Below are 69,506 nucleotides of genomic sequence, written 5' to 3' on the forward strand. Positions count from 1 at the left end.
TTTCCTTATTCATTACCTTATTCCCTTAACAACCTCAAATTACATTTTCATTACCTTACATTATTGAACTTAGTCAATTCATCTTCAGTTGTTCACCCAAGACTATCGGCCATTGTCTTCATGTCTTCAAACAAAGGATTAGAATAAAATATGAAGAACCTTCTAAAATAAAATAGTGTTGCTTTTTTTCCCTTTCTTTCACTATAGCAGTTCTATCTTGCTTTATGGTAAGGATTATTTAAATCAAACCATTAATAGTGGACAGATTTATCAAAGCTCGAATTTCAAATGTGAATGTGAATTTTTTTTTTTACTCTAATAAATTCGAATATACTCCCAACTTGAATGGGAGGTTATTTAAGAAAAAAATTGAATGCCTACTATTCGATCAAATAATCCCGACCCAAAAATTCCCTCTGAAAAAAACTCAAATGTCAGGAAGGTAATTAACATATTTAAATGATTCAATGGACCTCTGCCATTGACTTGTAAATGAACTAGGCACGTTTTAGGGTGTATATCCTTTAAGAATTAGAATTCGACTATTCTCCAACTAAAACCTGACGAATTACTGTATAAATCAACGGGAGAGGTGCAATGACCAATTTGGAGTTGTTTGTAGCCTTCTTGACATTCAAGTTTGACCGAATTCGATTCAAGTTTTTGAGTCTGTAAAATTAGTCCGAGTTTTACATATTCAATTTTTATAACAAATAATCAAATATTCAAATTCCAAGAAAAATCGAATTCATGTGAGTTTAAAAAAAACACATGAATTCAAAATTAATAAATGTGCCTCAATGTTTGAAGGATTTTCTAGTAGACTTAAATTATGAAGATTAAAATTAAGGAAAGACCGGTTAACCAGAAAACATGGATAACAGATCCCATACTACATATGTTTCGCTGATAGTATAATTGTAACATTATAAATAAATATTAATGAAATATTGATGTCGTTGCCCTCAGCATATAATGTAACAGTCGGTATGTTCGGTTCATCACTAAGATCTATTTTCTTCTGAATTTTTCTAATAAAATAAATGAAGATGAGTATGTCCCAAGGGCCTCCAATGGCAATCCACTATGAAATGTGTTCGTCATTACATTATGCCTAATTGTATCCCTATTTCACTGGAAGAGAACAAAACAAAAAACTCAGGCAATGTAGCTGATGAATATAAAACAATGGACAGTCGTCTTTTTTTTTTTATTATGCACCGGCTTCTTGGGGAGGAATTAAGAGGTTATGTGAGTGCAGAAATCCAATGCAAATTACATTACAAAAACTGTGGCCAACAATCCTTCCAGTATAAAAAGCTTTTCCGGATGTTGAGACTCTCTGTTCCCAGCATGGGGGGCTACTCGACTCTCATTATTCACGTACAACTCCCTGACATTTGACTTCTTCTTCTCAAGTCTCAAAAAGTCCCAGTGCTAGAAAAGAACAGGTGGAAAGATCTGATTTGGTTGGGTAAATAAAGAGTCCTAATTACAGGACTTAAGGTTTTTCATTGCTACAGAGATGGATTTGGAATTCAGTCGAGGCATTTGTAAACCAGGTGAAGAAAGCTCGAATTTCAAAGGCAGAGGACTGAGATTAGGACATCCTGGTGCAATTTCACAACGCTGATATCAGTCTAATTGATCTTAATTCATGGATATAGCCTTTGGCTAGGGCTCCAATATTCTCTCAGTAATTGTACTTCCACTTAAAGTGCCTACAAATCCCTTTAATCTAAGATTATTCTGTGGTGCATTTCTACATTTTTTTGGCCATACATGTTTTCATGCTGTTAGAAAAACAATTAAAGATATTATGGGAAGACCATCCCTCATGTTAAGCAAACAATTAAAATTATTAATAATTTATAATATAAAAATACCATGTACAGGTATGGGACCTGTTACCCAGAATGCTCGGAACCTGGGGTTTTCTGGATAGTGGATCTTTCAGTAATTTGGATCTTTATACCTTATGTCTACTAGAAAATCATGTAAACATTAAATAAACCCAATAGGCTGGTTTTGATTCCAATAAGGATTAATTATATCTTAGTTGGGATCAAGTACAAGATACTGTTTTATTATTACAGAGAAAAAGAAAATCATTTTTAAAAATTATTATTATATTATGGATTATTTGGATAAAATGGAGTCAATGGGAGACGGCCTCTACGTAATTCCACGCTTTCTGGATAACGGGTACTTCCAACTAAGAGATCATTATACTGGTGGAAAAACATTGCTATTGGGTTTATTTCATCTTTAAGACATTTTAGTAGGGCACCATAGCATTCACAAGGGGCATTTTCTTGCAAAAGTATTTTTGTTGCCCCCAAACCTAGTGCTGACTATATTAGATTGCACCACCAGATAGGAAAACAATTTTTCTATGATAGGTGCCTGAGTCGGAAGGCAGGAAGGACTGAGCAGCTCTGATCGCAACTGCATTTTTACGCAAGTACCTTTAATAAAAGTGGTTTTCGGTGCAACTCACTATGGGAAAAAGTGCAAGTTGTCCACTTCGCTTTTGTAAGTATATGAGCCCTTGTATGTTCAAAGGAGAACTAAACCTTTAAAATGAATATGGCTAAAAATGCCATATTTTATATACTGTAGAAATCCAATATACTGCAGCACACTATAACTTGTGTAAATATAAAGGTGTACTTTATTTGGCTCAATTACGAGCAGACATTTGGCAACGTTTCGGGCCTCGCAGGACCCTTTCTCAAGCCTCTCAAGAGGCTTGAGAAAGGGTCCTGCGAGGCCCGAAACGTTGCCACATGTCTGCTCGTAATTGAGCCAAATAAAGTACACCTTTATATTTACACAAGTTATAGTGTGCTGCAGTATATTGGATTTCTACAATTGAAGTTTGGATCCGTGGCAGGCGTGATCGAATACTGCTAGAAGCACCTGATCCGAAAAGAAAATTGTCTGAGGTGAGCACTCCAATTTTGTGTGATATTTTATATACTGAACTTATTGCACCAGCCTAAATTGTCAGCTTGTCAATAGCAGCAATGATCCAGGACTTCAAACTTGTCACAGGGGGTCACCATCTTGGAAAGTGTCTGTAACACTCACATGCTCAGTGGGCTCTGAGCAGCTGTTGAGAAGCTAAGCTTAGGGGTCATCACTAATTATTAGGGATGCACTGAATCCAGGATTCGGTTCGGGATTCGGCAAGGATTCGGCCTTCAGCAGGATTTGGATTCGGCCGAATCCTTCTGCCCAGCCTAACCGAATTCGAACCCTAATTTGCATATGCAAATTAGGGGAGGGGAGGGGAATCACGTGACTTTTTGTCACAAAACAAGGAAGTAAAAAATGTTTTCCCCTTCCCACCCCTAATTTGCATATGCAAATCAGGATTCGGATTCGGTTAGGTATTCGGCCGAATATCTCGCGAAGGATTAGGGGGTTTGGCCGAATATCTCGCGAAGGATTAGGGGGTTTGGCCGAATCCAAAATAGTGGATTCGGTGCATCCCTACTAATTATCCAGCAGAAAATGAGGTTGGTCTGTAATATAAGCTGATTCTACAGGGCTGGTTATTAAATTCTGTTGCTAATTGCACTGGTTGCTGTGCTGCCATGTAGTAATTATCTGTATTAATTACAAATCAGTCTTATATTGTGACATTTCTATTCTATGTGTACTGTATATTGTGAGTGGGTCCCTAAGCTCAGTAAGTGACAGCAGCACAGAGCATGTGCAGTGAATCAGCAGAAAAGAAGATGGGGAGCTACTGGGGCATCTTTGGAGACACATATCTTTACTGCTAAAGGGCTGTGGTTGCCTTTGGCTGGTACAGAAGCTCAAAACATTTCTAGCTACTTCTTTAGTTAAGCTTTAGTTTTCCTGTAAAACTCTGATGTATTGGAATATTAAGCTGGTGTAGGGATAGTTGATGCATCTGAATGGTGGGATGCCTACAATTAATCATATTAGCATGAATGTTTCAGCTATATCCTTCGACCTTTTTTAAGGAGCACAAAACTGCCCCCTATCAGCCTTACAAGCATTTTTCCCAGTTTAATAACAAGAAAACTCCCAGGCATTTTGCAAACCTGCAGCTGACAAGTTTACATTGAAATAGTAAGCTCCTAGGATTATGAATTTATGGCCTTTTCAGCGACATCATTTAGAGCGCACACGTGCACTTTTATAATAAGGTATAATAGCCTGAAGATTTATATGTCACAGGAATGTGCGTTTTGTGCCTGCGCCTCCGTGGAGAACAATAACGTGTGACAAATCATGTGGTCAGAACAGAACCATCTCATAAGGCTGCATGTTATTAAGCTTCGGTGTCAAACTTCAGCCACCTGATGGAAAATATAAAACACTACGCACCCTGGGGTGTTTTCTTTTTGCTCTTAATGAGGGGCATGTTCTCTTGGTTTTTTTTTTCTTTTTTGCATGGAAACAGAATGAAATTCAATGTTCCAGCAATGAGTATATGAAATTGCCGTACAGGGGGAAAAAAAGTGCAAGCAGCTGTTTGCCAAATGACTGGCCATGGGTCCTGCAGACGTCTCTGCTGCGGAAGTTGGGGATATGAGCCGTGTGCAGTAAAGAAGATGGATACAGCACATTAAACCTAATGGGAAGAAATGAAAGACAAATGCTCAACAAAACCAGATAGCTAGTGTTCATAATAGTGATCAATAGCCAGCTAATCTTTATGGGCCACTTATATGCTCCTTGAACACAGGGCCTGTTTTATAGCAGGGATATTAAATCTACATAAACACAAACTCACTCCGACTGTCTGCTTTTAATCATTCAGCCTCTGCCCATTCACTCATCATTCTGTCAAATGGTACAAATGAAGTGGTGAAGGCAAAACAGGTTTCCCCTACTAGGGGAAGTGAAGAAAAACTGCTGGATGAATGTTTCCCGTGGTGTAGCCTCTTCAGCGATGCCAGATCTTCAAAGAGGGTGGTTAAGCTCATGACTAGAAAGTTCATGGGGTAGAGTCCTGCAGCGTACCAGGCGAGTTACCCGCAAAAACCTGCGGTACCCTGCGTGTTGCAGGTAGACGTTTGGAAATCGGGTATAGACGCGTTCTCCGGGTTTGCGAGTCGGGTCACGGGTCTTCTCAATAGCCAGTTTTAATCCTTTCTTCTGAGCCCTTCCCGTTTTATGCCTACTTCTAATGATGTCACTTCCAGTTTACAATGACAGCACTTCCTGTTTCTTGATTGTCAGCGGGTCGCGGATCGGGTTGATAAGGTACTTGCGGGGAGGGTAGCGGGTCCATGCGGGTTGAGGGTCGCAGGTCATGGGTCGGGTTTAACAAATTGGTTCCACGAGGGACTGTACCATGTGGTCCCACAAGTGTATATAAAGCAGAGGAAGGGTCTAGAACTTTTTCTTAGCTCCCTATTAGGTTTTTATTGAAAACTTCACAAAAAAATGGTGGTCAGTTCCCTCCCCATCTGTTGGCAAAATATCCCGACAAAGAGTGGGCAAAGACAGTATCAGTCCAATTATGTGTCCATGTCTTGGCCACTGATGTCCTGAAAAAGTCAATAACCAAGAAATGTGTTGCTCCCATCAATCTGAGGGTTGAGGTGTATCCATTGTATTAAGAAGATAGATAGAACCCAACTGAAGATTAATTCATAACGTGGGGCCTTGTGAACGAGGACTAGCTTAGTGAAGGTTAAGATACAAGGCCAACCGAAGGTTAAGATACGAGGCCAACCGTAGCCAAAATGGGGATCCAGTCTGAAGACTACTTAGGCTGAAACTAGAGCGTAACTCTTAAACCATGTTCTTAAATGTTTGTAGGCGGGACTGCCATCAGAAATCCCATGGTCCCCAGGCGGCCCTAATTATTAAAGTATTGGTCACCTGGTACCATGGGCAGAGGGCACTGCCAACAAGTTGAAGGGGGCCCCAGTCACACTCTTACTTTCATATGTCCCCCCTCTGACTGCAGTGCCCCTGTCCCCCCTATGATGTCTATATGATTTATATTGATTTCTCTGTTAGCATCAGAGATGGGCTGGTCAGCAACCATCAAGTTTCTGCTGAACTAGTACTCCCAGCACTTCCACATTGGCAGGATAAATGATACTTTCTTGAAATCAACCCATGGGTTTATTGGCAACAGATGGTCACCCAGAAGCACAGGGCCTATGGCATTGGCACAATGATGGTTTTTATGTCAGTACTGTAGATTCTACCACGGGTGGTACACAAAAGGTTAATGAGCACAAACTTTTGAATGAAGCTTGGCACAGAGACAAGACTGTCACATAGAATTAACCTTGTTTTACTCAGCAATAAATCAAGCACAAACCATGTATTGTTTTCTAAAGCCATAACCGGACAGTATAATGACCCTTTAAGGGGCTGAATCACTTCAGCAATTTTTGAGGACAAAAAACTGACTGTGTAAACAGACATTGGCTCCTTTCCTGCTCCTCTCTGCCATCCTCTCCCACTCCATCTATCTGTCTGAGCCAGGCAGCTTCTTCTCATTCCACTGATTCCAGCAAGAGATTTCTAAAAAGGATTAGAAACCAAAGTGGCAGAAGACCAATGAACTTGTCACACCACAGTATTTCCAGCTGAATGTCTCAAGTGACACATTGCCAGCGCCCATGAATTCCTGCCCTAATCAAAAGCAACCGACTAGATGTTTGATAGAATGGAATGGATTTATAGTCATTTTACATATATTGTAGCATTGAACTTATCTTACATTAGGTTACCCTATACCTGTCTTTAGGGTCCCCATTAGAAATCACGGTGCCCCGTATGACTAATTTTTTGTGGCGACAGGGCCCCCATAAAAGTTTTTTCAAATAATTGGTGGTCAGGGCACCCCTAAAAGATTAAAAAAAAATTGGTGACTAGGGCCTCCCTATAAGTTAAAAAAAAAAAACATTGGCGCCAGCGCTCCCCATACAAGTTAAGAAACAAATTGAGGCCCCAGAGAATTTATTAAAAAAAACATTGGTGGCAGGGGCCTACAGACTATTAAAATAATACATTGGTGGCCAGGGGTTTAAAAAAAAATAGGACTTTAATTGCGGCTCCTTTCAGGACTTCAGCTCGGGTCTTTTCGTGACTTCGGCTTTAGAGGCGGCACGGCTTTGGCGATGTCAAGTGGGGCCTGGCTATTTCAAATAATGCAGAACAGCCGGCCCCCCTTTAGGCCCGGGCCCGGAACACTTGTACCCCCTAATGGTGGCCCTGCCTGTCTTCTTACACAATAAAACTAGGATTTCAATTTTAAATTATATGATGTATATAATATACTATATACAAGTGGTTGGCCCCCATACAGGAGTTGGATTAGTGCCATAGGTGCTTAGCCTGAAGGCTAAATTACATGAAATTTGGGAAGAAAGCCTACATGCTCTCCCCAATACACCTGAAAGTCCCGTTTAAAGGTCAAATTTTAGGGCAAAAACATCCTTGCTGCCCTTCATATTCTTGAAACAAATGCTAAACAACTATTTCACCAATGTTTTGAAATGGGGAAAAAAAATAAAAATGAAGACCAATTGAAGTTGCAAAGAATTATTCATACTAATGGGGGAATGTAATATGTTTCACTGGAGCGCTTGCAAACATTAGCAACCATGTTTGCTTCCTTTTTGACTGATTTAAGATCCCAACGACTTCATTTGCTATAAACAAATGGCTTTTGCGAACATTTGCAGCAAAAAAAATTTAGCAACAAAATATTTAACGACAAAATATTTAACTGAACTCCAGAGCAGGTGTTAACACTAAACCTTTGCTTAGCGAAAATGCACAATGTATTCTTCGCCAACAACTGATTTTACATTGTGAGCGGTGCTAAACATTTGCAAAGATGGCATTTTAATTAATTACATTCCCCCTTAAAGGAGAAGGAATGTCTTCTTCCACTTGGGGGTGCCAAATGTTAGGCACCCCCAAGTGAATGTATTTACTTACCTGAAACCCCGGGCCGGTGCTCCTATCAGGAGAAAAATGCACCAGCCCATGGTTTTGGAAGCACCACTGATATTGATCTTCCGTCTTCTTCTTTCTTCAAATGTCCCGGGGCTGACGCATGTGCAGTAGAACAGAATAGCCGACTTTTTAGTTAAAGTTAAAGTAAAAGAAGAAGCCGGAAGAGAATCGATCCGTGGTGCTTGCTGGAAAAGGCAATGTGCAAGGGGCAGTGCAGATTTTCACATCTGGCAGATACACCTGAAAGTCTAGCTTGAAGAACATTGTATCATCAGGCTCAGAATCAAAATTTAATCCGTAGCACTCCATGTCTGTTTTATACACCTGTAATGTCAGCTCCAGAGGGAAGTCACTAGAGAGCAGCAAATAGCAGGCCACACATTGTACTGAGCTTTTACAGGGGCTGCATTCCAACAATGAGGAGAAAAAAAACATTAAAAAAAATAGAAGCAGAACCATTTTAAATATTCAATTACAAATGTTTAAATATCTCACAGTATTATTTTATATTATTGCAGTTGTGCTGATGGACAATAATTGCGAACACATTGAAGAACCATTCACAATATGGGGAAACACATAGTATAACCCCCCCCCAAGGACATACAATGAGTCTCGGCCAATGAATGTCCTGACCACCTGGTTTCCACACAGCCATATATCCCCCATTTTTCTTAGCTCCTCTGATTTAACCATCCAAACAAGCACGCAGGATAATGAGCTTCAGAATCTGACTTTTTCACACTAATGCTGAAATCTTCACATTATTTTTCAAGAAAAGATTTCGGTTTCATGTAAAAACAGATGTGGATTTTATTATGGTTAAATTCAGCTTGTTCAAGACTTTAATCTGTTATAGTTATTTTAACTTCTGGTCAGTTCTCATTATGATAGAAGTATGTGGAATCCCTTCTATCTACTGGAATTGGCTATTTATGCCAGACCTATCATTGCATGCACAGGTACCACCACATAATACAATGACCTGGACAATTCTGTGCTTCCTGCTTTGTGGAAACAATTTGGGGAAGGACCTTTCTTTATATCAGCCTAATAACCATGTGCACCAACCAACATCCATACAGAATTGGTTTGCAGAAAAGAAAGTGGAAGAACGTGACTGGCTTGCACAAAGCCTTGGCCTCAACCCAACTGAACACCTGTGGGATGAACTGGAACACCAGGCATGATCACCCAACATCAGTGCTCAACCTCTGACATACAGCATGGAAGCAAATCTCACCAACAATGATCCAACATCTAGTGGAAAGCCGTCCCTGAAGAGCAGAAGGTAAAGGCTGTTTTCGCAGCAAAAAGAGGACCAAAGAGATAAGAGATATGTAAAGAGATAACCCTTGGTTATCGAATGAGATTTTGGACAGGCATATATTTACATACATTAATTTGCTGATATGGTGCATAAAGTGTTGATAGGATTTGTACACCTTTATTTCTTTTAATTTAATGCAAAATGATCTTTCATTAATGAACCTCAGTTGGGCAAAACTGTACAATGTTAGGGTCCAGGGATCCCTCTCTATGAACCAGGAAACCTTCTCTAGGAATATACTGTATCTTGGTTTTGATTGATAAATGCCATATTTGTACTCCATAAATTTCTCACAGGATCAGATCCGGCAATGTCAGGGAATGAAGAATTGGGTTGGAGTGCATTACACTGGGTACATAAGGAGAGGCGCATTTCGTGAGTTTATTTGTATTTTCTTGAAGAGAAGAACCATATACCTTTGGTTAAATCAGTATGCTACACTTCAACAATCTGAAGTATGGATATACAGGATTCCTTAACGTTTGGCCAAACTGTATCCCAGCCTTCATGCCCTGAAAAACTGAAAGAAACTTTTTTTAAGTGATGCAAATTTTAATACAAACACTATAGTTCATTTTGGTAATTAGCCGAATTATGTAGAACGTAGTAGAGTGGTGGAGACACTGCTCTTCCCATGCTACAGGTCTCACTCCCTACTAAAACGCAAACACACTCATGCACCATAATGCATTGTTAGTAAAAACCAGGTACTTAGTTGGCATGCCTCCAACTGAACCATAAAATGGAAGTCATATGAACCTTTATATATATGGTCAGCAGTGGCCAGTCCCTAGAGCAGTGATCCCCAACATGTTGCTACCCAACCCTTTGGATGTTGCTCCCAGTGGCCTCAAAGCAGGTGCTTATTTTTTGAATTCCAGGCTTTGAGGCAAGTTTTGGTTGTATAAAACCAGGTACACTGACAAACAGAGTCTCCTGTAGGCTGACAGTCCACATAGGGGCTATCAAATATCAGGGCCAATCACAGCACTTATTTGACACCCCCAGGAACTTTAACATGATTGTGATGCTCCCCAACTCTTTTTATAACTGAATGTGGCTCATGGGTAAACATGATTGTGGACCCTGCCCAAGAAATTCAACATGATCCAGTAGCCACAACCTTTCCATCCTTCTAATATGATACTCGGTCACAATACAAATGGTGATCATAACTCACTTCTCACAAATAGTGAATATTTTTTATTTAGCCTAGAAATGAATCAGTAAATAGGTTTGTTATGCTCCCAACTCTTTTTATAACTGATTGTGGCTCGTGGTTAAACAAGACTGCAGAAATGAATCAGCAAATAGGTTATTTTTATTAGTCCTAGCAATTTAAGGCTACCCATTCAGATTACATCATTAGCATAGAGCCTGTTTTTGATGTAGAAGGGTCAGAAATCTACTTGTAAACTTGTCTTAATCTAGTTTCAGAAAAGAATTGATATTGGAATCATGTTCTGCCCTCCAGTGGCGAGAACTGACAGTGACATAGGACAGTTAGCAGATTATCTAATATAGTAAAATAGAAAAGCAACAATAGTCATTTTTAAACCAAAATCCTAAGTGGTGGCTGTGCACACTAGTTTTAAGAATTTCCCCACTTTTCAGCGCATCCAGCAAGCTACTAAGGAAAAATCCCTGTAATCTTGCCAATATGTGGCCACTGAGGTTTGGCACACGAAACTCTGTACTAGATTAAGGTGGTAAAACAGGAATGTTTGAAGGAGCAAAGGGTGTGAAAGAAGTTTATTGTGCCATTCAACATTACAATAGGCTACATTGTGTGCTTGCTTACACAGGTATGCAAAACACCTGCCACTGTGTGGGTATTCCTATGCCATACTAATCCTATGCCAATCCCAGAGTAGGTGTTTCTTTCTCCACGGAGTAGGCTTCAGAACAGGGGCATCAAACTAGTGGCCTTCAAGCTGCTGCAAACTACAAATCTCAATGTGCAGTCGTTCTTTTTATAAGCCATTTGTAGTTCAGTAGAAATACATGATAATTTGACGAGATTTTCATGTTGCTAGGTTGAGACCGCTGGTCTGCACCCTATACATAGCAGCCAACAGTCACAGCCCTATAGTATATACTGTACCATTGCTCCCCAACCAGTGGCTCATGAGCAACATGTTGCTCACCGACCCCTTGGACATTGCCTGTAATGGCCTCAAATCAGGTGCTTAGTTTTGAATTCCAGGCTTGGAGGCAAGATTTGGTTGCATAAAAAACAGTTGTACTGCCAACCCTGTAGGCTGATAGTCCACATAGGGGCTACCAAATGGCAAATCACAGCACTTATTTTGCACCATCCAGGAACCTTTTTCATGCTTGTGTTGCTCCCCAACTCTTTTTACATCTGAATGTGGCTCACAGGCAAAAAAGGTTGGGGACCCCTAGTATATACTCTCTATGTTCTTATTGTTATGCCTTTTGCTAAAAACCTTCTGAAAAAAGGTGCATCCTGGGAGCATTTCCTTTTGTACCCGGGACTTAAATTCACTTTATTTACATGCACATTTTAAGGACCCATCCCTCCCACTGGCATAGCCTTCAAATGCAACTCCCCCATCTCGACCGCAATAGTGCTGGAATTGTGGGGGGGAAACAGTGCAGTTTGGGTAAAAAAAAAAAAAACACGGTGAATTGCATTTAAAAAGAGTGGAATTTTGTACTTCATAATGAAATGGTCAAAGAAATCTATACCTTTGCCAGTATTGATTGGTAAATGTCCCTTTCCTATCATTTAACAGAATTTGTATATATAGTTTTGTTCAAATGAAGCCACCAGTTCACTGAAAAGCCCTCTGTATAAATAAAGCCCTCCCCCCAGCTGCACCCCAGAAGGAGATGATCCATAGGTCCAAGGGTTAGATCCTAAAATAATGATACAATTACATAGCCAATGTTATATGGAATTGTATGGACACTCTAGGGACCACGCTCACATGAATGGAAGAATATGGATAGCCTGGCAATAAGCATGTATACCTTCTGCGAGGAGGCGGGGGAGCAGTCTATAAAGTTACAAAGGATACAATATCACAGATAATTTAGCCGCTTGCATTAATAACATGAACCATTATTTCCTTTGCATAAGCTACCCCTGCGCGCCACCTCCCCTAGCCATGTCTCTCAAAGAAATCAAGCTATCATGAGTAATGTCAGGAACACGTGTAACATAAACCCAATTTTCAAGTTGTTCTTAATCTGACGGAAATTGCATGGAACATTCGCGTCTTTCTTAATGAGGTCTACAGAACAGGGCCTAATCTTCTGTAATCACATTTCATTTCCTTTTACTGAAGCTGTGGTTACATACAGAAGGGAATCCCTTTTAATTGCAACCCAGGGTTTATCATAACACTTTCATGTGAAATAAAGCCCTTTGCAGAAATTAGCACTGTGCATACTGAGCGCATGATGTCAGCATATCGCATTAGCCTTGCGTCTCCTGGTTTCATGGATACAATATCTATCTGTGACTACAACACAACTGAATCCTTTTCCCATGACCTTTCCATGAGCAGAAAAATCTATTATTTTTTTATGGTTTCTTCATTAATGTCTTTTTATGTTTTTTTCTTCTACACTTATTCCCAAGAGAACAAAAGGCTAGATGTTCCATGAAAACTCCCAGAGCCCTATGTATGTATTTACTGGATTTCTGTTATATTTGCCCTGTAGATTTTTACAATTTCAGACAGATAGATAAGGGTAGCCAAGATGGACCCTACATAAAGGGAGACATATACAGACAGAGTCAGACTGGGCCGGTGGGACAGCGGGAAAAAAACTGGTGGCTTTGGCCCTCATGGGCCACCCAAGCTACCCTACCTTCCTCGATCCAGACTTGATTGTGGCTTCCCCCATTGCCCACCATCCCTGATTAAAAGTTAAAGGGATCCTGTCATCGGAAAACATGTTTTTTTCAAAACGCATCAGTTAATAGTGCTACTCCAGCAGAATTCTGCACTGAAATCCATTTCTCAAAAGAGCAAACAGATTTTTTTATATTCAATTTTGAAATCTGACATGGGGCTAGACATTTTGTCAATTTCCCAGCTGCCCCTGGTCATGTGACTTGTGCCTGCACTTTAGGAGAGAGATGCTTTCTGGCAGGCTGCTGTTTTTCCTTCTCAATATAACTGAATGTGTCTCAGTCGGACATGGGTTTTTACTATTGAGTGTTGTTCTTAGATCTACCAGGCAGCTGTTATCTTGTGTTAGGGAGCTGTTATCTGGTTACCTTCCCATTGTTCTTTTGTTTGACTGCTGGGGGGAAAAGGGAGGGGGGTGATATCACTCCAACTTGCAGTACAGCAGTAAAGAGTGATTGATGTTTATCAGAGCACAAGTCACATGACTTGGGGTAGTTGGGAAATTGACAATATGTCTAGCCCCATGTCAGATTTCAAAATTGAATATAAAAAAATCTGTTTGCTCTTTTGAGAAATGAATTTCTGCTGGAGCAGCACTATTAACTGATTCATTTTGAATGAATGGAGTAACAGCCCCGGTGGGCCTCGGACACCCGAGTCCACCACATTTATCGTGTCCTCTCCCAACAAGCCTGAATAGTTCTCCATCATGATCAGATTTTGGCCTGTCAGCTCAATTTGGCCAACTATGGACTGATGAGCCAACCATTAAATCAAAATGGAGGCCTATGATGGCTCCTTAGGAGAGGATCACATCCACATGCCAATATTGTCCTTGTCCAACAGGCTGTTTGGCAACCCTATAATATCCTAGAAATACAGTAACTAGCATGTGGCCAACAGTTGAGTCAACATAGTTACATAGTTAAATCAGGTTGAAAAAAGACAAAGTCCACAAAGTTCAATCCCTCCAAATGAAAACCCAGCATTCATATACACACTCCTCCATACTTTCACATAAATTATATATACCCATATCTATACTAACTACATAATTTAGAATCACAATAGCCTTTGATATTATGTCTATCCAAGAAATCATCCAAGTCCCTCTTATAGTCATTAACAGAACCAGCATCACAACATCACCCGGCAGTGCATTCCACAACCTCACTGTGAAGAAATACCTACATTGCTTCAAATGAAAGTTCTTTTCTTCTAGTCAGGCCTATCAGCTTCTGGATGGCCCGGAAATAGAAAACCCAGTGGTGGGTAGTAGTACTGACTGATGTGTATTTCATGTATATGTTTGCAAAACATTATCTTTCCAAAGATCCTAATTGAACCATGGATACAAGGAGACAGTCAGAAAAAGCGTTTGTATGGTATGTTATAGCCTATAAAACTAAGACTCATTTATAAAAGGTGCAACTGACCATACAGCATTTTCTCCCTATAATTCCACCAGAACGGCACCCACTGCCTCTGGGTACTGTGCACATCATTCACATTAACAGGTGTAACCAACACACTGGCATTTTATTGTACAAGAGATTGTTTGCCTTCCATACTCCTGCTAAATGGAGCCCATTTTCTATTATAAACACTTAAAAATATGAATATTTTCCATTTTCCTAGCCATACACTGTATTTAGTGATTATGAGGCAGGCTTGCAGAACACACTGTTACTCACGCCATTAGAGATATGAGCCTCTCTTGCCTACGCAGACAACATCTCACCTTGGGGAAAATCGAATGCCTTTCTCTACCGAACATGATTGTGCCTTGTGGTAAGTTCTGTGGTAAGAGCCAGAAAACTCAGCCTCATCAGTTCCGGATTCCTGTACTCATTAGCACTTTCCTGGAATGCTGTATTGAATTAGACGTGTATTACTTTTTATGGCCAGCCTTATTTCCCACACAAGGAATCTTTCGGTCAGTGGTATAAACATGGGATTCCAGGAATTCCACTTGCGAAAGTATGAAGGTACGGGGTGGTGTATTTATAAACGCTATTCCATTCACAGTTTAAATATGAAAGAACTTGATGCTTCCCCTAAAAACCCACCACCCACGTGTCTGCAAAGAGACATGTACGTTGTTAATGAAGATTGCCTACAAATACTGAACATTGCTGAAGAGAGAACAGGCATTTACTCAACAGGCTTATACTTTAGAGACATATTCAAGTAATGGTCCTTTGTAGGCAACATTAATACTTGTTCAGCTTGACGTCATACTCTTGACTTAGCTGTCATTGTCTCAGGCTGGCTAGCCTCAAACTTATCTCCATAGACCTACAAAAGGAACTAGAGTTAGATGAATGGGGACATACTTCTACTAGCATAGACACTGAATCATCTAATCCAATACAAAGTAATGCCTAATGTTGCACATCCTGTACTAGAAAGAAATTTGTAGCCACAACAGCTTTGTTATCTATTATTTTGAGGCCCCAGGCTTTCTTCTGCATCACCAGAGAAGAACCTGTTCTCCTGAGGTCCCAGGGTGATTAGGCAGAGAAGATATAAAAGTATAATGCCTGAGGTTAGGACGGACACAGGCAACATGATAAACGGGTCAATACTGAGGTTGTAGGATAGACACAAAGGCAGCAGTTAACACCACGGTGTGCATACAAGTGAGAAGACCCACCAGCTGTAACACCCCTTACAAAGAACCCATAAAACTCTGCTGCTATGGACATTTTGATGTACTAATCTAATGATGAAGTCATAATCTTCAATTAGTTGTAATTGTCTCAGGCTGGTTAGCCTCAAACTTATTTCCATAGACCTACAAAAGGAACTAGAGTTAGATGAATCGGGACATACTTCTATTAGCATAGACACTGAATCATCTAATCCAATACAAAGTGACGCCTAATGTTGCACATCCTGTACTAAAAAGAAATGTGTAGCCACAACAGCTTCGTTATCTATTATTTTGAGGCTCCAGGCTTTCTTCTGCATCACCAGAGAAGAACCTGTTCTCCTGAGGTCCCAGGGTGATTAGGCAGAGAAGATATAAAAGTATAATGCCTGAGGTTAGGACGGACACAGGCAACATGAAAAACGGGTCAATATTGAGGTTGTAGGATAGACACAAAGGCAGCAGTTAACACCACGGTGTGCATACAAGTGAGAAGACCAACCAGCTGTAACACCCCTTACAAAGAACCCATAAAACTCTGCTGCTATGGACATTTTGATGTACTAATCTAATGATGAAGTCATAATCTTCAATTAGCTGTAATTGTCTCAGGCTGGTTAGCCTCAAACTTATCTCCATAGACCTACAAAAGGCACTAGAGTTAGATGAATGGGGACATACTTCTACTAGCATAGACACTGAATCATCTAATCCAATACAAAGTGATGCCTAATCTTGCAAAGAAATTTGTAGCCACAACAACTTCGTTATCTATTATTTTGAGGCCCCAGGCTTTCTTCTGCATCACCAGAGAAGAACCTGTACTCCTGAGGTTCCAGAATGGCTGCCCCCATTGCTACACAGCAGTTTATTTATATAAACAATAGTAGTGTTTCTGAAGCAAACACAGCAGTTTTACCCGTGCAGGGCAACACTGCATTTTATTTTCATTACTTTAAAACGCTTTTATTTTTGGACGTTTCTGTTCCTTTAAGAAAAAGAAGAACACGCAAGTGTTCCCTTGTGTGATATCCTTAATAAGGACTTAATTTAGCCTACACACTTTAGATTGTACTTACAGTGCAATTGAGGGTTGTAGTACAACAAAATCTCAGCTGTAGTTTCTGGTCACTGCAGAATACAGAGTGTGGGTGGGAGTTGTAGTTCCACACAGTCACAGCAATGGTATCTGCAATCTTCAATCACCACAAAGTTACTTCTGTCCTCTCCATTGTAGCTCTATTAGGGGAAGAGAGATATAGAGGTGTATTACCCCTTACACTTGTTCTCCCTTATACTTAAAGGGATTCTGTCATGATTATTACCAACATATCTAGCACTGAGTTTTTGCCACGACCATCTGGTTGCGGCAGGAAGAATCGCAGGGTGCGGATCTGGGCCGGTGGGGCCCACCGGGTTTTTCCTGGTGTCCTGCCAGCCCAGTCCAACCCTGAATGGGACACTAGGAGATAGGGAAAGGTGGAGGAATGGCACAGGGAGAGACATAGAAAGAAGCAAAAGCAAGAAGAGAAGTTTAAAGGGGGTTGAATGAGATGGATCTTAGGGAGTTACTGGATAACACAAGAAATGAGGAAAGACCACCAGAAAGCAAGAAAAATGGGCAAGAGAAAAAAGGAAAGAGGGGAAACAGAAGCGAGAGGGGCCTTGAAACATAACCTGTAAATGGCAGAAAATGGAATTTGAAGGGATCACAGTTTACGATTTACATAATGAATGGAAAAGAAACCTATTTATAAAAGCACAAGGCGGTCAGGAGATGCAAATTGTTGGTTTTCCTGGGGTGCTAGAAAACTTAGTGACTAAGCCCATTCACCTGCACTCTTCTTAAAGCTCGAGTTGGACCTTTGACCTTAGCTGGAGTGATTTTTCACAGGGCAGTTAAGATGGTGGTGGATAGGACCACAGAATGTAAAAACATGGCAATGTGACAATTTTGGAGACACCAGAGAAGAACAAGACAACTATAACCTTATTACTATTCCAGAGTCCCCACTTCTGTCCTATTGTAAACTGGCCATGCTGCTATATTCCTGGCACTCCATAGCAGTTGTTAAACTAAATCTGACTGCATCATGTTTGCATATCATCAACCGGAGGATTACTGGGGGCCTCCCTGTAAACAGAGGCTTGATCCATAGCCAGACCGTGAACTTGAAATTCGCTCACCAAAATGTGCTTTTCTACAATTCTAAGCACTGGTCCATTAGACATTAACTAATACACGTTGTGCCTGTTGGGCAACCATGGATACACATAGGGAACTTATATATTAAAAATTGTCAAAAAAATCGATGATTGCCCAACAGGCACTACCGTTGCTAGTATTTCTTATGATGCAGATCAATAGGTTAATATTACTATCCTATTGACACCGATAATTTTAGACATCCATAATCATATTAAATAGACTTTACCAATTTAAGCAGCTGGGCCATCTCCCTAGGTAGCGGGGCTGTACAGACCTCCAAGGCTCCCAAGGAGGGATCAGGTGAAACTGGGCTGGTGTCTGGCAAAGGCTGCTGCTCTGGGAGAGAAGGAGGGGAGCAGCCACCATCTTGGCCAGGAGTAAGTGTGTACTGCTCCAGTTTTTTAGCTGCTTCTGAACGGACCTGCTGGGGATTTTTCCCCATTGCAGGTTCCAGGAGGTGCCCAGTTACTTGGTACAGTCAGGGTGCAGTCGACTGATTTCAACGTGAAATCCCCCAAATAATGTTTCCATCTATGAAAATTGTAGAATAAATGAGCGAAGCTGAGGCTGTTGAATTAATACTATATATTTCCATAACAGCAAAGTTACAATTTGAGGTAGGCTGTAATTAGCATGTATAACCAGTCTATCATTTATATCTATATTCTCCTGCATCTGTGGCATTAAATTTCACAACTCTGTATTCTGAGCCCAATATACACAGAGAGGCCTTCAATTTAATACAGAAGAGGGCATTTTAGTCTTGCCTTAAACTAAACAGAATAATTCTAACTGCAATTCACATAAATTGTATAAACGTTCTGCACCATCAGCGTCCCGTTCTTTCTTTTCAGTCTAAACTTTAGGGTAGACACATGCCAAGATTTGGGGAGAATCGCCTCCTTTTCGGGCGACTATTCTAAATAGAATCTAAATTGCCAGTGGGATGGCACTCGGAGCGTTTCATTTTCTGAAGTCGTCTGAAGTTTTCTCGTGAGGCAACTTTGAGTTTTTTGAAGCGCTCCCACTGCCATCCTGCCGGCGATTTACATTCTAGCCGGCAGGAAGGCAGTTCAGGGAATTTAGTAGCCCGAAAAGGAGGCGATTCTCCCAGAATCTTGGCATGTGTCTACCCTAAAGTTTAGACTGAAAAGAAAGAATGGGGCGATTTGTTGCCGGGTGACTAAATCTCCCTGAATCTTTGCGTATATCTTAATATAATATTTAATTTTTTTCTGGTTTTTGAGTTATTTAGCTTTTTATTCAGCAGCTCTATAGTTTGCAATGTCCAAAATTTGGTTGCTAGGGTCCAAATTACCTTAGCAACCGTGTATTGAATTGAATAAGAGACTGGAATATGAATAGTAGAGGCCTGAATAGAAAGATAACAAATAAAAAGCAGCAATAACAATACATTTGTAGCGTTACAGAGTTTTTGTTTTAGATAAGGTCAGTGACCCCCATTGAAAGCTAGAAGGAGTCAGAAGAAGGCAATCAATTCTATACTATAAGAATCAAGAAAATGATGGCCCCAGAAAAGTTGCTGAAATTCAGCCATTCTATAACATATTTAATGTTAACTTAAAGGTAAGCTCATAAGGCACATTCTCCACCAGCAGAAGAAGAAACAAAATCAATCGTGCTGCCTCTCACTGACTTTAATTGAAAGGACTTGTCAGCCCAATATATAAAGTGCAGTGTCAATGAGAGTCACTTTAGCCTTATCCACAAGATGCTATAACACAGAATGACTGTATAAAAGCCTATGGTGGAGAGGTGGCCATATGCAACAAGAAGCTGATGACTTTTAACTCCTTTAGACAATAGCTAACTAGCCCAGGTATGAGGTCCTGATACTGGATCTATCAGATAGGCGTCTATGCTAATGTCAGGTTGGCATGTTAAGGAGGCCCTTGTCTGATAGGTGTCTGTAGGCCTCAGCTCATGTTGGCCAAAATGTGCATAGATCAAAGTGCCACCTTAAACCCATGCTTACAGGGAACAGAATCAAAGCCTGCCCTTAGCTCAACACTTGAGGCCAAATAGATGTGTCTGGTAACTAGAACAGTGATCCCCAACCAGTGGCTACGCCCAACATGTTGCTCACCAAACCCTTGGATGTTGCTCTCAGTGGCCTTAAAGCAGGTGCTTATTTTTGAATTCCAGGCTTGGAGGCAAGTTTTTGTTGTGTACTGCCAAACAGAGCATCACGTAGGCTGCCTGTCCAAATAGGGGCTACCAACAGCTAATCACAGCACTTTGAATGGCACTTTGAATGGTCACTGAATGGTGAATCGGCAGATGACACTAAAGATGAAAAAAAAACAAGTTTACACCCGTGTGATGGACCAAAATTCCGCCTCGGGGATTCCACACACCAAATGGAATAAAATGACCGATTCGGTCTGTGTGTATATGTCCATCTCAACTGAGGAGTTTCAGCAGAAGGCCCTGATAATGGTAAAATAACCTAAAAAAAGTTTCTGCAAGACATATTGAATGTGGGACAGGAGCTCAGCCTCAATGTAGCACTTTCTCAGGCAAATAACGAGGAACATCATTTTGTTTGATAATTATAACTCCCCCCCATAATCTTTTATTTTGATGCCAATAAGTTTCAATCGCATACAGAGAGTTCTACAACATATTGCAAACAATCTACATATACATAAAAAGAATGCAGGCTTCTACGGGTCTTAAAAATATGTTGGCTTGAACACAAGCACTTAACCTGTTCCAGCTGGAACTGACAGATGATTTTGGGTGGCAGAAAGAAAAGGGGATTGGAATACATAAGACTAGCAGTCACAGGGACATACAGTATGCTCAGTCGTGCATTGCAACACGTGTGGGTACAGATGATTGGACAATAACAATGAAGCTTATTAACATGCACTGCGGAGGTAACTACATAAGTCTCCAAAATAATGACTTGTGTCTGGCCACTCTCTTCTTCCGAGTATGTATTTACTTTGCAACAGCAATAAAACAAACGATTGGTTGATAAAACGGACATGATACAGCCGTGGATTTTCTTGTTCTGAATACTGCAAACTGTACATGATTCCCAGTATCCCCTAACCATCAGCATGGTTAGTAGGGAATCAGGAAGTTTTAGTTCAAAAAACATCCAAAAAAGATGCAGATCCCGGCTTTCCTCTGCTATGAAGGCCAGGCTAATATTGTACATGATCATTATTATGCTATGAACTGCCCATTGTGATCATTGATTTGTGTTGGTATAGTCCTCACCAGGTTGGTCTCCCTAGGCCCTATTATGATACATTATGTTGACCCCAAATAATCCCAAATGGGGATCAAATACCGTAAAGATTAGGGGACGTCTAAAATTGATGACTACACCAAAGCTCTCTTTATAACACAACTTTCAGTACCATCAGATCACTCTGTATCCTTCCAGTTGCTTCCAGTTGGACTACAACTCCCAGCATTCAATGGCATGAAGGTGGTCTCCTTTACCTTAGCAACATCTTAGGGTGAAGACACGAGGAGATTAGTCAACGGATCTCCTCTAGTGTGGACAGCTAAAATCCTCCTTTGGAGCTTTAACAGGCAACTATTTTCTAAAGCAGCTCTGAAACTTCAGGGAACTTTGTGGCACATGTGATTTGCATGTTGGCCGCTGGAAAAGAATTTGGATGAGATTAGTTGCCCAAGTTTGAGGAAATTAATTACGGGGTGACTAATCTCCTAATGTGTCATTGCCCTTAGGCTATGGCCACATGGGGATGTTTCTTGGCCTGTGTATAAATCTAAGCCGAGAAATAGCTGCTTTGCCTTTCTCTTCCCAGTATTCTTCAATGTGATTTTAGTTTGCCCATTCCTCAGCCTGCACAGTGCATTGTAACTGGAGGATGCTGGGGTAGGAGGCAATAAAATGTGCTAAGCCAAAGTGTAGGGGAAATAAGCTGCCAATTGTTTTGCTGATGAGCAAACAATATGGCACCTCCTGCATTCTGGATATACGCAAATAAGCGGAAAAAGGGCAATTATATGCAATACAAACACACCATAAATACAATATATTTGCTATTTAAAAGCCACTATAGGGATAGTTTCATGATCTTATGGACAAAACATTTTCGTAAGACAATCAAACACCTCAAAAAAGTCCTTTTCTCGCCTTAAATCTGCTGCACTCTTGAGGAAAGGAAGGGGAATGCAGTTTGAAATAAATCATCTTCCATGCTAACTCAGACCCGTGTATCTAAGACATTGTAGTGTATTTTGTTGTTTTACTGCCATCCAGTGGCATCAACAGGATCTGCTGTCAAAGCAGTAAATACTTTGTGTGTGTGTGTTTTTAGGCTGCCCAACTTTTCCCATAATACAGACTATGATTCTAAAAGGACATAATTCATGTTGCCATTGCTCCGATTCACATTACGCAGGACCGTGACATTTCCTATAACGATGAGAACATTGCACTTTACATCACAAAGGTGAGACACTGTATATAACCGGCCCAGCTACAAACCTGTGTCCACTTACAGACAGACCGTTTCCCGACCGAGAGGGCGACCCTTTTGCACAATACAGAGAAGCACAGGATAATGGAGAATCGCAATGGTACAAAGATTACTGTTACAAACCTACGACTACGCCACTGTATTAAAAAGGTTTTAAAATTCCCTTGAGGTTTTAAAAAAAGGAGGGTAAGTAAAAACTGCCCTGTAAACGTTACATTAGAAGGACCCGTTAGGATATTGAGACCTGTGCAGGGTGGGCCTGGAAGGAGCAGCCCCTCGGGATTCTCAGGTCAATACAAATTTACTGGATAGTGGAATTCAGAGTTTGTGTCTTGCCAACGCATTCGCCTAATTCTGCTGCCGGCGCTTGGCCGATCGCATTTTTTCAAATCGGGACTCCATTTCTTCCAGGACCCTTGGGGTGTATCGGACCACCAGCTTCACCTTCCCTTGAGCAGCTTTCAGGAGTTCCACTGCTTTCTCGTGGTGCTCACCCTCCACGCTCTGTAGAGAAACAGAATTGAGTGGTTCAGCCACTAATGTATGTGCAATGCAGCAATATGAGCAGTTCTCTGGGCCAACAGGAGCTAAATGAGTATTCAAGTATGATATGATGGGGTTCTGACTAGAGGAATAGAACCATAATTGTTTAGTTGTAATATTGGTGTGCAAGTGCAACTCCGGTCATTTTGCCTGGTCATGTGCTTTCAGAAAGAGCCAGCACTTTAGGATGGAACTGCTTTCTGACAGGCTGTTTTTCCTACTCAATGTAACTGAATGTGTTGCAGTGGGACCTGGATTTTACTATTGAGTGCTGTTCTTATATCTACCAGGGAGCTGTTATCTTGTGTTAGGGATCTGTTATCTGGTTACCTTCCCATTGTTCTGATGTTAGGCTGCTTGGGGGGAAAGGGAGGGGGTGATATCATTCCAGCTTGCAGTACAGCAGTAAAGAGTGACTGAAGTTTATCAAAGCACAAGTCATGACTAGGGGCAGCTGGGAAACTGACAATATGTTTAGCCACATATCAAATTTTAAAATTAAATATAAAAAAAAATCTGTTTGTTTTTTTGAGAAATGGATTTCAGTGCAGAAGTCTGCTGGAGCAGCACTATTAACTGATGTGTTTTGGAAAAAAAATTTTTCCCCATGACAGTATCCCTTTAATTATTTTCCATGTTCCCCCAAGCTTCCATGAAGGTATTCTTGCCCCAGCTTTCATTGTATGTGCTATCAGCTACGACCATATTCTTAGTGCTGGAAAGATACGAGTGTATATTCATACCACGCCATTAACAGAGAGCAGCTGGTCTCCACGCTTGAGTCCTCCATGACGATCTGCAATCCCACCAGGAATAATACGAGAGATGTAGATGGGAGAGTTCTGCTCTTTCCCCCCCATTATGTTGAATCCCAGACCCTCTTCTGTTTTGGGGAGCTCCACCACTCGGGGGTGGGAATGGCCTTCGCTTGCAGCAAATGCAGCCACAGTAGCCTGAAAAACACGGTCATGTTTTATATATATGTGTGTAGAAAGACGAGTGATAAAAAGTGCCAACCTGCCAGGGTCAGTGAGAAATAAAGGGGTTGTTCACCTTTAAAATAACATTTAGTATGATGTAGAGAGTATTTGGAGACAATTTGCAATTGGTTTTCATTTTTTATTATTTGTGCTTTTTGAGTTATTTTGCTTTTTATTCAGCAGCTCTTCAGCTTGCAGTTTCAGCCATCCGGTTACCAAGGTCCAAATTACCCTAGCAACCACGCAATGCTTTGAATAAGAGACTGGAATATGAATAAGAGAGGGCTTGAAAATAAACATGACAAATAAAAAGTAGCACTAACAATACATTTGCAGCCTTACAGAGCATTTGTTTTTAGATGGGTCAGTGACCCCCATTTGAAAGCTGGACAGAGTTAGAAGGAGGCAAATAATTCAAAAACTTTAAAAAAAAAAAAAACGAATACCAATTGAAAGGTTGATTAAAACTATCCATTCTATAACATACTAAAAGTTAACTTAAAGGTGAACCACCCCTTTAAGAAAAAAGAAATATTTAAAATGAAGACTGATTGAAAAATTGCCTAAAACATGGCATTCTGTAACATACTTAAGTGCAACTTTCCTTTTAAAATAGCTTTAGGTTAAATGTACAGGTATGGGATCGGTTATCCAGAAACCCATTATCCACAGACTCCCATAGACTTCATTTTAATGAAATAATTCTCATTTTTTTTAAAATGAATCCTTATTGGAGTCAAAGCCTGCATATTGGGTTTATTTAATGTTTTTTTAAGGAATGTAGGCCCAAATTACAGAAAGATCCCTTATCCGGAAAACCCAAGGTCCCGAGCATTCCGGATAACAGGTCCCATACCTGTACTGCAACAATGAGGAACATTAAATGTAAAGAAAATGACTATACAACATGGGATAATGCACCTTTAAAGCTATATGGACATGTTCCTATAAAAATCATTGTCAGTATTAAGTAAATGCTGCACCCGGAGAAGTTCATCTCAAAGCCCCCCTCAAAACTGCCCCCGCAAACCTTCGTTAACCGGACCCGCCGACACTGCTAAATGATCTTCTGTACCTGTTTCAGTGACGCTGGGCTGGGGGCGGTGCAATCCTTCCATAGGCTTATTTTGAATGAAAACAGGAATTCAGCCAATGGAAAGATCACTCCGCCCCTTCCCTGCGTCACTGAAGCAACACTGAAGATTTGTTAGTAGTGTCAGCAGGTCAGTTGCACACAGGTTCGCGGGCTGAATTTTATAGGAACGTGTCAGTATCGATTAAATGACAGTATACTGTTATTTAAACGGAATCGTCTGTTGTTCATTTATATGTAAGCACTATATAAATGACAGAACAAGCAAGTGTCATGCAAAACAATTAGTAGCTGCAGAAGGAGGGTGAAACAAATCCTTACTTACCTTTGCCGTGGCATTTGCTCTCACTTCTGGGCTGCTGCTGATATCCACAGTTTCATACACATGTTCATAAACCTTCAAAAAAAAAAAAAAAAGTGAAATGAAGACGCAGCAGTTGTTTGTGAGTTGTTAATGCAACATTTGAGAGTTGTTGGCAGTACGACTGGCCAGCTTCTAAAACCAACCAAAGTTGGGCTGTTGGCCACATGTAGTGGAGAATTCAGGCAGCAATGTGACTTCATAAGTGTCCTAAAACCAGGAAGTTTGGGAGGTGGTACCACCAAAAACTCTATGCTTAAAGGAGAGCTAAACCCTAACAATGAATATGGCTAAAAAGTCCATATATTATATACTGAACTTATTGCACCAGCCTAAAGTTTCAGCTTGTCAATAGCAGCAATGATCCAGGACTTCAAACTTGTCACAGGGGGTCACCATCTTGGAAAGTGTCTGTGACACTCACATGCTCAGTGGGCTCTGATTGGCTGTTGAGAAGCTAAGCTTAGGGCTCGTCACTAATTATCCAGCAGAAAATGAGCTTCCCCTGTAATATAAGCTGATGCTACAGGTTTGCTGATTATTAAATTCTGATGCTAATTGCACTGGTTTCTGTGTTGCCATGTAGTAATTATCTGTATTAATTACTAATCAGTCGTATATTGTGACATTTCTATTCTATGTGTACTGTAGTGATGTGCAGGTGGGGATTTCCCTGACCCGCACCCAACCCTAACCCACCCTACCTGAGCTGCATCTGACTTCCAGGCTGCTTCTATAGACCTGCGCCGCCAAAGACTTCACAAAAGGGACGGGGCGAGCAGGCGCAGCGTTTATAAAAGTTGAACCTGGAAGTCAGCAGCTGGCATTTCACCACAAGAACAGTGCGAGGTCGGCCCGAACCTGCCCAAACCCGCAGGTATCAGGCCGGCCCGCACATCACTAGTGTACTGTATATTGTGAGTGGGTCCCTAAGCTCAGTAAGTGACAGCAGCACAGAGCATGTGCAGTGAATCAGCAGAAAAGAAGATGGGGAGCTACTGGGGCATCTTTGGAGACACAGATATTTACTGTTAAAAGGCTGTGGTTGCTTTGGGCTGGTACAGAAGCCCAACACACAATGTACAACATTTCTAGCTACTTCTTTAGTTAAGCTTTAGTTCTGGGATAACTGGGTTTCAGTATCAACTTCCCCTTCAAAAAACCTCCTATTGCCGTAGTGTAGCATCACAACTGCCTTACAATAATGAGGGGCAAATCTTAGTTGATGGAGGATTTCCATTGCATGGTGCCAGCTAAATTCTTACTGCGCACAATAGAGGGAATTAGAGTGTACATTAGCCCTTTAATATAAAATGCTGAAGAGGCTAAATGACAGAGGGGAGAGAGGAGTCTGTTGAACTATGGAGCATATTTAAGGCACAGATCAGAATTTTTTTATTTTTGTCCTTTAAGCCCAAAATATCCGGCACACAGGTGGGCTCTCAGCTGCACTCATATACAGGAGGTCCCTGGATTCAGGATAACAAATAATAAGACTCAAATACCGGTGCATAGGTTGTGTATAACCACACAGCCGTACAGTATGGCCAGAGAGCTTGCACTCTAGGGGAGGCATGGGAACCTATGGGCAAACAGATAACTCACCTCCCTGATGGCGTTGCAGAAATCACTCTGTAGGACTCTCTGTAGCGCGTGCAGCTTGTGTGGGGGCACCTCTCCGCTTCTCTGCAGCTTTTCTAGCAACTCGATGGCCCTGAGGATATCTGCAAATATAAGAGAAAACAATGCTGTTTGTACAAGAAGGGGTGTAAAGCCATTTTGTAGAATAAAAGCAAATGTAAGTCTAAGTAACTTCTGCATATACATTTATTAAAGGTCATTGCTACCGAAAGCCATAATGATCTGCTGTCCCATGCACTGCTGGTCCTGACTACATGTACCAATGTTTCAGTAGTCAGCCAAGCCAGTGCGGGAACTGCAGTTCCAAAGTATTCTAGTTTGGGGACCTCTCCAAGTAAGTTTCTATTGAAAAAAACGAGATTACCGACGTGTGCGTGACTGTTCCAATGGTTTATGCAGTCAGAAGCAGCACTGCAGAGAAAAGCAAAGGACAGACAGATACAAAGTTATATTTGGGTTTGCACTCCCTTTAAGTTAATGAATGTTAAACAAGTGGAAAGAGAGGCACGTGCTGGGCTCGCTGCAGATCTAACGGAGAATCTGTCTACTAATCTGTCTACGCAGACACCGGGACATCTGCTGGATTAGTGGCCTCCGTTAGCAAATGCCGCGACTAATCTGCCCCATTGGTTGTCTCAAGCAGAACATTTTCGGCTCTTATTATTAAAAGCAACTTGAAAAGAAAAGGGTCCGTATTGTTGTTTTCCCAGTTGTGCAGGAACCGCCCAGCTCTCACATAGACACTGAATATTGCAGGGGGCACTTTGTATCACCAGAAGGGAGGAAAGTGTTAAAGGGTTGGTTCACCTTTAAAGGAGAAGGAAACTCTAAAAAAAAAACCTGTACCCCCAACCCACGTAGACCCCCCTCCCCTCAGGCTAACTGCCCCCCCCCGGGAAATGCCCCATACGTTATACTTACCCCTCGTCGCAGATTCTGGCAGCGAACTTCACGGCATCCATCTTCCGGGTCCTCGATAAACTGACTGGGAGATCGGTATTTCGGCCCATGCGCAGTTGGAGCAGTTTGCCGGGTTTCGACAACGAAATTGACGGAGATCACGGATCTCCCAGTCAGCTTACAGAGGACCCGGAAGATGGATGCCGTGAAGTCTGCTGCCACAATCTGCGACGAGGGGTAAGTATAACGTATGGGGCATTTCCCGGGTGGGGGGGAGATAGCCTGAGGGGAGGAGGGTCTACTTGGGGTGGGGGGTACGGGGTTTTTTTTTTGTTTTTTTTTTACAGGGTTTCCTTGTCCTTTAAGTTAACTTTTGTGTTATATAATATGTCTTTCTACAGCAAACTACCAAACTGCAAAGCAATGCTAAACGTAAAGTTTTTGTTTTGTTTTTTTAAATCTCTGAAAATCGTCACAAAGCTTGCATTTTACCCCATTATATACCCAACATTTTGTGGTCTACCAGAATAAAGCATCCTAAATATGAACACCGGGGGTCTTATGAACAGTTTGATGCCCCATATCCAGTACAACTATGGCCCACATCACACAGGCAATTTGTAGCAAAATTATTACATTTCTTTTCATTGGGCCGACATTTTTCAGACCGATCGGTGTTTGGTCGATCGGACAGGTTAGAAAATTTCTGTCGGCTGCCGATAATATCTCGGTGTGTATTGCCGATGGTACGATTTTCAGTGGGAGACTGTCACTAGCTTTGTCGAACTTATCTATCGTACGATTGCTGTCAGGGGCAGAACAGCGGCTGATCTGTTCTTAACTACTTTATTTGATCTGAATGGTAAGACTTTTGCATCTTTGGCCAGCTTTAGTCAAGCAGATTTCTCCAGCAGCAACAATTAATCCAGCACTGAGAAATGGGAGCCGGCGTCACTGGAACTGTGATGTCACCTTAATTTGCATTAATTAAACGTCCAAACCCGCAGCAACTTCCAAAACTAGCCCAAATCCGTACCTCGGCGGGTTTGGACTTTTAAAACCTGCCAATTAGTTTTAAAAATAGCCCAGTTCGGCTACGAACCCACCAATCTGGCAACCCTGATCGTGGCACAGAGCAGTCAATTTGATTTGTTATAACAGATGTGATAAGTTTAAAGCATAACATTTAATATTGATATCTATCGGGGAAACAACAATGGATGGAGTTGGCCCTGAATTTGCTAGGAGGGGAGAGAGAAACGATAAAATGCATTTCAATGTCTGCCAGGAGTTACAGAGGTCCTTAAAACGTATAGTTATTAAGCCTAGTTATTCCACTTCATGAAAGCCATTACAAACGTGAACTGAACCGTTACATTTCACTGTGCTGGCTGGTAAGAATAATGTGACTGAATAAAGAGACGGGTGCTATATTTCCCCCTATTGTAATAACAGCAGAATGGAAGAGAGTAGCACAACACCATTTTTGTTGCAGGTGGGGAGCTTCCCCATTTATTTTTCACCACAAGTAGATTAACGTTTCCGGGGGGGTTTTCACCCACCCTTCATCAGGAGTTTGTGGGTGAAAACCCCCCCTGTTGTGCTACTCTCTTCCATTCTGCTGTTATTACAATGATTGACGTGTGCTGACCGTCTAGAGAGTTTTGCACCATCAAGCAGGAATTGGCATAGGAAAGGCGAGTGAGGTGCGGAAATTTCCACGTTTGGATACTATATTTCCCCCTATCCCATTAACAGAATTTCTGTTATTTACGAATACCACAACCTAAACCTTTCCAGCTGTGCCATGAAGAGCAGCCTAGCACAATGCACAGAGCTGCTTCCCAAACACGTACTAAAGAGAGGTGAGGCAGTGCAACACGAGAGGCTACAGGAGCAGTCAGTGTAGCCACAGAAAGATGCTAGTTCAAATGTATTACTTACAGACTCCACTAGCCTACACTGAGCGGAATTACAGGCATCTATGTCCTGCGACCTCCTGTTCTGTTCCACACAGTCCAGCCAGTGAAGCCTCGGGGAGAGGAGGGGAGTGGTGTGCTGTAGGGCAGCAAACAGCAGTCTCTCTCATCTCTGTAGTCTAGTCTCTGCATAAAAATTTGGCGGGTTTTGAAGTCCTAACCCACAGCAACTAGCCCAAAACTAGCCATTGGCAGGTTTGAACTTTTAAAACCCGCCACTACATTTTAAAAATAGCCCAATTTCACATAATATCCCTCATACGCAATTCTTTCAATATTTGCGTTACGATACGGCATTATGTGGAAACTGCTTGGAAATCCCAAATGTCCCAAATCCTTAGATACTTTGAAACAATGTGCCACAGCCACTCATACCCAACACACCTCATCTCACTTTTGTATATGAGCCTCGCGACAGACAATACAGACGCACATCAACCTTACATGCTAAAATGGGAAGAGGACTTGGACCTCACAATTTGGGAAACAGCTAAAAGAACATCAATATGAGCAGTCTCTAGTGAGAGAGCAAATAAAATCATATTTCGATAGTACTACACCCCTACACGCATTAGTAAACTAAGCGGTAACCCGGATCATTCAAAGTGCTTTAGAGGGTGTGGAGAGAGGGGCTCCTTCCTGCACACCTGGTGGACCTGTACAGTAGCTCAGGAATTTTGGAAGATGGTAGCAACATTTCTCTCTGAAGTTCTGCATTGCACTATACAAGCATCTCCACAAACGTTTCTCCTAGGGATGAAGATTTGAGCCATACATTTAAAACAAACTCGTAAATTATCCACTCACATCTTGACAGCAGCAAGACCTTTATTGGCAGCAAACTGGAAAAGACCTACAATTCCGGGCTTACAATTGCTGTTGACAAAGGTAAACTGGATTAGAGCAATGGAATCCATACGAAACAAACTTCAGATTAGAAGTTATGACTGGTATCCGTGGGTTCAACATCTGGAGACTCTGCAAGCTAGAGGTAATAAGTGGGAGATATTGCGTATCCAGACCTAGTCGAGACCTGTCTACTTTCCTTGTTCCCCCCGCCCCTATTTTTCTCTTTCTTCTTAACATCCTGTCGTCTTCCACCCTATCCTTCCCCATTTACCCCAAAAAAAAAAAAACTTCTTTCACTTCCATGAGGATATTTCTTTATTGTAATGTAACTTTCCAGGATATGGGCGACAAGCAATTATTGAGCTAAATGATAAGATAGCCTGATGTGGAATATCTGATACAGTCATACATACACGTTGACATAGTCTACTGCAGGAATCCCCAACCTTTTGTACCCGTGAGCAACATTGAGAAGTTAAAGGAGTTGAGGAGCAACACTAGCATGAAAAATGTTTTTGGGGTGCCAAATAAGTGCTTTGATCGGCCATTTGTAGCCCCATGTGGATTGTAAACCTACATTGAGGCTCTGTTTGGCAGTGCACCTGGTTTTTAGACAACCAAAACTTGCCTCCAAGCCTCAAATTCAAAAATAATCTCCTGCTTTGAGACCACTGGGAGCAACATCCAAGGGGTTGGAGAGCAACATGTTACTCACGAGCTACTGGTTGGGGATCACTGGTCTACTGCATCATTGTTGTACCTGTTATTTTTCTTTGGAAATGAAGATCAATAAGTTAAATTATTAAAAAAAAAAAAAAATAGGCCAATTTCGCAGTAAACCTGTCAACCCTGCCAGGATTCCTGCTTGGTCTGACTGAGGTATTTACCATCTGTCTCCCTAGTCCCCACCCAGGGCAGGGCGGGCTAGTCACACAGTCCGACTCAGAGTCCAGCCAGCGAAACTGCGGGGGAGGGGCGTGCCGTGGCAGCACAAGCTGTCGTGACATCCACACTGTGTCTCCCCCTCAGTCTCCACACAGCCAGCAAAGGAGGGGGGGGATGGGGCGTGCCAGGGCAGCACAGCAGCAGCACTCTGTCATCTGAGTCGTCTCCAGTGAGCTGCGTCAATACAATTTGCATAGCAAAATTTAGGCAGGTTTCAAAGTCCAAAGTAGCCCAATTTAGTGGTGAACCCGCCAACCTGACCTGGAAAAGGAGGAGAGGGCTGTACAGAACTGCAGGCGATTGGCACCTCCCCTCCTAAGCAACGAGCAGGCAGATTCAGGGGAAACGAATGCCTGTGTCTGTGTATGGGACAGAGGAGCTTTTTTGTTTAAAATAAATGCCAAAAAAAACCCGCCATTAAATAGCCCAATTTGCTTATTAACCCGACAACCCTGCTTCTGCCCCTCACCTCTCTGTAAGGAAACCGGATCTCCCACGGCAGCCATTTTCTTTGTCAAAGTAAAATCCCACGGCTTTTGGGAGGTGGTGACGTAACAGTCACATGATGAAGAAGTGGGCGGGCGTCTACATGATTTAAGCTGGCCATAGATGCAAAGATCCGACTTTCCCATCTCCTGACCCGCCACTAACCATTCAGATCAAAGTCTTACCAGTCAGATTAGTTAAAGAACAGATCAGCAATGTTCTGCCCCTGACAGCAATCGTACGATATCTATGTCCAACCAAAGCTAGTGACAGTCTCCCACTGAAAATCGTACGATCGGCAATACACGCCGAGATATTATCAGCAGCCAACAGAAATTTTCTGACCTGTCCGATCGACCAAACGACCGATCTCCACCGGACGAAAAATGTCGGGACTCTCCACACACGGTCCGAATATCGTACGAATCCTCGATTCGTACGATCAGATCTTTGCGTCTATGGCCAGCTTTAGAAAAGCAGCAGCCATAGCACTAGGACGTGGGAGGAGGCTGAGGACCTACACAGGAGGGGCAGACAGACTTGAAAGAGAATTAGGACACTAAAAAAGTGCAGCATGTTGTTTATGAGAGTTGCTGTGAGGGGAGTGAGAAGTGGTGGCTGGGTTTGAAAATAAGTGAACTCAAGGGGAAAGGGAGAGATGTGTCGCAGCACAAATTGTGAGGGAGCAAATGGGGGATTTGGAAAGCAGATAAGGACAACTTTGGTATTGGACAAAAGCAGGATGGGGAAGAACTGCAAAAGGGAATTTAATACAGAGCAAAACTACTTTTTCAGTTACCGCATTTATTTCTCCTGATTGTCCTTTCATTCAAGGCATGTGAGATTTGTGGTTTTATAGGTAATTTAGTCTTCTTAACTGAGATAGGAAGGTAATAACTGAGACCACAGTCCCCAGTGTCCTGCCTTCTCCATCGTGTGGTGTCCCAGGGCTTAGTAACAACAACTAATAGAAGTTTTTAGGGACAGCTCCACCTCTCTACTACTTTCCATATTCTGACTATTACTGGGGTCTGATAGAGTTTTATTATAAACTATGAACTCGTTTTTTTTAAATACCATATTTATTGAGCACTACCACTTTCACCAGTTAACTTTTAATTCATTTGGTTCACTCATCAGTGAGTGGTTACAATTAACTTTAGCCCAGACACTTAAATGAAAGGTTTTTACATGGACATTATTGGTTTTTATGAATTATTTGATTTGATAGATGTCATGGCACAGAATAGGGGGGAAGATGAAATTGTAAAGAAAATGGAACCTCGAGTAAAAGTAGGAGATAAAACTGTAAGGGAAATGGCAAGTGAAAAAAAATGGGAACATGGGGCTGTAAGTGAAATTGTGCTTGGAACAAAGGCAGGAGATGAGGTTGCAGGGGGAATTGATCATGGAGTAAAGGGGAGAGCTATGTAAAGGTAGTTGGAGGAAAGGGGGGATGGAACTGCAGAGGAAAGGGTACTTGAAGGGGGAAATAGGACTGAGAGGGGAATTGCCCCTTTAGTAAATTTGGGAGGTGGGGCTAGAAGAGGAATTTTGCTTTGGGAAAGACAGGAGAAGAGGATGCAGGTCAAATTCTACATGGACAAAAGGGGGGAGATTGCACTGTAAGGGGAATTGTAATTGGAGGAGTGGAAGATGGAACTGCAAGGGGGATTGTACTTGGAGGAAAGGGGAAGATGAGGATTGTACTTGGAGGAAAGGGGAAGATGGGACTCCAAAGCGAATGGTACTTTGATGAAGAGGACTTAGGGGAATAGTAATAGAAATCAGGGATATAGGAGCTGCTGGGGGTACAGCAAGTCAGATGTTACTTGGACGAAAGGGGAGACGAAGACTTCACACAGAATAGTGCTTGGTGGAAATGGGGGCTGCAAAGTTATCACTACAATAGGAAGATTAGGTTTAGAATCTGTGAATATTGATAAATCGAAATTATTTTTGTGTTATTTTATAAATTACAGCTTTGCTTGAAAGGCCATTGAGAGCGATTTATTATACCCCTATTAGATATAGCTGCAAAACAAAGATATGATAGGCAGGGGAGATAAAGACCATATCAATTCAAGATAATGAGCCATGTGTGGGAGAGTACTAGGAATTCATTTTCCCAGTAGGATTTGTTTTGTGCCTTATCACTTGGCTTCAGAGATGTCATCAATTTAGAAAGGGAATTAAACATTGCCATCAAATGCTCATGTGTCTGTGGATTGATGCAGTATCATGTTGAGTCAGCCATGTAAAATGATTGGGATTTAATGAGATATTGTAACAACCCTAAGCAGTGGAATGCAAGAGGAATGTATATATGCGTATGTATATAACTGAGATCATATCTACACAGCTCTATCGACGAGGGTCAACTTGCACATAAACTTGAAACTTAGAGCACAACTTGAAAATTAGAGTAACGCGAGTGATCGGGTCGACCTATATAGCGGAATGTTTTATTACCCAGTACAGGTGTCTCTAGAAGTAGTATGTTCTGAGGGTAGGTCTTAAAAGAGAAAGCAGTGCTCCCCTTAATGTATTTCCCACACTCAGATCATGCCACTTCAAAACTTGAACCACCTTTTACATAGCTGAGAAGCAAACATGGCAGATGCTGATGAAATGTTGCACCAAAAGCACAGAGAGTTGAAGAAAGAGAAATGTTGGGGAAGAATAGATGTAGCATACAGTAATGGAAAGGCATAGCCATACAGATAACACAAATACATTAGACAGTATGCCAACCACTCACCCCCAAACCAGAGAAGTCCTAGGAATCCCTCTTAACCGCAATCAAATCAAAAATACTCTGGGGTGGAGAAGACCTAGCAATACTTCTTAACTGCAGTCCAATCGAAAATACTCTGGGGTAGAGAAGGCTTAACAATGCTTCTTAACTGCAGTCCAATCAAAAATACTCAGGTTGATTTATAAAGGTAAGTGCTTAATTGCACCAGTGTAATTGTCCTAAGCACCCTGTAGCATCTTTGCTCTCATTTTCTAACTAGTTGTAGACTGATCAAAATTATTGACTTCTAATTGATGCTTAATAGTTACTACACTGGTGCAATTTAGCATCTACTTTAGTAAAATAGTTGTCATATCCTTCAGACCAAAATATCTGCTGAAAGAAAATGTTCACCAATGATTTGACTCTCTAAAAAACTTTTCAATTGGTCTTCATTATTTCGTTTTTTTTCATTGTTTTCTTGCTCTTTTACTTTTCCAGCTTTCCAATAAGGGTCATCGACCCCATCTAAAAAAAAACAATGATCTGTAAAGCAACAAATGTAATCTTTATTTCTCATCTGTCTGTTCAGGCCTTTCTTATTCATATATCAGTCTCTCAATCAAATCAATGATTGGTTACTCGGGTAATTTGGAGCCTAGCACCCAGATAGCTGAAATTGCAAACTGGAGAGCTGCTTCATAGCTCAAAAACCACAAATAAAAAAAAATGAAAGCCAGTTGCAAATTGTCTTAGTATATCACTCTATACAACATACTTAATGTTAACTCAGCCCCAGCTCAAAAAACCCTTTAAAGCTAACCCTGAGATGATGGGTGGCCAAGTAAATAAATAAGTTTCAATAGTTTGTAGTATATGCATTCTAAATTCAGTAAGATCAGTTATCAAGGAAAACCCCAAGTCCTAAGCATTCTGGATAACAGGTCCTATACCTGTAAATATTCACGTGTTACCATCTCCATTGATGACTTGTCCCATTGCATCCTCCTTATTTATCTGCTTTCTTGCAGCACCAAGAAAATAACATCTTTATAAACTGTATTAAAGGTGGTCAAAATATCTGCTAAGGGGAAGAATAACAGAGAAAGTGTCAGATAATTACATTTCTTTAGGAATCACACAGTTCACCTAGATTCTAAGTATCATGGATTCTAGAATTGCCAAAATAAAAAATAAAAAAAAATAGGAATATATATTACAATGCACTGGGAGGGGAAGAGAGGGGAGAAATGTCCATACTCCATTGATTTCTGTTTGGGAAATAAGAATTGACAGATAAAGTTAACCAATGCTTACAGACAAAAACTCATGAAAAAGACGATCACTAACAAAATTATCTTAATGAAGTACAATGCAAAGAAAACAATGGCGTTGATAACAGGCGTCTTCTCTGTCCCTGCAAATAGAGATGAATATATTATTCTATATTCTAGAATGACACAGTGATTGGCCAGTCACTACGTAATAGTCCCACCCCAACACTTCAGAACCACACCCCCTGTGATGCCACCCACACTGTCCGGAACGAAGAAAGTTGGCAGCCATACAGAACAGTGGCAGTTATGCAGGAATTCTGGGACAGAGTGTTGTGACCAGCTGAGATGATTTTAAGGTGCACTCCTTTACAAAATGAGCCCTAATGAAGTGAAGCTCTTACACACAAGCTTTTTCTTAATACAGTAAAATAAAAAACTCACGCTAAGCAAAAAAAATATACAGTATATATATATCCTTTTCCAGGTCTCCACTTCCTCCCATCAGTTTGTTACCGGGTTGTCAGGTTGGCTGATTTCCAGCCAAATTGGGCTAATAATTTAAAGCCCAGGCGGGTTTTGAAAGTACAAACTAGTCAAGGTGCGGATTTGGGCTACTTTTTGGGCCTTTGGCTGGTTTTACTTTGGAAACCAGCCAAAGTTTTTTCTTGCAGTAATGTGCCATGTAGTTATGTGCGGGCCGACCCGATACCCGCGGGAGGGTTCGGGTCGACCTCGCACCACCTTCAAATGCTGGCATCTGACTTCTGGTTTTATAGTCTAGCGTCTGCTCGCCCTATTTGTGACCTCATTGTGACGTCATGGGTGAAGTGGGTCGGCGCGGGTCTATAAAAGGACCCCAGAAGCGCGGGTGCGGGCAGGTTGTAGCAGGGCGGGTTAGGGTTGGGTGCGGGTCAGGGAAACTCTGACCCGCACATCACTAGTGCCAAGCCTGCGTCTCCCAATGCATGTTGGGTAAATTAGTTTTTGTTTAACAATTTGCCGACTACCAAGTTTAATGTAAGACTACAATATCCAGCATGCAATAGGACTGACTTGTGTAAAAGTTGGGAGTTACCAGATTTTGGGCTCAGTATTCTCTCATTTTCTGGTGACTTTCCTCAATTTCAGATAATTTTGGGGTAAAAATCTGCTGGCCACCAAAATGTCTAGAGGTTGAATTGTTTTACCAATATTTATTGAAATTGTATATGTTTATGTATTTTGGCCTCATGGGACCCCTATAACTCCTTGCCCCCCCCCCCCTGTAGTGAAGGGGACAAATCTTTCCCATTTTGCTTCATGGAAAAATGTGAAAATCTGTGAAAGTTGAAAAAGGCATATATTTATATATTTTGTAGACTTTTTTTTCATTGCACATGTGTTATTTTGGGCAGTACAGTTTCTCTTCACAATGCTTGAAGACAAGAGATCCTGTGTATAAACTCTCCTGCAGACTTGCTCCACAGGGTTAAAATCCAGACACATTCCAAAATACTACCGGCAGCAATACAAAGACCCGCTCCTCCCCCACACTGTGAAAATAGCAGGGCTCATTGACAGAGACACAGCAGCTAAAGGAGGGAGAATGCAGCCTAGCAACGGCTTGCTTCCCACAGGACAGCGCAGTGACTCGCATAGCAGCCCTTCTCTCTCCCTCTTCCTTCCTGTCAGCTCACAGAGGGTGGGTTCTCCCCCTCCCCCTCCCCCTCCGGGGTGGGTTCTCCTCCCCCTCCCCCTCCTTGCACAGAAACAATACGGAGGAGAGACTAGTGTACACAGCTCTCCTACATGCGTGAGATAGAAGATGGCTGCCGTGGGAGAGCCCGTTCGCTTGGAGAGAGGTGAGGGGCAGAAGCAGTGGGTCTGTGTGCTGAGTATATTCATTGGTGTGACGGGGTGTTCTTATGCGGCATGTGGACAGAGAGGGGTTATGTTGGAGTTCCTGTGTGTATTGTCACTCTCCTTGTCTGTCATCTGCCCTTCCCCCCCTATAAATCCTTCTGCCACTGATCCGCCTTTAGCCCTGTGGAGGGGTGCTTCGCCAATGAGGCGAGTTGAGGCTGTCGCTAAAAAATGCTGCTCCTGGTACTTTAAGAGCAAATTTCCAGGGGAGGGGGGGCAGCAGCAACTGCTGCTGCCTCAGGCGGCAAAGGGGCCAGCTTCGCCCCTGGCCCTGTGTCAGCCCCACAAATCACTGAAGTCATGTTCCCCTAGTGCCTGAGCTTCCTCTACTGTAGGGCAGTCCCACTCAGCTTCTAGATTGTGAGCTCTTAGGAACATGGTCCCCCTTGCCTTTTGTATGGCTCACTGTGTATACTTCTATATACTGCTTATTCAGTGCTGTATAAACATTTATGTGTAATAATAATGAGCAATTTACCCTGTCACAGAGACTGGATGTTCTCCTGGTTGGGTCTCCCTCTAATTAAACCTTAAATATCCACACAGACCCCCCCCCCCCCCCATTTTCATTTTGTACCAGTCCTGCCCCGTCTCAAAGGTTCCCATATATAGGCCCATACGCGGCACTGGCCCATATTGCCCACCTGAAGCTTGGTCATCAGGCCTATCCGTATACGTAATGCTTCCAAAAAACTGGGGAGCATGAACCCTGCTTCATACTTGTACTGGATTTCGGGCGGGATTGTGGGGCCACAAACTATTTTATGTGGGCAATATTGGGTTGATGAGATTGTTCATCTCTCAGGCTTACAATCAGATTATAATTGATGCCAATGAAGGAATTTAGGAAGAGGACCACATCAACATGCTAATACACTGCCTGACAGGAGAATCAAACCTTACCCATAGATATTTGCCTAATATTGGACCAGATATCTGTCAGTCTGGGCCCTACACCGGCCAATTAGCTGCTGACTCTGCCTTTAGTCTGGAATTCTCCTGATCCATTTCCCATTACAGATACATTATGGAAATCAGAGGTATTTTTGCCTACAGGAGCGACTGTCATTATCCTTTATTTATTCAGGCCGATGTTCCAGTACAACCTTTTTACAACGGAGATTGTGCACAAGAAAAAAACAGACAAATCTTTTTTGCCTCAGTCTCTGCCGTATGTATATATATATATATATCTCTATATATCTCTATATATCTCTATCTCTATATATCTCTATATATCTCTATATATCTCTATATATCTCTATATATATATATATATGCGCCTTACAGAGCATTTGTTTTTTAGAGGGGTCAGTGACCTCCATTTGAAAGCTGGAAAGAGTCCGAAGACAAAGGCAATTAATTAAAAAACAAAATAATGAAGACCAGTTGCTTAGAATTTGCTCTTCAATACTGAAAGTTAATTTAAAGGCAAACCACCTTTTTAAGACAGGCAGGCTTACACACCGACCTATTAGGCTTTAGAATGAATGCGAACCAGACCAAGGAAGAAAACAAACAAAAAATCACCTGAGTATCAGGAAATAGAAGTGAAATGAGTGCAGGCAGTTGCGGGGGTGGGGGTAGTAAAACCAGTTGCTGTGATGTCTATGTGCAAGCATTTTGGGCATGTTTTTATCTGATTTCTGTACAGTGTTTTTCTGGATCAATTCACACAGGTTTGGTCTATAGGAGTCACAATTGTGGTTTAAACAGGAAGATGCAGCCATATGCATTCATCACAAAAATATCAGACTGGATCTTAAGTCTAAGCTGCATCAGCACATTTGAGTACTAGCGACACTCAACATCAGTGTGGGCCCCTGTTACCCTATAATAATAATAATAGTTTCCCTCAACAGAGGTGTGGGCTAATACAGCAGTATCAGGAGTTGTTCACTTTTAAATTAACTTTTTGGATGATGTAGAGAATGATATTTTGAGACAAGCAATTGGTTTTCATTTTTTATTATTTGTGGGTTTTCAGTTACTTAGCTTTTCATTTATTAATTTTTTTTTAATAATAAAACAGTAACTTTTACTTGATCCCAACTAAGATATAATTAATCCTTATTGGAAGCAAAACCAGCCTATTGGGGTTATTTAATGTTTACATGATTTTCCAGTAAACTTAAGGTATGAAGATCCAAATTACAGAAAGATCCGTTATCAGGAAAGCCCCAGATCCCGAGCATTCTGGATAACAGGTCCCATACCTGTACATCTCAGTTTGGATCAGGTACAAGGATTTAGGACTTGCAGGGTGGGAGGCTTTTCTGCTGTATCTTCTGTTAACCCAAAAAATTATGCTTTTTTCCCCTATGGGTAGGGCATCTATTATCTGAAATGCTTGGCACCTGGGTATACTGTATGTACAACCTAGTTAGGGTTAAGTATAAGGTATAGGATCCCTTATCCGGAAACCCGAAATCCATAAAGCTCCGAATTACGGAATGGCTGTCTCCCATAGACTCCATTTTATCCAAATAATCCAAGTTTTTAAAAAATATTTCATTTTTCTCTGTAATAATGAAACCGTATCTTGTACTTGATCCCAACTAAGATATAATTTATCCTTATTGGAGGCAAAACCAGCCTATTGGGTTTATTTAATGTTTAAATGAATTTCTAGTAGACTTAAGGCATGAAGACCCAAATTACGGAAAGATCAGTTATCCGGAAAACCCCAGGTCCCGAGCATTCTGGATAACAGGTCCCATACCTGTACTGGCTTATAATTACCGGAAACAGGAAATCGTTTTAAAAATGACTCACTTGCTATAATAGGACTCTATGGGAAATGGCCCCCCCTTACTTCAGAGCTTTCTGGATACCCATGACTTCACTTCTGTGCAAGTACAGGATCTGTTATCCAGATAGCTCAGGAATTCCATTTTCCAAAGAGCCCTATTTTAGCAAACAATTCTAATTTGTTGTCAATAATTACATTTTTTTGTGGCAAAACAATCTGTTGGATGGAGTAGCCTTAAAGAAGTTGCTATATTATTGTCATTATTATTTGTATATTGTTATGGAACATGTCTTCAGCTTTGGGTCTGTAATGTCAGTTTGCATAAAAATGTATTTGCTGGTTTGGCCAAACAGGAGGATGTGCCCGACTTAAGAACTGCATTGGAGTCCGGAACAGTGATTTTTGGCTGATTAAAGGGGTTGTTCACCTTTAAATTAGAATTTAGTATAAGGTAGAGAGGGATATTTTGAGACAATTTGCAGTAGGTTTTCATTTTTTACTATTTGTAGTTTGTGTTATTTAGCTTTTTATTCAGCAGCTCTCCAGTTTGCCATTTCAGCAATCTGGTTGTTAGGGTCCAAATTACCCTAGCAACCATGCATTTCTTATGAATAAGAGAATGAAAAATTAATAGGAAAGGCCTGAAAAGACCGGTTGAAAAGTTGCTTAGAATTGGCCTTTCTATAACCTACTAAAAGTCAATGTCACAGTGAACTTAACATTTTTTTTTCCAGCAGAGATTTTAGTCTATAAGAGATGACGGCATCTGTTTAGAGTCAGATAAATGTAGGCAAATAATTTAAAAACTATAAATAATGAAGACCAATTGAAAAGTCACTTAGAATGAGCTATTCTGTTACTTACTAAACGTAAACTTAATGGTGAACCACCCCTTTAAGGTGCACTGGGTTTGGTTATGGCCCATAAAATCTCAGGTCACATTATAGAATGGCTAATTCTAAGCACCTATTCCATTGGTCTTCATTATTTATTTATTCTAGTTTTTGAATTATTTGCCTCCTTCTTCTGACCCTTTCCAGCTTTCAAATGGGGGTCACTGACCCCATCTAAAAACAAATGCTCTATAAGACTACACATTTATTGTTATTGCTACATTTTATTATTTCTATTTCTATTCAGGCCTCTCCTATCCATATTCCAGTCTCTTATTTAGTCAGTGCATGGTTGCTAGGTAACTTGGTCCCTAGCAACCAGACTGCTGAAATTGCAAACTGGAGAGCTGCTGAATAAAAAGCTAAATAATTTAAAAACCACGAATAATAAAAAAATGAAAACCAACTGCAAATTGTCTCAGAATATCAATCTCTACCTCATACTAAAAGTTAACTTAAAGGTGAACAACCCTTTTATTAAAGGGAGTGCAAACCTACAAATAACTTTGTATCTGTCTGTCATTTGCTTTTCTCTGCAGTGCTGTTTCTGACTGCATAAACCATTACAATAGTCACGCACATGTCGGTAATCTCATTTTTGCAATAGAAATTTACTTGGAGAGGTCCCCGAACTAGAATACTTCAGAACTCCACTTCCCGCACTGGCTTAGCTGACTACTGAAACATTGGTACATGTAGTCAGGACCAGCAGTGCATGGGACAGCAGATCATTATGGCTTTCGGTAGCAATGACCTTTAATAAATGTATATGCAGAAGTTACTTAAATGTATATGCAGAAGTTACATTTGCTTTTATTCTACAAACTTCGGTGTTTGGCTTTACACCCCTTCTTGTACAAACTAACAGCATTGTTTTCTCATATATTTGCAGATATCCTCAGGGCCATCGAGTTGCTAGAAAAGCTACAAAGAAGCGGAGAGGTGCCCCCACACAAGCTGCACGCGCTACAGAGAGTCCTACAGAGTGATTTCTGCAACGCCATCAGGGAGGTGAGTTATCTGTTTGCCCATAGGTTCCCATGCCTCCCCTAGAGTGCAAGCTCTCCGGCCATACTGTACGGCTGTGTGGTTATATACAACCTATGCACCGGTACTTGAGTCTTATTATTTGTTATCCTGAATCCAGTGACCTCCTGTACATGAGTGCAGCTGGAAGCCCACCTTTGTGCCGGATATTTTGGGCTTAAAGGAGTGGTTCACCTTTAAGTTAACTTTTAGTATGTTATAGAATGACCGATTTTAAGTAACTTTTTATTATTTATTTTTTTTATAGTTTTTTTATGTATTTGCCTTCTTCTTCTGACTCTTTTCTGCTTTCAAATGGGGGTCACTGACCCCATTTAAAAATCAAATGCATTGTAAGGCTACAAATGTATTTGTATTGCTACTTTTTATTACTCTTCTTTCTATTCAGGTTCTTCCCTATTCATATTCCTGTCTCTTATACATAGCAATGCAAGGTTGCCAGGTTAAGTTGGACCATAGCAACCAGATTACTGAATTTGCAAACTGGAGAGCTGTTGCCTAAAAAGCTGAATAACAAAAAAAACCCCACAAATAATACAAAATGTAAATCAAATGGAAATTGTCTCAGAATATCACTCTCTACATCATACTAACAGTTAACTCAAAGGTAATCAACCCCTTTAAAGGACGAAAATAAAAGGTTCTGATCTGTGCCTTAAATATGCTCCTTAGTACAGCAGGCTCCTCTCTCCCATCTGTCGTTTAGCCTCTTCAGCATTTTATATTCAATATAAATAAGAATAAGAATTTAGCTGGCACCATGCCAATGGAAATCCTCCATCCGCTAGGTTTTGCCCCTCATTGTTGTTTGTGTATGCATTATAAGTTGTGATGCTACACTGGGGCAATAGGAGGATTTTTTAAAGGGGAAGTTGACACTGAAATCCAGTTATCCCAGAACTATAGTTCAACTAAATAAGTAGCTATATTGTGTTTTGTGCTTCTGTACCAGCCCAAGGCAACCACAGTCCTTTAGCAGTAAAGATCTGTGTCTCCAAAGATGCCCCAGTAGCTCCCCATCTTCTTTTCTGCTGATTCACTGCACATGCCCTGTGCTGCTGTCACTTACTGAGCTTAGGGACCCACTCACAATATACAGTACACATAGAATAGAAATGTCACAATATAAGGCTGATTAGTAATTAATACAGATAATTACTACATGGCAGCACAGAAACCAGTGCAATTAGCATCAGAATTTAATAATCAGCAAACCTGTAGCATCAGCTTATATTACAGGGGAAGCTCATTTTCTGCTGGATAATTAGTGACAAGCCCTAAGCTTAGCTTCTCAACAGCCAATCAGAGCCCACTGAGCATGTGAGTGTCACAGACACTTTCCAAGATGGTGACCCCCTGTGACAAGTTTGAAGTCCTGGATCATTGCTGCTATTGACAAGCTGAAACTTTAGGCTGGTGCAATAAGTTCAGAATATAAAGTATGGCATTTTTAGCCATATTCGTTGTTAGGGTTTAGCTCTCCTTTAAGCATAGAGTTTTTGTTGGTACCACCTCCCAAACTTCCTGGTTTTAGGACACTTATGAAGTCACATTGCTGCCTGAATTCTCCACTACATGTGGCCAACAGCCCAACTTTGGTTGGTTTTAGAAGCTGGGCAGTCATACTGCCAACAACTCTCAAATGTTGCACTAACAACACCCAAGCAACTGCTGCGTCTTCATTTCACTTCTTTTTTTTTTTTGAAGGTTTATGAACATGTGTATGAAACTGTGGATATCAGCAGCAGCCCAGAAGTGAGAGCAAATGCCACAGCAAAGGTAAGTAAGGATTTGTTTCACCCTCCTTCTGCAGCTACTAATTGTTTTGCGTGACAATTTGATCTGTCAATCATATATTCGCCATGCACACACATTCAACAGACGATTCTGTTTAAATAACATTATTCCATGTTGTATAGTCATTTTGTTTACATTTAATTCTCCTCATTGTTGCAATACAGGTATGGGACCTGTTATCCAGAATGCTTGGGACCTTGGGTTTTCCAGATAAGGGATCCTAACGTAATTTGGATCTACATTCCTTAGAAAAAATTAAATAATTTAAACATTACATAAACCTAATATGCTGGCTTTGCCTCCAATAAGGATTCATTTTTAAAAATGAGAATTATTTTACTAAAAGGAAGTCTATGAGAGAGAACCTTCCTGTGGATAATGGGTTTCTGGATAACGGATCCCATATCTGTACATTTAACTTAAAGCTATTTTAAAAGTAAAGCTGCGCTTAAGTATGTTACAGAATGCCATGTTCTAGGCAATTTTTTAATTAGTCTTCATTTTATATATATGTATTTTTTTTTAAAGGAGAGGTTGACCTTTTAAGTTAACTTTTCATATGTTATAGAATGGATAATTTGACTCAATTAGTATCGGTTATTTATTTTGTTATCGTTTTTGAATAATTTGACGCCTTCTGACACTTTCCAAGCTTTCAAATGGGGGTCACTGACCCATCTAAAAACAAATGCTCTGTAAGGCTACAAATCTATTATTATTTCTACTTTTTGTTTATCAAACCTTCTTTTCAAGCCCTCTACTATTTATATTCCAGTCTCTTATTCAAATCAATGCATGGTTGCTAGGGGAATTTGGACCTTGGCAAACGGATATCTGAAACTGCAAACTGGAGAGCTGCTGAATAAAAAGCTAAATAACTCAAAAACCACAAATGATAAAAAATGAAAACCAATTGCAAATTGTCTCAGAATATCACTCTCTACATCATACTTAAAGTTATTTAAAAGGTGAACACCTTTAATTATTTCTCAGTGACCCTGGCAGGTTGGCACTTTATCACTCGTCTTTCTACACATATATATATATATATATATATATAAAACATAACCGTGTTTTTCAGGCTACTGTGGCTGCATTTGCTGCAAGCGAAGGCCATTCCCACCCCCGAGTGGTGGAGCTCCCCAAAACAGAAGAGGGCCTGGGATTCAACATAATGGGGGGGAAAGAGCAGAACTCTCCCATCTACATCTCTCGTATTATTCCTGGTGGGATTGCAGATCGACATGGAGGACTCAAGCGTGGGGACCAGCTGCTCTCTGTTAACGGCGTGGTATGAATATACACTTGTGTCTTTCCAGCACTAAGAAAATGGTCGTAGCTGATAGGACATACGATAAAAGCTGGGGCAGGAATACCTTCATGGAAGCTTGGGGGGAATATGGAAAATAATTAATGGGATAGTGTCATAGGAAAACACATCAGTTAATAGTACTGCTCCAGCAGACTTCTGCACTGAAATCCAATTCTCAAAAGCGCAAACAGATTTTTTTTTTTTCTATATTTAATTTTGAAATTTGACACAGGGCAAGACATATTGTCAGTTTCCCAGCTGCCCCTAGTCATGACTTATGCTTTGATTCAGTAACTCTTTACTGCTGTACTGCAAGCTGGAATATCACCCCTCCCTTTCCACCCAGCAGCCTAACAGAACAATGGGAAGGTAACCAGATAGCAGCTCCCTAACACAAGATAACAGCTGCCTGGTAGATCTAAGAACAGCACTCAATATTTAAATCCAGGTCCCACTGAGACACATTCAGTTACATTGAGTAGGAGAAACAACAGCCTGTCAGAAAGCAGTTCCATCCTAAAGTGCTGGTTCTTTCTGAAAGCACATGACCGGAGTTGCACTTACACACCACTATTACAACTAAACAATTATGGTTCTATTCATCTAGTCAGAACCCCATCATGTCATACTTGAATACTCATTTAGCTCCTGTTGGCCCAGAGAACTGCTCATATTGCTGCTTTGCACATACATTAGGGGCTGAACCATTCAATTCTGTTTCTCTACAGAGCGTGGAGGGTGAGCACCACGAGAAAGCCGTGGAACTCCTGAAAGCTGCTCAAGGGAAGGTGAAGCTGGTGGTCCGATACACCCCAAGGGTCCTGGAAGAAATGGAGTCCCGATTTGAAAAAATGCGATCGGCCAAGCGCCGGCAGCAGAATTAGACGAATGCGTTGGCAAGACACAAACTCTGAATTCCACTATCCAGTAAATTTGTATTGACCTGAGAATCCCGAGGGGCTGCTCCTTCCAGGCCCACCCTGCGCAGGTCTCAATATCCTAACGGGTCCTTCTAATGTAACGTTTACAGGGCAGTTTTTACTTACCCTCCTTTTTTTAAAACCTCAAGGGAATTTTAAAACCTTTTTAATACAGTGGCGTAGTTGTAGGTTTGTAACGGTAATCTTTGTACCATTGCGATTCTCCATTATCCTGTGCTTCTCTGTATTGTGCAAAGGGGTCGCCCTCTCAGCGGGAAAGGGTCTGTCTGTAAGTGGATACAGGTTTGTAGCTGGGCCGGTTGTATACAGTGTCTCACCTTTGTGATGTAAAGTGCAATGTTCTCATCGTTATAGGAAATGTCACGGTCCTGCGTAATGTGGATCGGAGCAACCGCAACATGAATTATGTCCTTTTAGAATCAATAGTCCGTATTATGGGAAATGTTGGGCAGCCTAAAAACACACACAAAGTATTTACTGCTTTGACAGCAGATCCTGTTGGTGCCACTGGATGGCAGTATAACAACAAAATACACTACAATGTCTTAGATACACGGGTCTGACTTTGCATGGAAGATGATTTATTCCAAGCTGCATTCCCCTTCCTTTCCTCAAGAGTGCAGCACTCGGTTATTTTCCACATTATTATGTGTAACAGATTTAAGGCGAGAAAAGGCGTCTTTTGAGGCGTTTGATTGTGTTAAGAAAATGTTGTTTTGTCCATATGATCATGAAACTATCCTATAGTGGCTTTTAAATAGCAAATATATTGTATTTATGGTGTGTTTGTATTGCATTTAATTTCCCTTTTCCATTTATTTGCGTATATCCAGAATGCAGGAGCTGCCATATTGTTCGCTCATCAGCAAAAAATTGGCAGCTAATTTCCTCTACCCTTTGGCTTAGCACTCATAAAGATTTTATTGCCTCCTACCCCAGCATCCTCCAGTTACAATACACTGTGCAGGCTGAGGAATGGGCAAACTAAAAGCATGTTGAAGAATTTTTGTTCTTATTATTACTCAGTCACTGGATACTTTTATCTTATAAGAATCAGAGCCAAAACTACTTTTTCACTAATAGAAGTTTCTAGAGACAGCTCCACCTCTCTACTATTTTCCATGTTCTTATTATGTATTCATAAATGCTGGTTCTGATAGCTTCTTATAAAAAACTATGAACTAAGTTTTTTTAAATACCATATTTATAGAGCACTAGCACTTTCACCAGTTAACGTTAATTAATTCATTTAGTTCAATCGGCAGTGAGTGGTTACAATAAACTTCAGCACAGGCACTTTAATGAAAGAATTTTTTATTTAGACATTATTGGTTTTATTAATTATTTGACTTGATTGAAGTGATGGCACAGAATTAATTGGAATTTTACTCTAATCAGAGTTGTCAGCACACTGCACTTTACTATTTAATAACCAATTATTTACTAATTAGAATAACTGGTCAATTATTGGAGAGTGGGGTTTTCTGCTTTTTCTTTTTAATTTGGGGAAGGTGATACTGTATTGCAAAGGGAATGGTACATGGTGAAAGGGGGGGGGGTGGAACTGCAAAATGATTGGTTCTTGGAAGAGGGGAGGGGGGGAGATGGGACTGCAAAGTGATTGGTTCTTGGAAGAGCGGAGGGGGAGATGGGACTGCAAAGGGAATGGTATTTGTAAAAAAGGGTTGGCATGGAACGTTTGGGAAATTGTACTTGGGGTATTGGGAGGGATTGACTGCAAAGAGAATGATACTTGGAGGTAGGGTTACCACCTGGCCGGTAAAAATAATGATTGATCCCAATGTTATTAATAGGGATAAATTATAAATATAAAGGAAGGCCGGTATTTTTCCAGGAAAAAGTGGTAAACCTACATGGAGGAAAGGAGGAAGATGGAACTGCAAAGGGAATGGTGCATGGAAGAGAGGGGGAGATGGTTCTTGGAGTAAAGGGGACTGCAAATGGAGTGGTATTTGTAAAAAAAGGGTCGGGATGGAACTGTTGGGAAATGATACTTTGAAGATTGGGGAAGATAGAACTGCAAAGTGAATTGTACTTGGAGGAAAGGGTGAGATGGAACTGCTACAGCATTGGTACATGGAGAGAAGGGAGAGGGGATGGAAATACAAAGAGATTGGTACATAGAATAAAAGGAACAAGTGAGACGGAATGGGAAGGTACCAGGTCTGGACTGGGAGTCAAAATAGGCCCTAGCATTTCAAGTACACCCACCAGCCCACTCCACAGTGACTGTCTATGGCACATTTCAGCCTTTATTTTCACATGTGCTGTTCTTCTCTCCAATTCTCTTCATTTCATCCAAATCCCACACATCCATTTACCTCTATTACAACTAATTTTCTCTGCCATTTGGCCTTACTCTCTCTGATATATACTCCTTTTATTGTCTTTTTCTCCTTCCTTATACACCCCCCTCCCTCAGGGCCACCATTAGAAATCATGGGTCCCTGTACAACAAGCCCCACACCAGATCCCTCCCACACCACAGTTAAAAGACCACAGGCATCAGCACTAAAAACTGTAACCCCCCCCCCACACACACAAGTTATAAAAAGCCATTGACGGGCAGGATCCCCTATAGGTAAAGAAAAACAAATCTGTACTGCCGGGGCCCCCCATAAAAGTTTCTTTTTATCATTGGCGCCAGGGACACCATAAAAGTTTTTTAAAAATCATTGGTCCCCCATAAGTTATCATCATTTATTTATATAGCGCTGTCAAGATATAAGTTAAAAAAACTGTGGTGCCAGGGTCTCCCATTAAAGTTTTTTTTTTTTTTAATCATTGGCGCCCAGGACCCCATAAAAGTTTTTTAAACATAATTGGTGGTCAGGGCCCTGCTTTCAAGTTAAAAAAAAATGGTGGCAGGGGCCTGTAAAGTATTAAAATAATACATTGGTGTTCAGTGGAACTGAACTTGTGGCTTCAGGACTTCAAGTTTGGCTCTTTTTGTGACTTTGGGTCTTTTTGCGGCTTCGGGAATTCAAGTTTGGCTCCAGTGGCGGAACTACCGGGGGAGCAGGGGGTGCAAGTGGGCCAGGGCCCGCACCCCCTCAGGGCCCCCGGCAGCCTGTGCACCATTGAAAATGCGGCCGTACGGAGGGGGACAGAGCCCGGCTGCAAGTCACGCACCAGGGCCCGCCCCCTCTAGTGACGCTACTGTTTGGCTCTTTTCTTCACGTCGGGTCTTTTCCGTCAGTACGGATGGGGACTTACGAAGAGGTGGCACGGCTTTGGAACCTCCAAGGGGGGCCCGGCTATTTCAAAAAGTGCAGCACGGCCGGACATTATACAATGTTAAAGGAGAACTAAACCCTTAAGAAATGGGGCATTTTATATACTTTATATACTAAACTTGACTGTGCCTATTATTCTCTCCCATCAACAGTGCAGTTTTTGTATTAATGGTTTTTAACTCATTTATGCTTTCATATCTCCCTCTTTATCGCTCTCCAAGTGATGAATTTATAAAATGTCATGTGGATTCCATAGTCGTCAACCCCATCAAATCAATTCAAAGAGCTTAAGTATTTATACTTTTTTTATTGCTTTTTTTTTTAATTATTAAACCAGCGCTTTACACATTCATGGAATTTATACGTGACTAACCGCAAAAAAGAAAAAACAATGCCGACCCCCCCAACACACACAAAGATATTTATCATATGCAGATGATTTGGCACATGGAAGAGCAATACTGCAAAAAGATGATATTTATAAAAAGTAGGGATGCACCAAATCTACTATTTTAGGTTTTGGCCAAATCCTTTATAAAAGATTCGGCCGAATACCGAACTGGATCCGAACCCCAGTATACATATGTAAATCAGGGAAACAAGGGGGAAAAAGAACTGCGCGCACAGCATGTGGTTAAATATTTTTTTATGTCTTGTTTGTGGGACGAAAAGTCACATGAGTTTTTGGATTTGGTTCAGCCATGCGCCTGGATTCAGTCAAGTCCTGCTGAAAAAGGCCAGAACGAATCCTCGATTCGGTGCATCCCTAAGAAAAAGCTTTTGTTGGTATAATATCTAATTGTACATATCATACAATACACACCACCCAGCATTTAAGCCAACTGGCTACAGTCAGTATTAATTTAGTGAGAAAGGGCATGCCATGTGAGACATCAGATGCTCCTACCAGCGGTTTCCAGTAAACCAAAAGCAACAGCAGGTAGCGTTCTTGTCTCCAAGTCATTATATTAGAATTCTGCAAACCTTCATTCTGCCAAAACTGCCCCCCAAGTTGTAGTTTTGGCTAAACAAACAGGTTATTCATCCTTGTGACAATCTGTGATTGTGCCGACTTTCTTCAATTTTGCTTACAGAAGTAAATAAATGTTACCCGTCCCTTACTATAGATATAACATTTTCTCCGAAACATGAAGGGAATACGTGTGTATGTGAGCAGGTTTAGAAAGAGTTAAACACAACCCAAAAAGTGAATAATGGTTTCTCTGCTTGCAAAACAGTGGTCTAGTACTGAAACAAGTGCATTTTAGAATAAATACTGCACTTATCAATCATATTGTAATCCCATTAGATCAGTGCAGCTCTGCCCCCTGCAGATAACCATCATCATCCTCATCATCTCGTTATAAAGTGCCAGCAAGATACACAGTGCTTTAGACTAATTTATAACAAACCAAGGGTTACAGAATAGAAATGGTATCAGAGTTGCTTTTATATGGTCACAAGACTACCCACTGACTTCTAATATCCTTATCATTTACAGAAAGGGGTACATTATCCCTTATAATATACATGAGTGATAATCAGAGCTCCCTGTATAACTCAGCCTGCAGCCTTGTGCCTTTATATGGTCACAGGACCCCTCAGTGACTTCTAATATCCATATAATTTACAGTAGGGGGTACATATCCTAATAATACATGAGTGATACTCAGAGTTCCCTGTAAAACTCAGCCTGCAGCTTTGTGCCTTTATATGGTCACAGGACCACTCTGTGACTTCTAATATCCTTATCATTTACAGTAGGCACAGTACAAGTACAGTACAGTTAGAGTACCCTGTATAACTCAGCCTGCAGCCTTGTGCCTTTATACGTACACAGAACTCCTCAGTGACGTCTAATATCCTTATCATTTACAGTGGGGGTATATTATACCTTATAATATATGAGTGATACTCAGAGTTCCCTGTATAACTCAGCCTGCAGCCTTGTGCGTTTATTAGGGGTGCACCAAATCCAGGATTCGGCCTCGTGTTTTTATATGGTCATGAAACTCCTTGGCAACTTATAATATCCTTATATTTTACAAGAGGGGATACTTTATTCACTATACAATTTACAGTAGGGGGTAAATTATCTCTTTTAATACACGAGTGGCACTCGTACCCTGTATAACTCAGTCTGCAGCCTTTTGTCTTTATATGGTCAGAGGACCCTCGGTGACTTCTCATATCCTTATCATTTACAGTAGGGGGGGTGCATTATCCTTATAATACATGAGTGATACTCAGATACTCTCAATTTGGAGTTTCCCCCTCAAATAGGGCAAGAAAATGTACCACAGGTCCCTATAATGGTGTTTAAGAGCTCATTAAATTCTCTCCTGATAATAGTGCAGCTCTCTCTGCCCGGCAACAGCCTCACACTCCTTACATTGTATCTTTTCTGAGCCTGGCCTGGTCACATGATGCTGTGTGTGAGAGAGAATGTGTTATAAAATGTCTCCTCTTTAGTTTGGGGGAAGGGTGGAATCTACTTTTTTGTTTGTGTGTGAGAGACACTAAAGCAGTGATACCTAATCAGTGGCTCATGACCAACATACTGCTCCCCAACTTCTAATATCCTTACAATTTACAGTAGGGGGTACATTATTCTCAAAGTTCCCTGTATAACTCAGCCTAAGGGATGCCACCTGGCCGGTAAAAATGATGCTTGATGCCAATGTTATTAATAGGAAAAAACGGCAAGAATATAGGAAGGCCATATTTTTTTCCAGAAAAGGTGGCAACCCTACTCAGCCTGCAGCCTTGTGCCTTTATATGTTTAGAGAACCCTCAGTGATTTCTTATATCCTTATCATTTACAGTAGGGGGTACATTATCGCTTATAATAAATGAGTGATGCTCAGAGTTCCCTGTATAACTCAGCCTGCTGCCTTGTGTCTTTAGTTGGTCAGAGGACCCTTCAGTGACTTCTAATATCCTTATCATTTACAGCAGGGGGTACATTCTCATAATACATGAGTAATACTCAGAGTTCCCTATATAACTTAGCCTGCAGCCTTGTGCCTTTATACGGTCACAGGACCCCTCAGAGACTTCTAATATCCTTATCATTTACAGAAGAGGGTGCAATATTCCCTTTAATACATGAGTGATATTTAGAGTACCTTGTATAACTCAGCCTGCAGCCTTGTGCATTTATATGGTCACACGACCCCTCACAGACGTCATATGCCATGATCATTCACAGTAGGGGTAAATATCCTTATAATACATGAGTGATACTCAGTTAGGGTTGCCACCTTTATGTCTGGCTGAGACTGTGTGGGGGTCAGGTCTGTGATGTCAGTGGGCGTGTCTGTGACGTCAGTGGGCGGACCCGTGACATCAATGGACGGGGCTATGAAGTGGCGATTGGCCGATCGCCGTGTCAATCAAGGGAATCCCACTCGGTTTTCCTTATTTGGAAAACCGGGCAGGAAGTATAGACCCAGGCAGCCCCTCAAAATACCGGGCTGTCCGGGTCAAAACCGGACAGGTGGCAGCCCTATACTCAGTGTTCCCTGTATAACTCAGTCTGCAGCCTTGTGTCTTTACACGGTCACAGGATCCCTTAGTGACTTAATATCCCTATCATTTAGAGTAGGGGTTACATTATCCTTATAATACATGAGTGATACTCAGAGTTCCCTGTATAACTCAGCCTGCAGCCTTGTGCCTTTATATGGTCAGAGGACCCCTCAGTGACTTCTAGAATCCTTATCATTTACAGTAGGGGGTACATTATCCCTTATAATACATGTGTGATATTTAAAGTTCCCTGTATAACTAAGCCTGCGGCCTTGCGCCTTGTTATGTTCAGAGAACCCTCACTGATTTCTAATATCCTAATCATTAATAGCAGGGGGTACATTATTCTCATAATACATGAGTAATACTCAGAGTTCCCTGTATAACTTAGCCTGCAGCCTTGTGTCTTTATATGGTCACAGGACCACTCAATGACTTCTAATATCCTTATCATTTACAGTAGGGGGAGTACATTATCCTTATAATACATGAGTGATACTCAGATACTCTCAACTTGGAGTTTCCCCCTCAAATAGGGCAAGAAAATGTACCACAGGTCCCCATAATGGTGTTTAAGAGCTCATTAAGTTCTGATTCTCCTTCTCTCTCCTGATGATAGTGCAGCTCTCTCCGCCCGGCAACAGCCTCGCACTCCTTACATTGTATCTTTTCTGAGCTGGTCACATGGTGCTGTGTGTGTGTGAGAGATTGTGATAGAAAATTTCTCCTCTTCAATTTGGGGGAAGGGTGGAATCTACTTGTGTTTGTGTGTGAGAGAGACACTAAAGCAGTGATCCCTAACCAGTGGCTCATCACCAACATGTTGCTCCCCTACTTCTAATATCCGTATTATTTACAGTAGGGTGTACATTATCCCTTAAAATGCATGCGTAATACTCAACGTTCCCTGTATAACTCAGCCTGCAGCCTTGTGTCATATGTTTAGAGAATCCTCAGTGACTTCTAATATCCTTATCGTTTACAGTAGGGGTACATATCCTTATAGTATATGAGTGGTACTCAAAGTTCCCTGTATAACTCGGACTGCAGCCTCGCTGCCTTCATATTGTCACATGACACCTCAATGACTTCCAATATCCTCATCATTTACAATAGGGGGTACATTATCTCTTATAATACATGAGTGATACTGAGTTCCCTGTATAACTCAGCCTGTAGCCTTGTGTCTTTACATGGTCAGAGGTCCCCCCTCAGTGACTTTTAATATCCTTATCATTTACAGAATAGACATACATTATCCCCTTTAATATGTGAGTGATATTTAGAGTACCCTGTATAACTTAGCCTGCAGCCTTGTGCCTTTATATGGTCACATGACCCCTCAGAGACTTCATATGCCATTATAATTTACAGTAGGGGGTACATATCCTTATAATACATGAGTGATACTCAGAGTTCCCTGTGTAACTCAGCCTGCAGCCTTGTGTCTTTATGTGGTCAGAGGACCCCTCAGTGATTTCTAAAATCCTTATCATTTACAGTAGGGGGTACATGAACCCTTATAATACAAGAGTGATATTCAGAGTCACCTGCATAACTCAGCCTGCAGCCTTGTGCCTTTATATGGTCACACGGCCCCTCAGAGACTTCATATGCCATTATAATTTACAGTAGGGGGTACATATCCTTATAATACATGAGTGATACTCAGAGTTCCCTGAGTAACTCAGCCTGCAGCCTTGTGTCTTTATGTGGTCAGAGGACCCCTCAGTGATTTCTAAAATCCTTATCATTTACAGTAGGGGGTACATTAACCCTTATAATACATGAGTGATACTCAGAGTCACCTGCATAACTCAGCCTGCAGCCTTGTGTCTTTATACGGTCAGAGGACCCCTCAGTGATTTCTAAAATCCTTATCATTTACAGTAGGGGGTACATTAACCCTTATAATACATGAGTGATACTCAGAGTCACCTGCATAACTCAGCCTGCAGCCTTGTGTCTTTTTATGGTCAGAGGACACCGCAGTGATTTCTAATATCCTTATCATTTACAGTAGGGGGTGCATTATCCTTATAATACATGAGTGATACTCAGATACTCTCAACTTGGAGTTTCCCCCTCAAATAGGTCAAGAAAATGTACCACAGGTCCCCTTTTATATGCAATGCTCACTGTTAAAAAAAAGGTTGGGACCCCTGCACTAAAGTGTGAGTTTGTGAGTGAGTGAGCATCACTGTGCAGGTGATAGGGGACACTTCTACTGATTGTTTGCTGGTCCTCCTTAAACCAAGCCAATACGTCTCTTAATTTAAGCAATTATTAAAGGGGTTAAACCTTTTTAAAATAGATTTCTGTCAGCTGATAAAATTTCATAGTAACGACATTTAAATCCATTAAGATGTGTTATTTTTTTTGCAGTTGAACAAAGTGGTGCACATGCACAGCCACAACCACTGCTGAACATGGTATATAAATATATATATTATATATTATATAAATCGACACAGCACTCCATCTTCATAAGCAGTAAAACTTGTATTACATCAGATAAGCAATCAGCTACATTTCGCCACCTGCAACTCTTCAGGTGCTCTGAATGTGTATGGGACATATTTGTATGTATTGAAAATGACAAATCAACTTAATCCCTGACTGATCAATAGGGATGCACCGATTCGGTTCAAATCCTTATGTCCGGCTCAACCGAATCCTAATTTGTATATGCGAATTAGGGATAAGGAGGGAAATCACGTGACTTTTTGCCACAAAACAAGGAAGTAAAAATGTTTTCCCTTCCCCCTCTAATTTGCATATGCAAATTAGGATTTGGATTCGGTTCGTTATTCGGCCGAATCTTTCATGAAGGATTCGGGGGTTCGGCCGAATCCAAAATAGTGGATTCGGTGCATCCCTACTGATTAATAAGCACTTCCTTATTTGTTTTGTCAGGACAGACCAACAGGTATTTTCTTGTGAATGTACCTAACAACTCTATGTTACACAATAACCCTCTCCACTTTCATGCAGTGTCCTGTTGCTGAATTTATAAAGACCCCTATGTTCCAGTGCTGTGGGCTCAGTGTTTAGTGACAGGCACAGAATGTGGCCCCTCCAGCGTTTCAGGTGCAATGTGTTGTCCCCATTGCTTCATGATTGCTTGTGGCCCCTTTAGCATTTCATGACAGGCACAATGTTTGCCCCCCTAGGGTTTCATGACAGATACAGTGTTTGGCCCCCAGCATTTCATGACTGGCAAAGTGTTTGCCCCCCAGTGTTTCATGACTGGCTGATTGTGTGGCCCCTCAGGGGTTCATGACAGGTGCAGTGTGTGGCCCTCAGCGTATCATGACTGGCACATTGTGTGGCCCCTCAGGAGTTCATGACAGGTGCAGTGTGTGGCCCTCAGCGTATCATGACTGGCACATTGTGTGGCCTCTCAGGGGTTCATGACAGGTGCAGTGTGTGGCCCTCAGCGTATCATGACTGGCACATTGTGTGGCCCCTCAGGAGTTCATGACAGGTGCAGTGTGTGGCCCTCAGCGTATCATGACTGGCACATTGTGTGGCCCCTCAGGAGTTCATGACAGGTGCAGTGTGTGGACCTCAGCATATCATGACTGGCACATTGTGTGGCCCCTCAGGAGTTCATGACAGGTACAGTGTGTGGCCCTCAGCGTATCATGACTGGCACATTGTGTGGCCTCTCAGGGGTTCATGACAGGTGCAGTGTGTGGCCCTCAGCATGTCATGATACATACAAGACGTGACCCTGCTGCAGCATTTTACCAGCAGGTGTAGATAAGCAGGGCTGTCTTGGAGAGTGTGTTTGGTGCAGTTCTGGCCAAAATGAATAATAGAAGAAAAAAAACTTTGGGTTGTACCAACACGATTACCAGCATTGTAACATGTAAATGTGTTATTAGGGCTAAACCAGTTTATAAGTAAATTCTGACAGAAGTTTAACCTCTTTGTTTAAAGTCATAGACCAAATCAATAGCAAACATTTGCCAGACTGTATCTCTGTAATGGGCTTTCCCTAAACCCCCTTGGGAATAGTGCCACATGATCTGGTCCCTCCCCAGTGCACAAGATCTATGGGAGAGGTAAGAGCTCAGTCATTGTTCTGTTCATTAAAAAGTGTCCTATTCTGTTCTAAGGGTTCATTTCTCCTCTGCAATAAGCTGTGTGTCCCCTGCTATAGTCACTGTGTTCTGTGCAGCAACTCTACTGCACTGCAGGACAGACTATAGTTTATAGTGAAGCCCTGCAGGTCACATGGTGCATCCCAAGATGGCCGCTGTCTAAGGAATCAGCACAGTCTGAGCAGCAGAACCCTGATATCTCTGCAGCTTTTCTCTTCTCACTGAGTCTGGTTTACCTTATACCGTGTGATCTGAGACTATACAAATCCTGTAACATGTTTCTGGGGATATAGAGCAATAACTGCCCATTGTAATGTAAGATGGCCAGTTGGTAGGGTTGCCACCTTTTGTGGAAAAAAATACCGGCCTTCCTATATATTTAATATTTTCCCCTATTAATAACATTGCGATCAGCCATCATTTTTACTGGCCAGGCCGGTAAAATACCGGTCTGGTGGCAACCTTAGCAGTGGGCCCTGCAGTATACATGACATGGGTTTCCCTACTGATATTCCTTTTCCATTTTTACAGCTAATTGGTTAAAGCACTAGGTAATTAAAGAACAACACAATTTAAACACACTGGAGGGTGTAGATTTATAAAGCATCAGCTGATGGTGCTGTGCCACCACGTTTTACCCCACACATTGATAATCCTTGAACCAGCCTGGGTGGGCACATGTGCACTACTCTAGTGTCTTTGGAGTTCACTGTACTGCGTGTGCAAGGGGTATCTGGTAAAGGGTAAAAAAACTAAAAAAAAAAAGATTGTATGTGTGTAATAAAATGTCTTGCTGATAAAGCAATTTGTTAACATTTGCAATATAATCTGTTACCACAACAACAGGACACCGAAATGACTGCTGGCAGTATCCTAACTCCTTAGGGTAGGACTCCACGGGCTATCTTGGCGTGATCCGGCGCGCTGCGCAAAAATGCTGGCGTCAAGTCAGAGGCAGCGGAAATAACGTAAGTAGTAGCATTGTCGGATGGTGTTGCATCGTTGATCCAATCGACACACTGCATCTGCATCTGACAGTCGGGTCGCATCGGATCAACGCTGTGACTTCATTCGACATTTCCATATCCATAATAATATCCAATATTCCACAATATTTCCGTTGCATCCGTCGTGACGCCTGCGTTTTTGCGCGGCGCGTCTGATCGCAACAAAATCGCCTGTGGGGTCCAACCCTTAGTAAGTGGGAGTAACCCTGTGAGTACCAGTCTTCACTGACACTTTAGAGAGAAAGGAATTTTTTTACAGTTAGGGCTGCCACCTTTGCTCCTTTTCAGACAGAGGGCTAGATGTATGATATTAGGGGTGAAGCTTGCAATGCTGGCGGGATATTGATGTTTAGGGTGGGTAGTAATGTCAGGGTACAGGGCTATGTCATGGCAATAATTGGCTGGATTCTGCATCAATCAAGGCTGTGTCCTGTCAGGATTTGAGAACTAGTTTATTGAAAAAGGAAAGAATCAACTCTTATCAATTAAAATAATCTCCTTGCTCCTCAGACACCCAAGGAGTTACGAAACACACTTAAAAAGTAGAAGAAAGAAAGGAACTTTGTTTGTGACTGTATAAGATTCTTTACGTAGTTTTTTTTTTTAAAAAAAAAAACGTTACCAATTTCCAATACTTTAACGTGTTACCCTTTAGATTTATAGTTGGTTACGGATTGATAGTCACTTCTATTAGAATAACCCACTAGCCTTTTACCGCTTTTTCACTTCAATTGATTTGTTCACAGTAATTTATTTACACCTCCCCAATCAAATCCACTCAATGAATTAAATATAAAGTGCCGCGTGCTATGGTTTCACATCTGTGCAATTACTGAACCCACAGCACTTTAAGAACGGTGAGGTACGAACAAGGATGGATAGGCAGCAAAAAATCATGGTTAAATGGATACTGTCATGGGAAAACATGTTCTTTTCAAAATGCATCCGTTAATAGTGCTGCTCCAGCAGAATTCTGCACTGAAATCCATTTTTCAAAAGAGCATTTTCAAAAGATTTTGTTATATTCAGTTTTGAAATCTTACATGGGGCTAGACATATTGTCAGTTTCCCAGCTGCCCCCAGTCATGTGACTTTTGCTCTGATAAACTTCAGTCACTCTTTACTGCTGTACTGAAAGTTGGAGTGATATCACCCCCCCCCCAGCAGCCTAACTACAGAATAATGCGAATATAACCAGATAGTAGCTCCTTAACACAAGATAACAGCTCCCTGGAAGATCTAAGAACAGCACTCAATAGTAAAAGCCAAGTTCCACTGAGACCTGATTCATTAAGTAGAAGAAACAACAGCCTGCCAGAAAGAAGTTCCATCCTAAAGTGCAGACACAAGTCACATGACTTGGACAGCTGGGAAACTGAAAATATGTCTAGCCCCAGATTTCAAAATTGAATATAAAAAAATATGTTTGCTCTTTTGAGAAATGGAACAGCACTATTAACTGATGCGTTTTGGAAAAAACATGTTTTCCCATGACAGTATCCCTTTAAGCACCAGCAGCAAAACAAGTAACTAGGAAGCCTGGTCAGGATCTGAAAAACACATTATCAGTTTTGCCATCATAAGAAAGTGCCAACAAAATATAAACTCTGACACATATATATTATACGTGTTATCTGAAATACTATGGGCATGGGTTTGGAGAAGAATCTATAACTTGGATTAATATACCCTAAGACTGCTAAAAATCATTTAAACATTAAATAAATCAAATAGGAATGCTTTGCCTCCTGCATGGATTCATGTAACTTAGTTATCAAGTACATTTATGGGATCTGTTATCTGGAAACCCGTTATCCAGAAAGCTCATATATATTATAAAAATAATCCACATTTTTAAAAATGATTCCCTTTGCTCTGTGATAATAAAACAGTAGCTTGTACTTGATCCCACCTAAGATATAATTAATCTTTATTGGAAGCAAAATCAGCCTATTGGGTTTATTTAATGTTTATGTGATATTTTAGTAGACTTAAGGTATGAAGATCAAAATTACAGAAAGATCTCTTATCCGAAAATGCTCAGGTCCCAAGCATTCTGGATAACAGTATCCTTGTATTTGATTCAAGCTAAGATATAATTAATCTTTATTGAAAGCAAAACCAGCCAATATAATGTTTACATGATTTTCTAAAGGACTTAAAGTATGAAGATCCAAATTACAGAAAGATCCATTATCCAGAAAACCCCAGGTCCCGAGCCTTCTGGATAACAGGCCTCATACCTCAACAAGCTCCTGACAGTAGGAAGTGTTTGTTTAAATTACAAAAAAATGTCATTCCTTTATTCTGAGGTTTCTGGATACACTGAATAAACTTAGTTAACCTATCAAAGTTTTCCACCACAACAACAGTAGCAGTACTAGTCTAATAGACCTGCAACCTTTAGGAGTGGCTGCTTGTTGATTACACAGGGGCAGGGTGGCCCTATCCAGAGAAGTGAAGAGACCGGTGGTCCCACAGGGAACCTATTCTCATTCAACCTGCAACATTTAAGCTCAGACAATGGCTTGTGAGCCAAAATCATCTTCAGGTTGCCCAGAAAGTCCTTAAAGGAGAACTAAAGAAGTAGACTAGAAATGTTGTACATAATGTTTTGTGCTTCTGTACCAGCCCAAGGCAACCACAGCCCTTTAGCAGTAAAGATATGTGTCTCCAAAGATGCCCCAGTAGCTCCCCATCTTCTTTTCTGCTGATTCACTGCCATGTTCTGTGCTACTGTCACTTACTAAGCTTAGGGACCCACTCACAATATACAGTACACATAGAATAGAAATGTCACAATATAAGGCTGATTAGTAATTAATATGTATAATTACTACATGGCAGTACAGAAACCAGTGCAATTAGAATCAGAATTTTATAATCAGCAAACCTGTAGCTTCAGCTTTTATTACAGGACCTCATTTTCTTTGAAACGACCCCTAAGCTTAGCTTCTCAACAACTGCTCAGAGCCCACTGAGCATGTGAGTGTCACAGACACTTTCCAATATCCAGCCAACTTGTAACGTAATTTCCATATAAAGATCTACAGTCTGCTGTATTGAACCAAACTACCTGCAATAAAGACTATATACGTATTCCTCAATGCTTCTTTATTATACACAAACCTCTACTTCTCATTGACCCACCTATACTGTCTTGTGGATCTATTGCTCTGTGTTTGGCCTCTCAAAGGCGATTATTCCCAAACTATTATACCTGCTATCCCAGAGACACCGTCCCTTCCCAGAGACTATTATCCCACTGTTACTATAGACACCATCTCTCCCTACTATACCTGCTATCCCACAGTCACACTCCCTTCCCAGAGACTTTTATCCACTGTTACTATAGACACATCTCTCCCTACTATACCTGCTATCCCACAGTCACACTCCCTTCCCAGAGACTATTATCCACTGTTACTATAGACACCATCTCTCCCTACTATACCTGCTACCCCACAGTCACACTCCCTTCCCAGAGACTATTATACCACTGTTACTATAGACACCATCTCTCCCTACTATACCTGCTATCCCACAGTCACACTCCCTTCCCAGAGACTATTATCCACTGTTACTATAGACACCATCTCTCCCTACTATACCTGCTATCCCACAGTCACACTCCCTTCCCAGAGACTATTATCCACTGTTACTATAGGCACCATCTCTCCCTACTATACCTGCTATCCCACAGTCACACTCCCTTCCCAGAGACTATTATCCCACTGTTACTATAGGCACCATCTCTCCCTACTATACCTGCTATCCCACAGTCACAATAAATAATAAAGGGCTGTTCCATTGTGGCAGTAACAGTCTTATTTTGCATGTGTGCAAAGAGGCAAGGATGTTATTTGATTTCTGTTAATTATCAGTTAAATGCTAAATTGCCCTTACATTAGGTAAACTGGGTCCTACATGGTAGCCTCCACAGCCACAAAGAAACTGATTTATATAGACTGTATTATGGCTATGGCACACATAGATCCAGGGCAGACATTCAAAATAGACTCTGGCATGTCAAGTTCACAGAGGCCCAACAACCCCCCCTCGAACAACCCAATAAACAGTGACTGCCTATGGCATCTTACAGCAGCCCCTTTCAGGGTCAGACTGGGGGGCCCGGGGCTCACCGGGGTTGCTGTCCAGGGCCCCCATCCGGACCCCTCTGCTGTGCCTCCACTGCGTGCACCACCCCCCGCCACGCTGCCCAGTGTGTATGCTTATGCGCCGGTGCACATGCGCACCTAGTTTTATAAGCGGCGCAGCAGGAAGAAACTTTAAAAATTGCGGATCTGGGTCAGCGGCAGGGCTCGTCCGACACTTGGCTTTTTCCAGAATGTACAGATTGCCAGTCTGGGCCTGTGTCAGAACACCCATTCATAGTACATGAAAGTGTGTGTGCTAATCAATCCTGCCAAAGATCTAAGGCCAGGGTATTAGTAAATTATAGTAAAATGTATATTAAGCATTTCTTTTTTTTATGTCACCAGCCCTTCAAAAGTTTCCTTACCACCCCTTAAAAAGTCCAGTACTTATGGCTGCACACAAACATGGCTGCCATATTGCTTGCAACTCAGCAATGCTCAGTATAACAGATTCACTTGTAGTTAAAACTGTTTTGACAGGTCCCTTTACGAGAACATGGGTTCTTCAACATGCTTTCAGCTTGGCCTTTCCAGTGTATTGTAACTGGAAGATGCGGGCCAGATTTTCAATGTGGATGCCCCTAGGCCGGATGGTCCTAGCACCTGTACTCCCCTCCCCCACAAGTGCATGCGCCAGGGCATCCCCATTGCTCTTCAGAAAGCAGCTGGGTCGCATGCCACCCCTATTATTTTGCCACCCTATACTCAGGTGCCACAAATCTGGCCCTGGGAGAATGCTGGGGTGGGGGCAATAAAATCTGTATGAGTGCAATTTAGGGATGCACTGAATCCAAGATTCGGTTCAGGATTAGGCTAGGATTCGGCCTTTTTCAGCAGGATTCGGATTTGGCCGAATCCGTCTGCCTGGCCGATCCAAATCCTAATTTGCATATGCAAATTAGAGGCAGGGAGGGAATCAAGTGACTTTTTGTCACAAAACAATGAAATAAAAAAATTTTCCCCTTCCCATCCCTAATTTGCATATGCAAATTAGGATTCAGATTTGATTCGGCCAAATCTTTTGCAAAGGATTTGGGGGTCCGGCCGAATCCAAAATAGTGGATTCGTTGCATCCCTAGTGCAAATCCTAAGGACTAAAGGAAACCTGCCCTGTCCATGCTATGGCAGCAAATTTTAGAGCAATGAAAAATAATTAATAAAATCTTACTCATGTGTGGAGCAATATGACATCTCTCATATGCTGAATAGATGCTAATTAAACAGAAAAGGGCAAGTAAGTGCAATATAAACACACCATAAATACAACATACTTGTTATATAAAAGCCGTTACAGGGATAGCTTCATGAATGTATGCATGAAATCTCGTTTTTAGACAACCAAACCCAAACATGCCTTTCTAGACTATTAAGCAGAATAATATAAAATGTAAACAAGCACTGCACTCTAGAGGAGAGGAAGGGGACTGTGGCCTAGTCTTCCAAAACAAAACCTCTTCCATGCAAATTCAGATCCCTGGAGAGATTCAATCTCAAATTATGAAGATTCATTGAATTAAAAGATATCTTAAGGGTCAGGGCATACAGGCAGATTCGGAGAGATCAGTCGCCCGGCAACAAATCTCATCTTCTTCGGGGCTAACTGCCTTCCGCTGCCTTACGCCGGCTAGAATGTAAATTGCCTGGGGGACGGCACTCAGAGCACTTCATTTCCAAAGTCACCTCACGAGGAAACTTCGGTCGTGCCCTGACCCTTAAAACTCAGACCTGTTGAAATTCGATATAAGTCAATGGGGGGGGGCGTGGATTTATACTTGAACCAGTCATTAAAGTTGACGTTCAATGCTTTTATATTTTTGAGAACTTCAAGGACCAGTAACATCAAAACATTTTTTTTTAAAAAATTCGTTAGTTTAGAACGAAAAAAAACACCAAGACAAATTTTACTTTAAAATCACAAAGTCTTTATTAAGAAATAACTTACCAAAACTCCAGTTCCGCTCCTCTTCAGAAAAGGTAACAGGACGACCATCCATCCTGCGTCGCTCGATTCCTCCTCCCTGGCTATTCTACTGATAGGTCTTTGGTGGAGGAGCAACGCAGGGGAGTGGGGCATCAGCAGGTCCCCATCCATTTCCTCTTCTTCCTCTGCCCGTGTCTTCTCCCACCACATCTGCAAAAGGCAAAGCATAAGGCTGCTGGGGCTATGGGGAGAGACCTTTACTCTCCCCCCTTCTAACTGATGCCAACCCCCACACTCCGCACTGGGCAGCAAAGCTATGGGGGCACACAGGTAATATCATGGAGGAACAGACTGGGCAAAGTCCTGGGGCCCTAAGTGAGCCAGATCCAGGGGCCTCCCCACCCCCTCTGCACTTTGTGGCCCCATAGACTACATTCTTCAGCCGGACTTTGGCTGTAGGAAAGAGATCCCGGTGAAGGGCAACTCCAGCCCTCTGCACAGCCGCCCCGGGAAACCCTACTCCCAGCCCAGACTTTGACACACCAGACAGTTCCAAGGGCAGCGACTCGAACCGGCTCTGCTCCTGGTGGGCCCCAACAGCCTTATGTTTTGCCTTTTGCAGATGTGGTGGGAGAAGACACAGGCTTAGGAATAAGAGGAAGGCTCTTTGACTTCCACAATATATCTAAAATGGGAAGTGGATCAGGAGAATTCCAGACTAAAAAGCCATACATGAGTCTAGTTGGCAGCTAATTGACCAGTGTAGGGGGGTTTCTGTTATCTGCTCAAACATTGGGCAAATATCTATAGGTAAGGCCTGCATTGACAATGGCTTGCATTGGCTAAAATTATAATCTGATTGTAGACCTGAGAGCCAAGTAGATCAGCCTGATATTGCCCACATAAAATAGTTGTGGAACCACAGCCCTGCCCTAAATCCTGTAAAACCAGAGCTTTGAAGCAGGATTTCTGCTCCCCAGTGTCCCAGTTTTAGAAGCATTCTGTATCCTGAGATGCCACCTTGAAGTCATGGGCGGATTAATGCCTAGGCTATAGCCAGGGGCCCATGGGTTTTGTTGAAACAAAAACAAAAGAAAATTTCACCGTCCACTGTCTGCACTCTGGTGCTTGCCGATTGCTGTTGGCTGGAAGAATATTTAGGCAGGACGGGGGCTGCACCTGATGTCTATCTGTATAGTAGTCTTGAGTGAAAAGCCGGGCTGTCTAGGATCTTTGGTGAAACTGGCGAGCACCAGTGAATTCACGCACCCTTGGAGTTGAGTGCGCACACTCGGTCCGAGTCTCCGGCAGAAGACACGCAAGGCAAAATAGTACTTGCCTAAATCTAGTTATGTCTTGCCTGAATCTTGCCTAAATTGTCTCCCAGCCAGCAGAAAGCAGCAAACCATGGGGGCAGCATGGCACCCAACCAGGTTCAGCAGTAGTTGGAGGGGCCCTGTGGAATGCGGGGGGTCAGAAAAGAGGGCCAGGGGTGGGGGCAGAGTCTGGGATGGTGCTGGGGGGTAGGCCCCTGTGGAAAGAGTAGCCTAGGGGCCTCACGTAGTGTTAACCTGCCACTGGTGGAGAATATTGGGGTAATCCTATATTTTTTGACACAAATGAATGCTAGCGCATCTTCACTATGAAATTCTCGCACTGCCAAAGTAGCGCTAGCGAAAAGTCGCCAGCGTTCAGCGTCCAGGGTGAAACTTCGCATATTAGCGATCTGGCGTAGTAGTAGCGCCTGGCAAAGTGGTGCAATGTGTTTGAATCTGTAGCTGGCGACAATTCGCCCTTTAGTAAATCTGCCCCGGAGTGTCTTAAGACACAGTGTCCGAGATATTTAAATATTTATATAGAGGAAGAGAGATTGCAAATAAATATGTCAGATAGATAGATAGATAGATAGATAGATAGATAGATAGATAGATAGATAGATAGATAGATAGATAGATGATAGATAGATGATAGATAGATAGATAGATAGATAGATAGATAGATAGATAGATAGATAGATGATAGATAGATAGATAGATAGATAGATAGATAGATAGATAGATGATAGATAGATAGATGATAGATAGATAGATAGATAGATAGATAGATAGATAGATAGATAGATAGATAGATAGATAGAGGATAGATAGATAGACAGATAGATAATAGATAGATAGATGATTGATAGATAGATAGATAGATAGATAGATAGATAGATAGATAGATAGATAGACAGACGGACAGACGGATAGATAGATTATTGGGCTGGTGGGGAAGGGGGATCTAAGGGCCAAAATATTGGCCCAGCAGTCTGTACACTATATAATGGCCTGCATATTACTGAGTGTATATTATAGTACAAGACTGTACATTTTATTACCATCCTCTGTGTATGGATATTGTATTTGTTGAGACACTTAGGGGCAGATTTACTAACCGGCGAAAATTCACCAGCATCCGCTTCGCACCCATATGGGGGAACCCAGTTACACAAAGAAAATTTTTTTTAGGCCTTTTACAGACCATCACTCTGAAAAAAGTCGTCAGCGTTTTTTGGACTTTTGATGCATTTTCCGCTTACAGAATATAATGTAAGTGACAGAAGATCGAGGAAGATCTAACTATATTAATGCACTTCGCTTGGTCTGAGCTGGTGAAGGCAACTCTGGCGAAAGAGGTAATGTTCAGTAAAATCCGCATTTTAGGGAATTTTGCACAGTAGCGTCCGTTCGTCAGAGCGAAAAGTCGCCTGCCGATGAGTACGAATGACCGCTAGCACCAGTCTCTTTCGCTAGAGAATTAGCGCCTGCACCTGTAAATCGGCGAAGTCCCTGCGGTCGCTAGCGTTAGTCACTTCACCCTTTAGTAAATCTGACCCTTAACACCTGCCTAGAGTGCAGGTATTTGTGATCTTTACAGCATTAGCTGATGGCAGTGTCACATAATTCACATCACAGACAGGGGGTCCAATTGAAACTGTGTAGTAGAAATCTGTTCTCCTCCAGGCCTATTAATAATCAGCTTTCTGCTACATTGTTTCATGAGTCAGAACCAGTGATGCAGGAAATTCAAAGGGACATAGGTATATTATCTTCAGTAGCAATTTCAATGAAAATAGATTCAAAACCACTTAGCCACAATTGCTTAGAAATACAGTTGAACCCAATTTAATGTCTCCTGATTTTACATTTACTGGATTTTACCTTTTTTTTTTTAAACAGACTATATTCACTGATTTTAAGTCAGTTATCTTTTATTTTACACAATAATTTTGGCCCATTTTCATAAAAAAACATCTTTATCCTCTATGTATGCTAGTTGTTTCACATGTGAAGTCTTTTGTTTGTTTTTTTTTGTTTTTTTACAGTTTTCACCATTTCCAATAGAAAAACGCTGATTTTATGCACCCCATTTGATGTTTTCACAGATTAAAAAAAATGTTGTCAGTCCTATGGAAAACTTAAAATTGGGCTTTGACTGTATTTTAATTTGTTGAACAAGAGAAAATTTTTAAAGGGTACGTAAAGGCAAAAAAGTAAAATCCCATTTTTACTTTCTTTAATGAAAAATAAACCTATCTCCAATATACTTTAATTAAAAAAATGTGCACCAGTTTCATAAGAAACCTGACTGTATACAGTGAAATTCTTCCGTAATTTACTGCTGTGGATAGGAATTGTCAGACGGTCCCTAACTGCTCTGCAGGGAAACAATCATACTTATGAACAGCAGGGGGAGCCCCCGCCTTACTTCCCAGCCATGCAGAACTCAAGCAGCTTTGTTTGTTAACCCTGTTTTGAGCCCTAAACAGCCAATACCACACTGAGCATGTGCACAGTCTTGGTCATGCAAAGCTGTTTAACAAAGTTACAAAATGGTGACCCCCCTGTGGCCAACTTTGAAAGCATAAATCATTTGTTTGATTAGGCTTGTGGTGCAGTAAGTTCATGTTTATGTTTAGTATACAAAATACAGCATTTCTAGCCTTATACTATTTTACACTTTACTTCCCCCTTTAAATGAACATCCCTTTTAAAGAATAGTGAAACGCTGAAGTTTTTTTTTATTATTATTATTAGAGGTTTATTGAATTCAAGCTTTCTGTCTAAGTGAAATCTGCCTCAATCCTAGTAAAGTAAAAAAAAAATCTGAATCCTCTCTAATTTGGAATTCCTTTCTGACTCCTCGAGGGCAATCGGACCAGTCCTTGGATTCACTTCATATTAAGTCCTGATCTGTATTTTTATCCCGATTCTTAATCCTTATACATATTTGTGATATAGCATAGATCATCAATATTACACCAATTAGCACAAATCCTATTATTAGGTCGAAGTATTCATCGAATGTGGGGGAGTGTGGTTCTTTTTCTGTAAGAGATGAGAAAATAAATGCATATAAAAATTCAGTTGACAGGCCATAAAATCCATTCACATATGTTTAAATAAAAGGGAAACTTTATACTATACTTTTCAGCTCTTTTTTCTCTTCTGTCCCTGTAATGGCTCTTCCAGAAGCAGAATTCTCACTATCTTCTTCTTCAATATCATCA

At 41.4% G+C, this 69,506-nt stretch overlaps 3 protein-coding genes and 1 long non-coding RNA gene across 4 annotated transcripts in view; 1 reads left to right on the top strand and 3 right to left on the bottom strand.

Annotated features, from left to right (window-relative positions):
- Nucleotides 1-6,274: 6,274 nt before the first annotated feature.
- On the bottom strand, nt 6,275-19,278 carry LOC121402935. Its single transcript, XR_005966873.1, has 2 exons — nt 16,921-19,278; nt 6,275-7,209 (listed from the first exon to the last, which is right to left on the bottom strand). It is a non-coding gene; the product is annotated as an uncharacterized LOC121402935 (long non-coding RNA).
- A 1,332-nt stretch (nt 19,279-20,610) lies between these two features.
- lin7c.2.L (lin-7 homolog C, gene 2 L homeolog) lies at nt 20,611-32,430 on the bottom strand. The gene is made up of 5 exons (XM_018257459.2): nt 32,301-32,430; nt 27,123-27,241; nt 25,482-25,553; nt 23,827-24,036; nt 20,611-23,044 (listed from the first exon to the last, which is right to left on the bottom strand). Exons 1-5 carry the CDS (start codon nt 32,335-32,337, stop codon nt 22,889-22,891), a joined length of 594 nt encoding a protein of 197 aa, XP_018112948.1. The 5' UTR covers nt 32,338-32,430; the 3' UTR covers nt 20,611-22,888.
- Nucleotides 32,431-38,111: 5,681 nt separating this feature from the next.
- On the top strand, nt 38,112-47,749 carry lin7c.L (lin-7 homolog C L homeolog). Its single transcript, NM_001086662.1, is given in 5 exon segments — nt 38,112-38,172; nt 42,771-42,889; nt 44,633-44,704; nt 45,804-46,013; nt 46,763-47,749. Coding segments are annotated over 5 exon segments (594 nt in total). The 5' UTR covers nt 38,112-38,135; the 3' UTR covers nt 46,919-47,749.
- A 21,224-nt stretch (nt 47,750-68,973) lies between these two features.
- The window catches only part of LOC108713817, an 11,355-nt gene continuing 10,822 nt past the window's right edge, over nt 68,974-69,506 (bottom strand). The window contains exons 11-12 of the mRNA XM_018257460.2: nt 69,424-69,492; nt 68,974-69,324 (exon numbers count right to left, since the gene is read on the bottom strand). Of these exons, the coding sequence (XP_018112949.1) occupies nt 69,173-69,324; nt 69,424-69,492 (221 nt within the window). The 3' untranslated portion in view covers nt 68,974-69,172. The remainder of the gene's footprint in view (nt 69,325-69,423; nt 69,493-69,506) is intronic.

Source organism: Xenopus laevis, chromosome 4L (genome assembly GCF_017654675.1).
Source record: "Xenopus laevis strain J_2021 chromosome 4L, Xenopus_laevis_v10.1, whole genome shotgun sequence".
NCBI lineage: Eukaryota > Metazoa > Chordata > Amphibia > Anura > Pipidae > Xenopus > Xenopus laevis.

Bases quoted from the DNA above. Each gene is read 5' to 3' on its own strand.
- lin7c.2.L (XM_018257459.2), bottom strand. From the start codon at position 32,337: ATGGCTGCCGTGGGAGATCCGGTTTCCTTACAGAGAG. The intron at 25,554-27,122 runs GTGAGTTATCTG...TTTTTTTTGAAG, and splicing joins TCTGCAACGCCATCAGGGAG to GTTTATGAACATGTGTATGA. The intron at 24,037-25,481 runs GTAAGTAAGGAT...CGTGTTTTTCAG, and splicing joins GAGCAAATGCCACGGCAAAG to GCTACTGTGGCTGCATTTGC.